Source organism: Cajanus cajan, chromosome 2 (genome assembly GCF_000230855.2).
Source record: "Cajanus cajan strain Asha chromosome 2, NIPB_CcT2T_4, whole genome shotgun sequence".
Lineage (NCBI taxonomy): Eukaryota > Viridiplantae > Streptophyta > Magnoliopsida > Fabales > Fabaceae > Cajanus > Cajanus cajan.
Window position 1 is genome coordinate 17,754,511 of NC_138518.1, and position 72,089 is coordinate 17,826,599.

General features: G+C 38.8%; 1 protein-coding gene across 1 annotated transcript; it reads left to right on the plus strand.

Annotated features, from left to right (window-relative positions):
• The first annotated feature begins 6,818 nt into the window (after positions 1–6,818).
• On the plus strand, positions 6,819–35,525 carry LOC145954787 (uncharacterized). Its single transcript, XM_083069474.1, has 2 exons — positions 6,819–7,472; positions 35,400–35,525. Exons 1-2 carry the CDS (start codon positions 6,819–6,821, stop codon positions 35,523–35,525), a joined length of 780 nt encoding a protein of 259 aa, XP_082925600.1.
• The last annotated feature ends 36,564 nt before the right edge of the window (positions 35,526–72,089 follow it).

The window sequence follows — 72,089 nt, forward strand, 5'->3', positions numbered from 1 at the left end:
CCATACGTTGATAGCATAATGTACTGGGGAATGGTTGGTTCTCTCCTATATCTAACAATGTCAAGACCAGACATCATGTTCAGCGTCTGCGTCTGTGCTAGGTTCCAAGTACGACTTAAGGAGGTACACTTATAAGCAGTTAAAAGAATTTTAAGATACCTTAAAGGAACAACTAACCTAGGCATCAACTTCTATAAAAGCCAGAATTTTTCCCTTCTAGGATATTATGATGCAGATTAGGCAAGAGATAAATGGGAGAGAAAAAGCACTGGCGGAGGATGTCATTTCCTTGGTCGTTGCTTAGTTTCATGGACTAGCAAGAGGCAAAGCACGATTGCCTTATCAACCTATGAAGCTGAGTATGTTTCCGCAAGGTAGTGTCTTACGCAATTGCTTTGGATCAAACACCAACTAGAAGATTACAACATTTATGAGAGTAGTATTCCTGTACTCTATGATAACACTGCTGCAATTAACATCTCTAAAAATCCTGTTTTGCATTCTAGGACTAAGCATATAGAAATTAAACATCATTTCGTTAGAGATCATGTACAAAAAGGAACATTTGAATTAATTTATGTTAAGACTGAAGAACAACTAGCTGATATCTTCACCAAACCCCTTCAAGAAGATAGATATGTCTGGCTACGAGATAGGCTAGGAATGGAATTGATAGATGATCAATAGTATATTGCACTCGCCCTCTATTTCTTTTTTGATGATTACAAAGGGGGAGAAAGATAAGAACACATAAAATATCTACTATCAATTGAAAACTAAAAAGGTCACTATGTAAGGGGGAGGAACCTTAGAAATTTAGAGAACGAATGTAGACACCCAATTTCGTCCGGGGAGCATACAAAACAAGGAAATGGACTTCCATCATCAAAGAAATGGAGCTCCCAAACATGAAATAATAAGACACGACATCAAAATGTCTAGAAGCCCAAACAAAGCTGGTTTTAATAGCCAGGAATAGGCTGTTACAAAATCGGAACGGGCCGTTCCAAGTTCCTGAAAGAGGGCTTAAACCTAGTTTGGAACGGGCCGTTCCAAAACTGGAATGGGTCGTTCCAAAAGTGGAACGGGTCCTAAAAATGGGCTTAAACCTAATTTGGAACGGGCCGTTACAAGTTACAAAAAGGCCTAAAAACCCAGTTTGGAACGGACCGTTCTAGCCTAATCATTTATGTGTTAAACTTATCTCTAGAACGGGCTGTTCTAGTTTAAGAACGGGCCATTCCAGTTACAAAATTAACACAGAATGTTCAGATCCAGAACGGGCCATTTCGATTTTGGAACGGACCGTTCCGGACACTTTCTGATGTCAATAAATAGACAACTCGGGCACAGTTCTCAGGGCCTCAAAAATTTCGTCCAAGACTCCTTAGAGCTCGAAATTTCTCTCTCTCTCCCTTCTATTATATTTCTTGAGATTTGTGAGGCATTTGTGTAGTGTGAAAGGTTGCCACAAAGCACCTAGAATTTCCATATCAGAAGATTTAACAAAGCTTGCTACGAGGTATTACTCATCAATCTCTTCTTTTATCTTTCTCTTCTTTTATTTCATATATTGCTATAATAAACGCAATTATGTAGATATCTTAGGATTCATCGTGTAATTTATTTTTCATGTAAATAATCATTAATAAAGGGATTAAATATTTAAACTATTAATTCTTATTACGTTATCTTCATCATAGGGTACCGATTTAGGGCATTGTAGGGGTGCTTAATACCTTCCCTACACGTAACCGACCCTGAACCCAATTCTGGTTATCAAGGTCATTATTGGACTTTTAAAAACCTTTTCTTTTTCCAATATTTTGAGTAAAACATTGGTGGCGACTCCATGAACCTATTTTCAAAACCACTAATTAGGATTAGTCTGGTGTCTGGGCATTCCTTAATTGATGAGATTTTCAAAAGGATGTATAAATCATAGGTCGCAAGATCGGAAATTTTTGGGTTGCGACAGATGGCAACTCCACTGGGGAAGTTTTAAGAGGGTCATGCCCATATAAATGATGAAGTTAATAAAATATGAATAATAATTTAAATATTTTCCCCCCTTTACTTTGTTTGTTTTATTTGTGTGGCTTTAATATCTATTTGCCTGTTTAAATTATGCACTTGTTTGAATAAAAATTGTACACAAACCTTTGCACACAACAGTTCCCTCTACACTCGGGGCATGAGGGTATTAAACATAGGGAGTGGTTGACGTACGATCGGCCCAAGTTTGGCCTTGGAGCCTGCGAGCCTTGTCAGAAATCACACTCAAGGTGATAACTGGTTACTCTAGCTCGAAATACTGCGACAGACCTTAGAGTTTGCCAGGTGACGGCGATAAAGATACTGGGTCCCTATAATGGGGGCACCTTGGGGGCCTTAAGATCGGTGAGATTAGAATTGTCGTATACAATTCACTTTTCTTACAGGAACCACAGACCAAGGATTTGAATACGATCGTTCGTGGGTGTATGTTGATTGAGCATGTGTGTGTGCATTTATTTGTATTATTTATTTTAATAAGAGTGGATTGGAATTTTAAAATAAGCAAACAGATAAAAAAAAATAATAATAAAAAAAAATTTATACCCCTTTGTACATTCTTAAGTCAGCATTCTATTAACATCATATAGGTAGTTTCCTTTTTGTAAAAAAAAAAAGTTAATAAAAGAAATCTCTTCTTTACCATGCATCATTCCCCTTTAAATAATAGAAACATGATAAAGATTAGGCAAAAAAATATGACATGCATTCTAGAGGATTAGGTTGCAATACGTATAGAAAGTTAAGAAAAGTGAATGCTCTAATATACGACAGTACTTGTGCTCTAAAGAAAAGCCCAAATCAATTTTAAAAAATACTATGGTTGGGCCCTTGCTTTGATATGTTTGTTAAAGTAAGTCTTCTTAGAATCTAATATAGATTCTCTCTTAATACTGTCAAAATCTATTTGAGCATTCACAGATAAATAAATCAATGAGACTGATATTTATTATTCTTAACTTTCTCTACATTCTGCATTACATTCATTAAATTGCAGGATGTATATATGGAAAAGAAATTGCACGTGTTGAGTGGATCAGAGAGGGTGGGGTTCCTCTAGAACATATCGCTCCTTGTAAAAGAATAAATGAGAATAAAAAGGGAAATTAACCTATGTGCGTTAGTCGAAAGTAATGGAAAGTAAGTCATGCATAAAGAGTTTAGGGTAAAGAACTCCACAATCATTAAGATGCCAACTCTTGCCCTAAGAGAATAAAGTTATGTTGTGCAACCATGAAATCCAAGCGGAATAGGAGAAGCGACTAGGAATGGATGTATCCACACTCCTAATGAGTTGGAAGCTAATAAAGAGAACCTGAGGAGGATGAATCCCTCAAACACCAAGGCAAAGTGAATAGAGCTTTCTCGAAAGAAGATTTCAACAAGAGAGAAGCATTGCTTGTTAAGAAACTGCTAGAATGAAAAACCGCAAAGGGCGTTCTAGGAAAAAAAAAAGCAATGTTTGTTCGAGTTGAAAATCGAGAGACAGGTTGAATGTTCCTCTTGAGAAGCAGAATCCGTGGAAAACTCTATCATCGCTTCTACCTATTCCTACTTCTTAGGAAAGGCTTAGGATATGGGTTGACAACACCTTTATGAGAGAACAAGCCAAAGGAACTCCCTCTACACGAGATCTTCTGAAGCGCCCTCCCTCTACATGAGATCTTCTGAAGCGCCACATCCAAGCAAGTAAAGGACTAGCTCTACAGTTAGATGACCTAGGCTTCTCTAAGGGGCAACCTCCTTTTTTTTCTTTGTGTATAAATCACGAACTTGGGGCATGCTTGGGCCCTCGAGCTACATTAAATGGGCATGTGTAAATTAAAAATTCTATTTTAATGCCACACTTTTCTACTTCATTTCTCTTCTCCCTTTTATCTACTCTAAGCCTCATTAACAAACCTTAAATGAACAAGTACATTTGAAATAAGGACGTCAATAGAAACAATGGCTTAATACGCAATAAAAACATAAAGATCAATCAAATTTGACATGACTTGTGGATAAAAGTCCAAATGAAGTCAGTGCAAGGGGCATACCCCTTTAATGAATGAATGAAAGATGATCACAAATGCTGCAAAGACAAAAGCCCCGCAACAAACCCATTGAGAGGGCAGCGCAAAGATTAGATCAAGGTCCGCTAGGAGACCCACAAACAAAAAGGGTAGCCTAGGCAAAAGTGAGGATCAAAAGAAAATGTCCGCTAGGGAACACATCTCAAGTAACCTAGGCAAAAGTTAGGACAAAGTAGCATCCCGAGCTGAAAACTGAAAGGCAGCTCGAGAAGATCATTTAATCAATATGCAATCCCAAGTCATCGCTTAACTTTGAAAGAAATAATAAGCTAACGCGGAAAAATGATTTCCTCACTTTGAATGTGCTTGTTCATCAGCTTAAACCACTAGCCTACCTTGGCCAACCATTCTTCTATAAACCATTTTTGAAAAAAAATCCTTTCTAACAAAACTTTTACAAAAAAAAATATGTATATATCCCCTTCCTCTCATTCCTCTTGACCTGCATGATTAAGATAAATTTGAGAGATACACGGAATATGCAATGTGAACACTCACAAGGAAAAGATGGAGGTGTCCTAGAGCAGAGTCTAGGTACACCTAATCTAAGGGCTAACATATCATATCCGGTACAAGCGAGAGGGCAAAACTACACAAATCTCAGGTTCAAGAAGCAACATTGAATTCGACAAGGCTAAAGGCTAACAATCCATGTCATTGATCAATGCGCATAGATTAATTTCTTGAAAGTAAAAATAAATTTGCATTTTAAGCATTAGCATAGAAGCATCATTGCATAACATGCATATGGCCCAAGTGTGCATAAAATGGAAACAAAAACAAAAAAATTGAAAAAAAAACCAATCCATTCTTGCTTTGCATTTTCTTTTGCATTATTGCATTCTTTGTGTGTGTCTATCCATCACTTGCTGGAGGAATCAAGAGGTCGAAGCACTCGTAAAAAAAGATCAACAACTATATAGTGCCTTAAGAGCCAAGATCATGTCAAAAAGCATAGCCCCAACAAGGGCAATCCATACAAGTGGTTTCATATAGCCACCAAGAAAAGAAAGACACATCAACAGCAAGACGGGATAGAACCAAACAAGGAAGAATAATCAATAAAGATGATCCAAGCCTTATTCTATCTTTGACCTAGCTTTACTCCTCAACCGAATGAAGGATGATCCAAGAGAATGCCAAGACCAAGAATAGTTTCCTCACCAAAGCCAGGAGTGGCTTCCAAAATAATACTCATCAATAAAGATTGAGCAAATAACATCATCATGGAATAGATCCCTGTAGACACCCAATTTCGTCCGGGGGCATAAAACAAGGAAATTATGAAGGGAAAGAGCTCCCGAAGCATGCCAACAATAGGACAAGACATTAGAAGGCCCAAAAGCCAAACAATATGGTTTTAGTAGCCTGGAATGGCCTATCGCAAAACCAGAACGGGCCGTTCCAAGTTTCTAAAAGGGCCTAAAACCCTAGTTTGGAACGGGCCGTTCCAAACTCCTCAAAAAAACGCTAAAATCTTAACTGAAACGGGCCGTTTCAAGTTATTAAAATGGCCTAAAAATCCTTGTTTGGAATGCCCATTCAAGTCTACCAAATTGTGTATTAATCTTATCTCTGGAGCAGGCCGTTCCAGTTTCAGAACGGGCCGTTCTAGTTACAAAATTAACACATAATGGCCATATCCAAAATGGGTCGTTCTGATTTTGGAACGGGCCGTTCTGGTCCCTTTCTTATGCCTATAAATAGACAGCTTGGGCATAGTTCTCAGGACCTCAAAAATTTCGTCCAAGACTCCTTAGAGCTCGAAATTTCTCTCTCTCTCTCATATTGTATTTCTTGAGTTTTGTGAGACATATTATAGTGTGAAAGGTTGCCGCAAAGCACCTAAAATCTCCATAGTTGAAGATATAATAAAGCTTGCTACGAGGTATTGCTCATCAATCTCGAAATTAAACATAGGGAGTGATTGACGTACGACCGGCCCAAGTTTGGCCTTGGAGCCTGCGAGCCTTGTCAGAAATCACACTTAAGGTGATAACCAGTTACTCTAGCCTGAAATACTGCGACAGACCTTAGAGTTTGCCAGGTGACGGAGACAGAGATACTGGGTCCCTATAATGGGGGCACCTTGGGAGCCTTGAGAACCAGTGAGCTTAGAACCATCCTATACAATGCACTTTTCTTGACAGGGACCACATACCAAGGATTTGAACACGATCGTTCGTGGGTGTACGTTGATTGAGCATGTGTGTGTGCATTTGTTTGTATTATTTTGTTCTAATAAGATGGATTGGAATTTTAAAATAAGCAAACAGATAATTAAAAATAAAAAAAAATAATAAAAATTTTATAACCCTTTGTACATTCTTAGGTCAGCATTCCATTAACATCATATAGGTAGTTTCCTTTTTGTAAAAAAGAAAATCAATAAAAGAAGTCTCATCTTTACTATGCATCATTCCCCTTTAGATAATAGAAACATCATAAAGATTAGGCAAAAAAATGACATGCATTCTAGATTAGCTCATTAATTTCATTCATTTTATTTTATTAGCTAAGGAGGGTTTATGGTTTAGGGTTTAGGGTTTAGGTTTTAGGGTTTAGGGTTTATGGTTTAAGGTTTAGGGTTTAGGTTTTAGGGTTTAGGATTTAGGTCATCTGAACGCCTTGGAAGAAAGACGGAGAGTTGTGAAAGGCCACAGTTTTGATGTTCAAGAGGCTGCGAATATGTGTTTGGTGCAAGACATCCAATTCCCCGCCAAATTCAAAATCCCTGACTTCCAAAAGTACACTGGAGCCAGTTGTCCAAAAGGACATCTAATAATGTACTGTAAGAAGATGGCAGCCTACGTGGACAATGAAAAGCTCCTGATACACTATTTTCAGGAAAGCCTTTCAGATGTTGCTCTCAACTGGTACATGCAGTTGGATGGAGGGAAGATCCAAACATGGAAACAGTTAGCCGATGCTTTTCTTCGTCGATACAAGTATAACATCGACCTAATTCCTGATAGGTCTGATTTACAAAGCTTGAGCAAGAAGGGTGATGAGTCCTTCAAAACCTATGCACAGAGATGGAGAGAATTGGCTGCGCAAATAGAGCCTTCATTATCTGACAAGGAGATGGTGACAATGTTCATCAACTCTTTAAGTGGACCCTATTATGACAAGATGATAGGGAACACGTCGACCCTTTTTGCCGACATAGTCACCATAGGTGAAAGGGTTGAGCAAGGCTTAAAAAGCGGGAAGATAGGGAAGGCTCCGACAAGTTATGACCCTAGGAAGATCTATGAAAAGAAGAGGGAAGAAGGGGTCCACGCCGTCATCTTTACTCCAAAAAGTCAAGTCGCACCACAGACAAAGCCTAGAGACGACAAGGTAGTAGACAAAATCCCCAGTGGAGTCGCCATCTGTCGCAACCCGAAAATTTTCGATCTTGCGACCTATGGTTTAAACATCCTTTTAAAGATCTCATCAATTAAGGAATGCCCAGACATCAGACTAATCCTTAATCAATGGTTTTGAAAATAGGTTCTATGGAGTCGCCACTAATGTTTTACTCAAAACATTGCAAACAGAAAAGATTTTTAAAAGATCCAATAATGGCCTTGATAACCAGAATTGGGTTCGGGGGTCGGTTACGTGTAGGGAAGGTATTAAGCACCCTTACAACGCCCTAAATCGGTACCCTATGATGAAGTTAATGCGATAAGAAATAATAAATTAAATATTATATCCCCTTTTATTGATGATTATTTACATGATTTAAAATTTAAATTAAACAATTGACTCTAAAATATCTACATGATTGCTCTTATTATAAACAATATTTATCAAATATAAGAAATAAAAGAGAGAGAAGAAAATTGATTAAAATACCTCGTAGCAAGCTTTGTTAGATCTTCCAATATGGAAATTGTAGGTGCTTTATGGCAACCTTTCACACTACACAAATGCCTCACAATACTCAAGAAATACAATAGGAGAGAGAGAGAAAAAGAGAGAAATTTCGAGCTCTAGAGAGTGCTGGACGAAATTTTCGGGGTCTGTTGAACTGTGCCTGAGATTTCTTATTTATAGGCATCAGACGTAGGCCGAAACGGCCCGTTCTGGATTCGAAACGGCCCGTTCCGAATCCGAACGTTATGTAGCATTTTCGTACCCTGGAACGGCCCGTTCTGAAATCAGAACGACCTTTTCTGAAATCAGAACGACCCGTTTTGAAGTGAGAACGGCCCGTTCTGGGGTACAAAATTTAGCCCCTTTAATTGGTTTGGAATGACCCGTTCTGGTCTAGAATGGCCCGTTCCAACTTACATTTTTTAGGTCTTTTAGAAGCCTCGGAACGGCCCGTTCTGATCAGAGAATGTCCCATTCTGAACTTGGGAACGACCCATTCTAATTTTGGAATGGCCCGTTCCGGACCACTAAAAAAGTTAATTTAGGCTTTTGGGCCCTCTAATGTCCTATCTTGTTATTTGTTTGCCCCCGGGCGAAATTGGGTGTGTACAATTAGGTTGTCATATGTATAGAAAGTTAAGAAAAGTGAATGCTCTAATATACAACAGTATCTGCGCTTTAAAGAAAAACCCAAATCATCTTTAAAATACTATGGTTTGACCCTTGCTTTGATATGTTTGTTAAAGTAAGTTTTCTTAGAATCTAATATAGATTCTCGTTTAATACTGTCAAAATTTATTTGAGCATTCACAAATAAACAAATCAATGAGACTGATATTTATTATTCTCAACTTTCTCTACATTTTGCATTACATTCATTTAGAACATATCCCTTCTTGTAAAAGAATAAATGAGAATAAAAAGGGAAATTAACCTATGTGCGCTAGTCGAAAATAATGGAAAGTAAGCCATGCATAAAGAGTTTAAGGTAAAGAACTCCACAATCATTAAGACGCCAACTCTTGCCCCAAAAGGATAAAGCCATGTCGTGCAACCGTGAAATCCAAGCGGAATAGGAGAAACGACTATAAATGGATGGATCCACACTCCTAACGAGTTGCAAGCTAATAAAGAGAACCTGAGGAGGATGAATCTCTCAAACACTAAGGCAAAGTGAATATAATTTTCTTGAAAAATTCTTTCAACAAGAGAGAAGCATTGCTTGTTAAGAAACTGCTAGAATGAAAACCCGCAAAGGGAATTCTAAGCCACAAAAAAAAGAGCAATGTTTGTTCAGGCTGAAAATCGAGAGATGGCTTGAATGTTCCTCTTGAGAAGCAAGACTTCATGGAAAGCTCTATCATCGCTTCTACCCATTCCTACTTCTTGGGAAAGTCTCAGGATATGGATTGACAACACCTTTATGAGAGAAGAAGCCAAAGGACCTCCTTCTACACGAGATTTTCTAAAGTGCCACATCCAAGCAAGTGTAGGACTAGCTCTACAGTTAGATGACCTAGGCCTCTCTAAGGGGCAACCTCCTTCTATTTCTCTGTGCATGAATCACGAACTCGGGGCATGCCCGAGCCCTCTGTAGACCCCTAAAATTGTCCGGGTCGGAAATAAGACTCGAAGACTCTCGAAGACCGAAGGAAAGTCAGCCAGAAGGACTCCTGGAAGCCCCTAGGATGATTATCTGTAGGTTTAGAGGTCTTAGAGTAGCTTAAAATAAGGAAGTGGGAAGATTGGAGCTCAATACGGCCTCCTTGGAGTTCAGTACGGCCGTACTGCACATTTTGAACTACAATACGGCCGTACTGAAACCAATACGGCCGTATTGAAGTTTCTGAACTTCAATACGGCCGTACTGAATTCAATACGGCCGTACTGTAGTTCAAATCTTCAGTACGGGCCGTATTGATGTCAGAGGCCGTACTGCGCCTCACCCCTATAAATAAGACGTCATTTGGACGTCATTCCACACTTTTCCACACTTCTTGGACTCTCTTCTTGAGTATTCTGGGGTTTTTGAGCAGTGTTCTGCCCTAGAATTCTCTCTGAGAGCCGATCCGACGAAGTTCTTGAGTTCTGAGCATTTAGCTTGAGAATTCGAACTAGTCGAAGGGAAATCTTTTTGATTTCCATAGTAAAGATTAATTTTTAGGAAGGAGCGAGCGAGCTTGTAGAGGGAGGGAGCGCCAAAAAGCCTCCTAAACTTCATTGAAATATATAAAAGCACGCTTCAAAGGTTTCTTTCTTAAAATCTCTTCTTTTACTGCTTTCTGATTGTTGCATATTTAAAATTGTCATCATGTAGATATTTAATTTATAATCGCTTATAATAAATAGGGGTAATTTAGTAATTTTACACTGTTATTTATGAAATAATCCGTCATAGGGAACCCGAAAGGGGCGTTGTGGGGTGCTAACACCTTCCCCGCACGTAACCGACTCCCTTACCCAACTCTGGTTGTAATGGCCAAGGTTGATTTGCGAAAATCAATTGTCTTATCCCTTTTTCCAATGTTTTGAGTAAAACATTGGTGGCGACTCCAAGAACCCTACCTTTTGTGAAAACCACTAATCCATGGAGGGTCCCGCTTGGGATTAATATGGATTGGTGAATCATTTTAATAAAATTGTTAGTTCGACAAGGTCTCAGTTTGAGAATAAGTCGTTCTAGCAATCCACCACTTTTCAAAACTTTAAAACGAGTCCGACCATCGTCACGAATGCCAAGGTCCGTTTCGGCGGGTGGCGACAGATGGCGACTCCACTGGGGAAGCCTCGAGAGTCAATCCCATTTAGTGATGGATTCTTTTCAAAATAATAGTTTAAAATTACTTTATTACCCCTCACTTGTATGATAACATGTTTATCTATTTGGCTTTAATAACTGTTGTATTTTTAAATTTACGCAATTGTTTGAAATACAAACTGTACACAAACCTTTGCACACAACAGTTCCCTCTATACCCGGGGGCATGAGTGGTAATCCATAGGGAGTGGATGTTAGTACGGCCGGTTGTCGAATGGGTCTATAGGTGCCCGTAGACCGTTGTCGGAAAACATCACTCAAGGTGATAACCATGAACTCAAGTCCGACAGTGCGTTGGAACTTTCCATCGGCTTACGACGAGAGGAATTGGGTCCCTATAATGGGGGCACCTTGGGGGCCTCAGACCGGTGAGAACAGTTAGAACCACCTTGAATATGCACTTTTCTGCAGGATACCCCTACCTCGTGATTCGCTCGTGACTGTTCGTGGATGAGTGAATTGTTTGTGCATTGTCTATGTGACATTGTTTGAGCATACATTGCATTCTTTAAACATACAACATTCCTTTTTAAAATAAGAATAAATAGGAATAAGAATCTTCCGTTACATGGTGTTAACATCTACCTTCATCACATTCATATAGGTAGTTTCCATTTTCACCCAAAAAAATAAAAAATAAAAAAATATACAAAACAAAATACCCGAAAAAAGAAAAAAAGGGTTATTTATCCAAACCAAGCAATATCATGCATCATCTTAGGGACATCCTAAAAACATGATAATGCTTAGTTGAATAAACACAATGCATGAATATTCAACGTCATCATCTCATGTCATGCATTCTTATCAAAGATCATGGAGGGATCTAGGTTTGCATTTCATACATCCCTCCCAATAAATCATTAATAAACATTAATAAAAAGAAAGAATTAATCGATGCGTATGTTCAAGATGGATCGCACGCCATTTGTTATTAAGTGTAAGCCAACAACCGCGCCAAGCGAGCGCACATCAACTCCGTTGTTGGTAATCAAGACGAATAAAGGGGAAGGTCCGACACCGTTAAGGATCACTGCTCCAAGGCCTTTTCCCTACGAATCAAATAAGGCTGTGCCATGGATATACGACATCCATTCTTCTGCCGACAGCGATATTTCCAACATCGCTGGACTTGGGGGCATGACTAGGAGTGGCAGGATCTACACTCCCGAAGATCTTCATGATAAAGCCCCCAAGAATAAAGAAAAAGAAGAAAAGAAAACCGAGGAAAAAGAATCCGAGGAGGAGACAGACGAGCTGTTAAAGTTTATCCGACAGAGCGAGTAGTCCATCGTGGATCAACTTCATAGGACGCCAGCAAAGATTACGCTGTTGTCGTTGATCCTAAGCTCTGAACCGCATCGGCAAGCTCTGTTGAAAGTTTTGAACGAGGCATATGTGTCGCATACCATCTCCCAAGACAAGTTTGAGGGGATTGTTAGTCACATCACGGCTAATGATCACCTCACTTTCACCGATGAAGAGATCCCCGCCGAGGGACCAAATCACAACAAGCCCTTGCACATCTCTGTAAAGTGCAAGGAGTATCACATCGCAAAAGTCTTGGTAGACAACGGATCTTCCTTGAATGTGATGCCCAAAAGAACGCTTGATCAAGTGGCAATCAAGGGAGTCCAAATGCGCCTGAGCAACATGATCGTTCGAGCCTTCGACGGTTCTAAAAGAGAAGTGGTGGGGGAAATCAATCTTCCAATCCAAATTGGACCCACTATCTTTAATGTCGAATTCCAAGTGATGGACATTACTCTCGCATACAGCTGTCTCCTCGGCCGACCTTGGATTCATGATGCAAAAGCTGTTCCTTCTACGCTCTACCAGAAAGTCAAATTCATTGTGGGTGACAAGCTGGTGACTGTACAAGCTGAAGATGACATACTCATCAGCAAGCCATCCACCATACCTTACGTGGATGCAGCGGAGGAAGCTCTAGAAACCGCCTTCCAAGCATTGGAAATTGCCAATGTTGAAACATTTCCCCGAGAGATGAAGAAGGTAGCCTCCATGCTCACCAAGAACGGATACTTGCCAGGACAAGGACTTGGCAAGGATTCCCAAGGAATTCCCGAGCTACCTATTATCAAGGATAATCCAGGGAAACAAGGGTTAGGATACAACCCTAATAAAGATCAAAGGACGAAGAGGAACCAAGATCCTTCTCGACGTTCTTTAAGCCATATCTTTAGGAAGGCCGGTTCACAAGCGTCAAGGCCGGTCGTCGTCATCAAGTGCTTTTCTCCTTCTGATAGGGATGTATAGACCTGATGACTATTAGAGATTACTCCTCGGGGACAGCCCGACCCCCGAGCCTCGATAGGGCACATGTTTCCATTATGATTAAAATAAAATCATTCTTTATTCATTTCTTATTGCTTCTTTTCTTGCTTGCAATAAAATTCTAGACCACATTATTTTAACCCTGTTTGAATAAGCATGAATGAGGTTAAAATCGTCTTAATAACAATAAACCCGCATCATTTTTATGTGGAAGTGTGTATGACAACTTGGAGCACCTTCCCTTGGCCTCGACAAGTGCCATCATGGATAAAAAGAAATCCTTTAAAATAAAAGAAGCTCGGCAGGAAACCCAAAAAGGGGGCTGCGCAAAAATAAGAGCAAAAGACCCGCTAGGAATCCCACGAAAGGGTGACCTAGGCAAAAGTTAGGGTTGCAAAAATGAATAAAAACAAAAGTCCGCTAAAACGCCACAAAAGGGTGTTTTAGGCAAAAATAAGGACAATCAAAAAACAAAAGAAATCCATGATGGTACCATGAGCCGAATTCAAAAAAAGGTTCAAGGGAAGCTATCTAAGTTGTCAAAATCACAACGTCAATAACAAGATTTTCTTAACTTCATAAGTGTTTAATCAAACAAGCCTAAACACATAAGCCTACCTTGGCCAGCCATTCTTACAAAAACCATTTTTGAAAAATAAATCCCCTCTAAAACACAAACTTTCGAAAAAATATATCTTTCCTTTCTTTTCTCTCTTGTCCCAAACGATTTTAGGATAATCTAGTGGAAACATGGAGATATAGTGGTCAATAGGAGGGTTGACACGTTTTCTAAAGGAAGGGGAGGATTACTTGGTTGATGACACCAATCTCGATATAACACGCATTATTCCTCGGTTACAGAAATCGGCATTGCACAGCCCGTCTAGAGGAATGGCAAAATTCAAACAGAAAAACGCATTGGTTAATTCTTTTGAAAAATGAATCAAATAGAATTAGGTGCATCATACCGCATACATGCATACAGATGATAGGTGTAATGGAAGATCACTTATTCTCTGTTTATTCAAAAAAAAAATAAAAAAATAAAAAAAAATAATAATAAAAAAAAAAAAAATCAAACTTCAGAAAAAACAAATGCGCCCGTATCATGTTCAGTACACCCGTACTAAAAATAGGGTTATGAACAAATTTTCAACTCAATACGGGCGTACTGAAATGAATATGGCCGTATTAGCCACAAAGAAATTTTCAAAGACCTCTTCATGAGGCAATTGCATAAAATAAAAAAATAGGAAAAATTGCTTGTGTATGGCAACGGTCAACAGAAAAAGCCGCAAATCGACAGAAAAAGCAATCAAATACAGGAAAAGCCAAAAAATGACAAAAAAGGCAAAAATACAGAAAAAGTCAAAAAACGACAAAAAGGCGAAAATTCAGAAAATCAACCGCATTGTACAGAATAACTGAGCCTGGAGAGGCTTGCCGAAATAATACTCCCTCATCATACAGAATAACTGAGCCTGGAGAGGCTTGCCGAAATAATACTCCCCAATTGTACAAAATAACTGAGCCTGGAGAGGCTTGCCGAAATAATACTCCCCAAGAGACATCTCAACTTGCACTCTTGGGCTGAACAGAAAATCCAAAAATTATACAGAATAATTGAGCCTGGAGAGGCTTGCCGAAATAATACTCTCTCAGAATAATTGAGCCTGGAGAGGCTTGCCGAAATAATACTCTCTCAGAATAATTGAGCCTGGAGAGGCTTTCTGAAATAATACTCTCTCAGAATAATTGAGCCTGGAGAGGCTTGCCGAAATAATACTCCCCAATTGTACAGAATAACTGAGCCTGGAGAGGCTTGTCGAAATAATACTCCCCAAGGGACGTCTCAGCTTGCGCTCTTGGGCTGAACAGAAAATACAGCATTGTACAGAATAATTGAGCCTGGAGAGGCTCGCCGAAATAATACTCCCCAGAGATATCTCAGCTTCCACTCACGGGCCAAATTCCCCAGTGAAAGCTATCAAACCAAGATCAGCGAGATTCCCCAAGGAGGGTTTGATCGTCTAAACAGAATATCCGAGTCGAAAGGACTATGACCTCCTCAGTGGAGGATAGCTTTCCAACTCGAGCGACGAGTGAAGCTAAGCCTGAAGAGGCTTTCTAAATAATACTCTGGGATACATAAGATCTTCAATCCCCATTCGCCTACTCAGAGGCATCCTTTAAAAAGAGAAAAAAATCAAAAAGATCAATAACCATTCCCCAAGCGGAATCCGGCACTCAGCCGAACACCGAACATCAAGATAATTCGCCTACTCAGAGGCACTCCTTCAAAAAGAGAAAATCCAAAAAAATCAATAATCATTCCCCAAGCGGAATTCGGCATTCAGCCAATCATTGAACGTCAAGATGATCCGCCTAACAGAAGAGGCTAATCAAAATTAACGACAAAATCCCCCAGTGGATAATAGCCTACACAGAGGCAACAAAAACCAAAAAATCAAAAGAGTCACCCGAATAAGGATAACCGGGATACTCCACCAACGTCGAAAGGACGTCAGCCAATCATAAGGCATCGTTCACCTCAAAAAGAGCATCTTCGTGTCTACACCCCAAGGAAACAGAAATTCCTCAATGGGTACCAACTACGCAATGGAAAGTTGGGACACAAGAACCTATGAGTAACTGCACATCCCCTAGACGGATCCCTGCGTTATCCAGCCCTCAGTGGCACAAAAATCAAAAACAATCGTCGAAGCAACATCGTGGACTGTGGAGACAAAATCATCGCTAGCCTGGAGAGGCGACGACTAATACTCACCCTGGAGAGGGCAAGACTCACGCTAGCCTGGAGAGGCGACGACTAATACTCACCCTGGAGAGGGCAAGACTCACGCTAGCCTGGAGAGGCGACGACTAATACTCACCCTGGAGAGGGCAAGACTCACTCTAGCCTGGAGAGGCGACGACTAATACTCACCCTGGAGAGGGCAAGACTCACGCTAGCCTGGAGAGGCGACGACTAATACTCACCCTGGAGAGGGCAAGACTCACGCTAGCCTGGAGAGGCGACGACTAATACTCACCCTGGAGAGGGCAAGACTCACGCTAGCCTGGAGAGGCGACGACTAATACTCACCCTGGAGAGGGCAAGACTCACGCTAGCCTGGAGAGGCGACGACTAATACTCACCCTGGAGAGGGCAAGACTCACGCTAGCCTGGAGAGGCGACGACTAATACTCAACCTGGAGAGGCTACTCAACAATTTTCCACCGGAAGACACTACAAGTCAGAAGGATGGCCTATTCCCCGGACAGTTGGGTCAACTCCTTTACTTGTCAACCGGTACACCAAAAAACCGTTTGACTAAGTAAAGGGGGGGGCAGCTGTAGACCCCTAAAATTGTCCGGGTCGGAAATAAGACTCGAAGACTCTCGAAGACCGAAGGAAAGTCAGCCAGAAGGACTCTTGGAAGCCCCTAGGATGATTATCTGTAGGTTTAGAGGTCTTAGAGTAGCTTAAAATAAGGAAGTGGGAAGATTGGAGCTCAATACGGCCTCCTTGGAGTTCAGTACGGCCGTACTGCACATTTTGAACTACAATACGGCCATACTGAAACCAATACGGCCGTATTGAAGTTTCTGAACTTCAATACGGCCGTACTAAATTCAATACGGCCGTACTGTAGTTCAAATCTTCAGTACGGGCCGTATTGATGTCAGAGGCCGTACTGCGCCTCACCCCTATAAATAAGACGTCATTTGGACGTCATTCCACACTTTTCCACACTTCTTGGACTCTCTTCTTGAGTATTCTGGGGTTTTTGAGCAGTGTTCTGCCCTAGAATTCTCTCTGAGAGCCGATCCGACGAAGTTCTTGAGTTCTGAGCATTTAGCTTGAGAATTCGAACTAGTCGAAGGGAAATCTTTTTGATTTCCATAGTAAAGATTAATTTTTAGGAAGGAGCGAGCGAGCTTGTAGAGGGAGGGAGCGCCAAAAAGCCTCCTAAACTTCATTGAAATATATAAAAGCACGCTTCAAAGGTTTCTTTCTTAAAATCCCTTCTTTTACTGCTTTCTGATTGTTGCATATTTAAAATTGTCATCATGTAGATATTTAATTTATAATCGCTTATAATAAATAGGGGTAATTTAGTAATTTTACACTGTTATTTATGAAATAATCCGTCATAGGGAACCCGAAAGGGGCGTTGTGGGGTGCTAACACCTTCCCCGCACGTAACCGACTCCCTTACCCAACTCTGGTTGTAATGGCCAAGGTTGATTTGCGAAAATCAATTGTCTTATCCCTTTTTCCAATGTTTTGAGTAAAACATTGGTGGCGACTCCAAGAACCCTACCTTTTGTGAAAACCACTAATCCATGGAGGGTCCCGCTTGGGATTAATATGGATTGGTGAATCATTTTAATAAAATTGTTAGTTCGACAAGGTCTCAGTTTGAGAATAAGTCGTTCTAGCAATCCACCACTTTTCAAAACTTTAAAACGAGTCCGACCATCGTCGCGAATGCCAAGGTCCGTTTCGGCGGGTGGCGACACCCTCGAGCTACATTAAATGGGCACGTGTAGATTGAAAATTCTATTTTAATGCCATAAATTTTTCTACTTCGTTTCTCTTCTCCCTCTTATCTACTCTAAGCCTCATTAACAAACCTTAAATGAACAAGTACATTTGAAATAAGGACGTCATTAGAAACAATGGCTTAATACGCAATAAGGAATACATAAAGATCAATCAAACTTAGCATGACTTGTGGATAAAAGTCCAAACAAAATCAGTGCAAGGGGCATCCCCCTTTAATGAAGGAGTGAAAGATGATCACAAATGCTGCAAAAACAAAGCCCTGCAAGAAACCCACGGAGAGGGCAACATATCATATTCGGTACAAGCGAGAGAGCCAAACTACACAAACCTCAGGTTCAAGAAGCAACACTAAATTCGACACGACTAAAAGGCTAACAATCCATGTCATTGATTGTCGCAACCCGAAAATTTCCGATCTCGCGACGTATGGTTTAGACATCCATTTAAAAGTCTCATTAATTAAAGAATGCCCAGACACCAGACTAATCCTTAATTAATGATTTTGAAAATAGGTTCATGGAGTCGCCACCAATATTTTACTCAAAACATTGAAAAAAGAAAAGATTTTTAAAGGTCCAATAATGGCCTTGATAACCAGAATTGAGTTCGGGGGTCGGTTACGTGTAGGGAAGGTATTAGGCACCCTTATAACGCCCTTAATCAGTACCCTATGATGAAGTTAACATAATAAGAATTAATAAATTAAATATTGAATCCCCTTTATTAATATTTATTTACATATTTAAAATATAAATTGAGCGATTAACCCTAAAATATCTACATTATGAAGTTTGTTATAACAAAAAAAGAGATAAAGATGAGAAATAAAAGGGAGAGAAAAAGATTGACTGAAATACCTCTTGAACGAGCTTTATTGGATCTTCAAATATGGAGAAGGTACTTTGTGGCGACCTTTCACACTACAATATGCCTCACAGATCTCAAGAAATACAATAAGAGGGAGAGAGAAGATAGAGATGCGACACAAATCTCAAGAAATACAAGAGAAGGGAGAGAGATAGAGAATTTTCGTGCTCAAAGGAGTCTTATTCGAAATTTCTCTGGCCGCCTTGAGAACTATGCCCGAGGCTTCAATTTATAGGCACCAGACGTGGGCCAGAACGGCCCGTTCTGGATTCGAAACAGCCCGTTCCGGATCCGAACGTTGTGTTCTATTTTTGCACCCTGGAACGGCCCGTTCTAAAACCAGAACAGCCCCTTAATTGGTTCGGAACGGCCCGTTCTAGTCTAGAACGACCCATTCCAACCTAAAATTTTTAGGCTTTTTGTAAGCCCCAGAACGGCCCGTTTTGATTGAGAACGGCCCGTTCCGGGGGTAAAAATTTAGCCCCTTTCATTGGTTGGGAACGGCCCGTTCTGGTCCAGAATGGCCCGTTCCAACCTATATTTTTTAAAGCTTTTTAGAAGTCCAGAATGGCCCGTTCTGATTGAGAACGGCCCGTTCCGGACTTGGGAACGGCCCGTTCCGATTTTGGAACGGCCTGTTCCGGGCCACTAAAAAAATTGGTTTGGGCCTTTGGGCTCTCTGATATCCTATCTTGTTATTTGTACACCCCCGGACGAAATTAGGTGTCTACAGCTACCCCTCTTTACTTGTCTTTTGGAATAGCTGTGTTGTTTTTTCAAAGGCAAGTAAAGACGTAGACATTTCGTCCAGGTCTTCTCTTTGTCTCTTTGTGTGACGCTTCTACGTTGCTTCCCTTGGATAGGTGTATTTGCGCGTATCCTCACCCTTTAGAGTAGTTGCGTACTCTATTGAGTAACAAGGCTGACAAACTGTACACCTAATCTTCAGTCTTCGAGTAGAAGCTCCATTATCTCTCTTGTGATAGTGAGGTGAAAATTCGAATCTTCACTCTTGTTTTGGCAATAGATACCTTTACGTTGTTTCCTTTGGGTAGATGGTGTTCCCTATATCCTTGCCCCATGGAGCAACTGAGTGTTGGATTGTATGCTCTATTAGGTGTCAAGGATGGTGAACCGAAACATCTAGGCTTCAAGATCCATGTGAATGCCCCATGTCACTTTTTGTGTATGAATCTTCTCCTTTACTTCAATAGTGTAGATTCCCCCTACATCATTTCCTTCGGGTAGATGGTGTTTACCTGTATCCTTGTCCCTAAGAGCAACTGAGTGTTGGTTTATATGCTCTGTTGGGTGATAAGGATGGTAAACCGAAACATCTAGGCTTCTGGTCTTGATGTAGATGCTTCCTACTGCTTTTGCTTGTCTCATGGTAGTGTGTTTCTTTATTTGTGGCTTGTTAAAGAGGGAGTATTATTATGGTTGGCCTCTCTAGGCTGCCTGCTGAACGATGAGTATTACTATGCCTGGCCTCTCCAGGCTGCTTGCTGAACGGTGAGTATTATTATGCCTGGCCTCTCCAGGCTGCTTGCTGAACGGTGAGTATTATTATGCCTGCCTCTCCAGGTCGCCTGCTAATGTTGAGTATTATTATGCCTGGCCTCTCCAAGCCGCCTGCTGATGCTGAGTATTATTATGTCTGCCTCTTCAGGCCGCTTGCTGAATGTTGAGTATTATTATGCCTAGCCTCTCCAGGCCGCCTGCTGAATGTTGAGTATTATTATGCCTAGCCTCTCCAGGCCGCCTGCTGAATGCTGAGTATTATTATGCCTAGCCTCTCTAGGCTGCCTGCTGAATGCTGAGTATTATCATGCCTAGCCTCTCCAGGCTGCCTGCTGATGATGATGATGTGATTCCCCTTTTCTTTGGGAGGACATCTGATGAAGACGAGGATTGCTGGTAGGTGGTGCCCTTGTGATGGCGGGCAAAGGAGTCAATGGTTGACAAAGATTCTGGTGTTGTTCCTGCCATGTGAGTATTGTGATACCTCTCCAGGCGCTTGTTGCGGAGTCCTTTTGATTTATTGATGATTGATTGTTTGATTGTTGACGGATGCCCCATGGTGAGTATGGATGCATGGATGCACATGAAAATGCAAGACAGGAATGGATTGGATTTTTTATTATATTATATTATTTTTATTTTTTTGTAAAGTGGAGTTATACCCTTTTGTGCACACTTGTGCCCTATGCATGCTATGCAATGATGCCTCTATGTTAATGCTTAAATGCAGATTGATTTTTCTTTCAAGAAATTAATCTATGCGCATTGATCAATGACATGGATTGTTAGCCTTTTAGCCGTGTCGAATTTAGTGTTGCTTTTTTGAACCTGAGATTTGTGTAGTTCAGCCCTCTCGCTCGTACCTGATATGATATATTAGCCCTTAGATTAGGTATACCTAGACTCTGTTCTAGGAAACCTCCATCTTCTCCTTGTGAGTGTTCACTGTGCATACTCCGTGTATCTCTCAAATTTATCTTAATGCCATATAGGTAAAGAGGAAAGACAGGAAGAGGATATATATATATATATATATATATATATATTTTATAAAAGTTTTGGTAGAAAGGATTTTTTTCAAAAATGGTTTATAGAAGAATGGCTGGCCGAGGTAGGCTAGTGGTTTAGGCTGATGAACAAGCACATTCAAAGTGAGGAAATCATTTTTCGCGTTAGCTTATTATTTCCTTCAAAGTTAAGTGATGACTTGGGATTGCATATTTGATTAAATGATCTTATCGAGCCGCCTTTCAGTTTTCAGCTCGGGATGCTGCTTTGTCCTAACTTTTGCCTAGGTTACTTGAGATGCGTTCCCTAGCGGACATTTTCTTTTGATCCTTACTTTTGCCTAGGCTACCCTTTTTGTTTGTGGGTCTCCTAGCGGACCTTGCCCTAATTTTTGTGCAACCCCCTTAGTGGGTTTCCTGCTAGGCTTTTGTCTTTGTAGCATTTGTGATCATTTTTCATTCCTTCATTGAAGGGGGATGCCCCTGGCACTAATTTCGTTTGGACTTTTATCCACAAGTCATACCAAGTTTGACTGATCTTTATGTTTTTTTTTTATGGTATATAAAGCCATTGTTTCTAATGACGTCCTTATTTCAAATGTACTTGTTCACTTAGGGTTTGTTGACGAGGCTTAGAGTAGATAAAAGGGAGAAGAGAAATGAAGTAGAAAAGTGTATGGCATTTAAAATAGAATTTTCAATCTACACGTGCCCATTTAATGTAGCTTGAAGGCCCGGGCATGCCCCAAGTTCGTGATTCGTACACAAAGAAAAAGAAGGAGGTTTCCCCTTAGAGAGGCCTAAGTCATCTAACCGTAGAGCTAGTTCTCCACTTGCATGGATGTGGCACTTCAGAAGATTTCTTGTAGCGGGAGGGCACTTTCAGAAGATCTCGTGTGGAGGGAAGTCCTTTGGCTTCTTTCTCATGAAGGTGTTGCCAACCCATATCCTGAGACTTTCCTAAGAAATAGGAATGAATAGAAATGATGATAGAGCTTTCCATGGAGTCTTGCTTCTCAAGAGGAACATTCAAGCTGTCTCTCGATTTTCAGCTCGAACAAACATTGCCCCTTTTTTTGTGTGTGTGTGTGTGTTTTTTTTTTTTTTGTCTAGAACGCCCTTTGCGGGTTTTCATTCTAGCAACTTCTTAACAAGCAATGCTTATCTCTTGTTGAAAACACCTTTTGAGGAAGCTCTATTAACTTTGCCTTAGTGTTTGAGGGATTCGTCCTCCTCAGGTTCCCTTTATTAGCTGGCATCTCGTTAGGAGTGTGGATCCATCCATTCATGGTCATTTCTCCTATTTCGCTTGGATTTCACGGTTGCACGACACGACTTTATCCTCTTTGGGGTAAGAATTGACTTCTTAATGATTGTGGAGTTCTTTACCCTAAAGTCTTTATGCATGGATTACTCTCCATTACTTTCGATTAACGCACATAGGTTAATTTCCCTTTTTATTCTCATTTATTCTTTTACAAGGAGGGATGAATGTAATGCAGAATGTAAAGAAAGTTAAGAATAATAAATATCAGTCTCATTGATTTGTTTATTTGTGAATGCTCAAATAGATTTCGGTAGTATTAAGTGAGAATCTATATTAGATTCTAAGAAGACTTACTTCAACAAACATATCGAAGCAAGGGCCCAGCCATAGTATTTTTTTTTTAAATTGATTTGGGTTTTTCTTTATAGCACAGATACTGCCGTACATTAGAGCATTCACTTTTCTTAACTTTCTATATGTACTGCAACCTAATCCTCCTTAATAAAATAAAATGAATGAAATTAATGAGCTAATCTAGAATGCATGTCATTTTTTTTTTTGCCTAATCTTTATCATGTTTCCATTATCTAAAGGGGAATGATGCATGGTAAAGATGAGATTTCTTTTATTGATTTTTTTTTACAAAAAGGAAACTACCTATATGATGTTAATGGAATGTTGACCTAAGAATGTACAAAAGGGTAAAAAAAAATTTATTTATTTATTTATTTTTTATTATTATCTGTTTGTTTATTTTAAAATTCCAATCCATCTTATTAGAACAAAATAATACAACAAATGCACACACACATGGTCAATCAACGTACACCCACGAACGATCGTGTTCAAATCCTTAGTCTGTGGTCCCTGTCAAGAAAAGTGCATTGCACAGGATGGTTCTAATCTCACTAGTTCTCAAGGCTCCCAAGGTGCCCCAATTATAGGGACCCAGTATCTCTGTCGCCGTCACCTGGCAAACTCTAAGGTTTGTCGCAGTATTTTGGGCTAGAGTAACCAATTAGCACCTTGAGTGTGATTTCCGACAAGGCTCGCAGGCTCCAAGGCCAAACTTGGGCCGGTCGTACGTCAACCACTCCCTATGTTTAATACCCTCATGCCCCGGGTGTAGGGGGAACTGTTGTGTGCAAAGGTTTTGTGTACAATTTGTATTCCAATAAGTGCAGAATTCAAACAGGCAAACAAATATTAAAGCCAAGCAAATAAACAAACAAAGTAAAGGGGAAAAATATTTAAACTATTATTCTTATTTTATTAACTTCATCAGTTATTTGGGCCTGACCCTCTTAAAACGTCCCCAGTGGAGTCGCCATCTGTCGCAACCCGAAAATTTCCGATCTCGCGACGTATGGTTTAGACATCCTTTTAAAAGTCTTATTAATTAAAGAATGCCCAGACACCAGACTAATCCTTAATTAATGATTTTGAAAATAGGTTCATGGAGTCGCCACCAATATTTTACTCAAAACATTGGAAAAAGAAAAGATTTTTAAAGGTCCAATAATGGCCTTGATAACCAGAATTGAGTTCGGGGGTCGGTTACGTGTAGGGAAGGTATTAGGCACCTCTACAACGCCTTTAATCGGTACCCTATGATGAAGTTAACATAATAAGAATTAATAAATTAAATATTGAATCCCCTTTATTAATATTTATTTACATATTTAAAATATAAATTGAGCGATTAACCCTAAAATATCTACATTATGAAGTTTGTTATAACAAAAAAAGAGATAAAGATGAGAAATAAAAGGGAGAGAAAAAGATTGACTGAAATACCTCTTGAACGAGCTTTATTGGATCTTCAAATATGGAGAAGGTGCTTTATGGCGACCTTTCACACTACAATATGCCTCACAGATCTCAAGAAATACAATAAGAGGGAGAGAGAAGATAGAGATGTGACACAAATCTCAAGAAATACAAGAGAAGGGAGAGAGATAGAGAATTTTCGTGCTCAAAGGAGTCTTATTCGAAATTTCTCTGGCCGCCTTGAGAACTGTGCCCGAGGCTTCAATTTATAGGCATTAGACGTGGGCCAGAACGGCCCGTTCTGGATTCGGAACGGCCCGTTCCGGATCCGAACGTTGTGTTCTATTTTTGCACCATGGAACGTCCCGTTCTGAAACCAGAACGGCCCGTTCCAGGGAACCAGAACGACCCGTTTTGATTGAGAACGGCCCGTTCTGAAATCAGAACGGCCCGTTCCAACCTAAAATTTTTAGGGTTTTTGTAAGCCCCTGAATGGCCCGTTTTGATTGAGAATGGCCCGTTCCGGGGGTAAAAATTTAGCCCCTTTCATTGGTTGGGAACGGCCCGTTCTGGTCCAGAACGACCCGTTCTGGTCCAGAACGGCCCGTTCCAACCTATATTTTTTAAAGCTTTTTAGAAGTCCAGAACGGCCCGTTCTGATTGAGAACGGCCCGTTCCGGACTTGGGAACGGTCCGTTCCGATTTTGGAACGGCCCGTTCCGGGCCACTAAAAAAATTAGTTTGGGCCTTTGGGCCCTCTGATGTCCTATCTTATTATTTGTACACCCCCTGACGAAATTAGGTGTCTACATTGATCAATGCACATAGATTAATTTCTTAAAAGTAAAAATAAATTTGCATTTTAAGCATTAGCATAGAAGCATCATTGCATAACATGCATATGGCACAAGTGTGATAAAAGGGTATAAGTTCTCAAAAAAAAAATTAAAAAAAAAATCCAATCCATTTCTGCTTTGCATTTTCTTTTGCATTCTCGCATTCTTTGTGTGTGTCTATCCATCACCTGTTGGAGGAATCAAGAGGCCGAAGCACTCGTACAAAAAGATCAACAGCTAAACAGTGCCTTAAGAGCCAAGATCATGTCAAGAAGCCTAGCCCCAACAAGGGCATTCCATACAAGTGGTTTCATATAGCCACCAAGAAAAGAAAGACACATCAATAGCAAGACGGGATAGAACCGGGCGAGGAAGAATAATCAAGTCCACAAGCATGAAGAAACCACCAAACCCTATTCTATCATTGCGCCTCACTTCTCAACCGAATGATGGAAGATCCATGAAAATGCCAAGACTAGGAATGTTTTCCTACCAAAGCCAGGAGTGGCTTCCACAATAATACTCATCAATAAAGAATGAGCAAATAACATCATCATGGGATGGGATCCCTCCACCAGTGATGACAACAAAAGATAAAATAGAAAAAGGCAAGCTTCATACATGTTGAAAAAGCCGAAGCATTTAGAAAAATAGCAGAAAAAGGCAAGCTTCAAACACGAAAAAGCCGAAGCTAAACAAATATAAAATTTAAAAGAAAAAAAAACCTATCACAAGCAGACGCCTAGAGAGGCATTACAATACTCACCTCGACAAGAACAACACCAAACTCTTACCAAACATCCCATATGAAGGCGCCTAAAGAGGCATCATAATACTCACATGGCAGGGGCAACACTAGAATCTCTGTCAACCATCTACTCCTTTGTCCACCAGCACAAGGGCACCACTTACCAACAATCCTCGTCAAGGGGCAATCACATCATCAGCACCAGCAGATGGCCTGGAGAGGCTATGAAAATACTATGGCCTGGAGAGGCTATGAAAATACTACGGCCTGGAGAGGCTATGAAAATACTACGGCCTGGAGAGGCTACAAAAATACTACGGCCTAGAGAGGCTACAAAAATGCTACGGCCTGGAGAGGCTACGAAAATACTACGGCCTGGAGAGGCTACGAAAATACTATAGCCTGGAGAGGCTATGAAAATACTACAGCCTGGAGAGGCTATGAAAACACTACAACAATAAAGAGGGTTACCTACCTTTAGAAGAAGCTGGCTAAAGCCTTAAAATATCAGTCCAGCTTGGAGAGGCGACGAAAATACTCCCTCTTCAACAAGATACAAATAAAGGAACACATTATCACAAGAGAGACAATGGAGCTTTTGCTCGAAGACTGAAGATCAGGAGTACAGTTTGTCAGCCTTGTTACCCAATAGAGTATGCAAATGCTCTAAAAGGTGAGGATACGAACAAATACACCTATCTAAGGGAAACAACGCAGAAGCGCCAACACCAAAGAGACGAAGAGAAGACCCGAATGAAATGTCTACGTCTTTACTTGCCTTTGGAAAAGGAACACATTACTATTCCAAAGAACAAGTAAAGAGGGGAAATTGTAGACACCCAATTTTGTCTGGGGGCATACAAACAAGGAAATTATGAAGGGAAGGAGCTTCCGAAGCATGCCAACAACAGGACAGGACATTAGAAGGCCCAAAAGCCAAACAATCTGGTTCTAGTAGCCTGGAATGACCTATTGCAAAACCAGAAAGGGCCGTTCCTAATTTGGAACGGGCCGTTCCAAGTTCTTAAAAGGGCCTAAAACCCTAGTTTGGAACAGGTCATTCCAAACTCCTCAAAAAAGGGCTAAAATCTTAACTAGAACTTATTAAAATGGCCTAAAAATCCTTGTTTGGAACGCCCATTCCAGTCTACCAAATTGTGTGTTAATTTTATCTCTGGAACGGGCCGTTCCAGTTTCAGAACGGGCCGTTCTAGTTACGAAATTAACACATAACGGCCAGATCCAAAACGGGCCATTTCGATTTTAGAACGGGCCATTCTGGACCCTTTCTGATGCCTATAAATAGACAGCTTGGGCCCAGTTATCAGGACCTCAAAAATTTTGTCCAAGACTCCTTAGAGCTCGAAATTTCTTTCTCTCTCTCTCCTATTGTATTTCTTGTGTTTTGTGAGGCATATTATAGTGTGAAAGGTTGCCGCAAAGCACCTAAAATCTCCATAGTTGAAGATCTAATAAAGCTTGCTACGAGGTATTACTCATCAATCTCTTGTTCTATCCTTCTCTTCTTTTATTATATATATTGCTATAATAAACGCAATTATGTAGATATCTTAGGGTTCACCGTGTAATTTAATTTTGATGTAAATAATCATTAATAAAGGGGATTAAATATTTAAACTATTAATTCTTATTACATTATCTTCATCATAGGGTACCGATTTAGGCCGTTGTAGGGGTGCTTAATACCTTCCCTACACATAACCGACCCCCGAACCCAATTCTGGTTATTAAGGCCATTATTGGACTTTTAAAAGCCTCTTCTTTTTCCAATGTTTTGAGTAAAACATTGGTGGCGACTCCATGAACCTATTTTCAAAACCATTGATTTAGGATTAGTCCGGCGTCCAGGCATTCCTTAATTGATGAGATTTTCAAAAGGATGTCTAAACCATAAGTCGCAAGATCAAAAATTTTCGGGTTGTGACAATCCCTCCACCAATGATGACAAAGCTGAAGCATTTAGAGAAATAGCAGAAAAAGGAAAGCTTCAAACATAAAGAGCCGAAGCTAAAAAAAATGAAATTTAGAAAAAACCCTACCACAAACAACGCCTGAAGAGGCATTACAATACTCGCATGGCAGGGGCAACACCAGAATCCTTGTCATCCATCTATTTTCTCTGCCCACTAACACAGGGCCACATCAAGTATATCCTGCCCATCCTCCTTGGGGAAGCTTCCATCACAAGTCAACAATGAGGGTACTGTCGAGTACCTCAAATCGAAGAAGGATCACCATCGAGTATCCACCCAAGATTTCAAAGGTCCTCCTTCAAAGGACATCAACAACCATCCAAGTCGAGAGTTGCCGTCGAGCCTCTCAAATCATTAATCGACCATGAGGGCACCATCGAGTACCTCAAGTAAGAAAAAAAAGGGAGCGACAGCGAGCATCCATCAAAGCTTCGAGGTCCACCTTTATAAAGGACATCAATACTCATCTTGATTGAAGAGCCGCCATCAAGCCTTTCAGATCAAGAACGACAGCGAAGGGACCGTCAAGTTCCTTGAAGTCAAAACTGGGACCGCCGTCGAGCTCCCACCATAGGCCGGCTGAAGCCTTAAAATCAATTGAAGAGTCGCTGTCGAGCCTCTCAGATCAAGAATTACAGCAAAGGCACCGTCGAGTTCCTCGAAGTCATAACCGGGACCGCTGTCGAGCTCCCACCATGGGTCGGTTGAAGCCCTAAATATCAGTCCAGCCTGGAGAGGCTGAGCTTAGAATATACTCCCTCTTCAACAAATAAAGGAACACACTACAATGAAGCAAGCAGAAGCAGTAGGATGCATCGACATCAAAGCCAGAAGCCTAGATGGTACAAGTTCACCATTCTTATCACCCGACAGAGCATACAAACCAACACTTAGTTGCTCTTAGGGACAAGGATACAGGTAAACACCATCTACCCGAAGGAAATGGTGTGGGGGCATCTACACTGTTAAAGCAAATGAGAAGATTCAAACACAACAAGTGATATGGGGCATTCACATGGATCTTGAAGCCTAGATGTTTCGGTTTACCATCCTTGACACCCAACAGAGCATAAAACCCAACACTCAGTTGCTTCAAGGGGCAAGGATATAAGGAACACTGTCTACCCGAAGGAAACAACATGAAGGCATCTAATGTCATAACAAGAGCGAAGATCCAGATCTCCACCTCACTATCACAAGAGAAACAATGGAGCATCTACTTGAAGATTGAGGATCAAGTGTATAGTTTGTCACCTCTATTGCCCAATAGAGTACGTAACCAACGCTCAATTACTCTAAAGGGCAAGGATACAAGCAAATACACCTATCCAAGGGAAACAATGCAGAAGCACCAACACCAAAGAGACGAGAAGACCCGGATGAAATGTCTACGTCTTTACTTGCCTTTGGAAAAGCAACAAATAGCAATTCCAAAGGACAAGTAAAGAGGGGCAGCTATAAACACCCAATTTCGTCCGGGGAGCATACAAACAAGGAAATGGACTTCCATCATCAAAGAAATGGAGCTCCCAAACATGAAATAATAAGACACGACATCAGAATGTCTAAAATCCCAAACAAAGCTGGTTTTAATAGCCAGGAACAGGCTGTTACAAAACTAGAACGGGTCGTTCTCAATTTGGAACGGGCCGTTCCAAGTTCCTAAAAGAGGGCTTAAACCTAGTTTGGAATGGACTATTCCAAAAGTGGAACGGGTCCTAAAAAAAGGCTTAAACCTAATTTGAAAAGGGTCGTTCCAAGTTACGAAAAATGCCTAAAAACCCAGTTTAAAACGAGCGGTTCCAGCCTAATCATTTATGTGTTAAACTTATCTCTAGAACGGGCCGTTCTAATTTAAGAACGGGCTGTTCCAGTTACAAAATTAACATAGAACGTTCGGATCCAGAATGGGCCGTTCTGATTTTAGAACGGGTTGTTCCGCACACTTTCTGATGTCTATAAATAGACAGCTCGGACACAGTTCTGAGGGCCTCAAAAATTTTGTCCAAGACTCCTTAGAGCTCGAAATTTCTCTCTCTCTCTCTCCTATTGTATTTCTTGAGATTTGTGAGGCATTTGTGTAGTGTGAAAGGTTGCCACAAAGCACCTAGAATTTCCATATCAGAAGATTTAACAAAGCTTGCTACGAGGTATTACTCATCAATATCTTCTTTTATCTTTCACTTCTTTTATTTCATATATTGCTATAATAAACGCAATTATGTAGATATCTTAGGATTCGTCGTGTAATTTAATTTTCATGTAAATAATCATTAATAAAGGGATTAAATATTTAAACTATTAATTCTTATTACGTTATCTTTATCATAAGGTACCGATTTAAGGCGTTGTAGGGGTGCTTAATACCTTCCCTACACGTAACCGACCCTCGAACCCAATTCTGGTTATCAAGGCCATTATTGGACTTCTAAAAACCTTTTCTTTTTCCAATATTTTGAGTAAAAAATTGGTGGCGACTCCATGTACCTATTTTCAAAACCATTAATTAAGGATTAGTCTGGTGTCTGGGAATTCCTTAATTGATGAGATTTTCAAAAGGATGTCTAAACCATACCTCGTAAGATCGGAAATTTTTGGGTTGCGAAAATGAACATAGAAACCCTTACATTACATGTACATGATATTTGCCTGCTCTATGTCTAATATAAGATGCTTGATATGTATAAACGTGTATGAGAGGTACATCAAAAAACCTTATAGATTATATTTGTCATCATCAAAAAGGGGGAGATTGTTAAAGTGCATTCGCAATTCCTACCGAGGTTTTAAATATGACAAATATAATACATATTGTTATTACTAACATGTGTATTAGTGTTTCAGATGAATAACAATAAGTTCTGGAAAAATAAAGGACAAATATGATCAAGCATAATTGAATTGAACAAGACATCAGACATTAGCAAAACTTGTATCAAGACTAAGGTTGATCAATGCCTAAATCGAATAGAAGATAAGACGAATCTATCAGCTGGAGCCTGAGAAATCAGATGCAAGACCAAAATAGGCATCATATGAGACAAAAGTCGGCTAAACATCAACATGAGTTTGCAAAATCATCAGATAGAGCTAAACGAACAAGCAAACGAAGTCACCACTACCAAACAAAGAAATCAAAACTAAAATGTGTATCCAGACGCAGTCAAAAAAAAAATGAAGCACGTCTGAAGTCCACTAATCACATTCAGTGAAATCATACAAGAAACACAAAAGGACATCAAACATGAATACAGAAAGAAGAAAGATAGGCAAGCTTGGATTCACAAGTCAAAGCTACGTGCGTTAGAGAAAGGAGAACTACTTTTCAGAAAAAGACAGCACCTCGACAGCTAAACTGATGAGAAAAGTACAAATATGCCTAGATCATGATTGAAGTCAGACATTGGAGTAATCAAAAACACAAAAAGACTTCACGTATACTAGTAAACATTTAATGCAAGATTAAATGCATTAAATGAGAAGATTTACATAGCCATGAACAAGCCTCCATCTGCAATGACATAAAGCTCCTCTCTAGCAGAAAAATTTGAATCCGAACAACGAGCATATTCACCAAAAAGAGCTATAAGTATCAAGGCAGAGAAAAAAATGGAGAAGAGAAAAAAATATGCAATAAGAAAAAGAAAGCAAAAGAGTATAAGCTTCATTGTTCTTCTCAAAGCATTTCCTGTATATCTGTGTAAAAACTAAGATAGCCTATCTCAGTGAGTGTTGTTGATATCCTATCCTTTTTACGAGTGTAAACACAACACTTAGACACTTATTCCTATAAAACTAAGGTTACGCACCTTAGTGAGTGTAGAAACTATCTTATCCTCTCTGTGAGAGTTGCAAACACACTCAACACCCTCATTTGCTGTAAAGCCTGAAGAGGCTGATAGAAAGAATACTTGTGAACCAGAAGTGGTTGAGAATATTAGTGCTAGCAAGTGAAGCTAGCAGGCCAAAAGTGGTCAAGAATACTTGGAGAACCAGAAGTGGTTAAGAATACTAACCTTTGGAGAGAAAGAAGGGCTAGGTTCAAGAGAACCTCAACTCTTATGCCATCCTCATTCTTTTTGTGCCAAAGAAAGATGACAATAGAGGATGAGCACCATTTATAAAAGCCATCATTAAATAAAGTCTAGGCACCCAATCCCTAAGATAGATGATTTGATGAATGAATTGCATGGGGTCACCAAAATTTTTGAAATTTTCTTATGTGTGTCGCAACCCAAAAATTTCTGATCTCGCGACTAATGGATTAGACATCCTTTTAAAGATCTCATCAACTAAGGAATGCCCGGACGCCAGACTAATCCTTAATTAATGATTTTGAAAAATGAGTTCATGGAGTCGCCACCAATGTTTTACTCAAAACATTGGAAAAAGAAAAGATTTTTTAAAGTCCAATAATGGCCTGGATAACCAGAATTGGGTTCGGGGGTCAGTTACGTGTAGAGAAGGTATTAAACACCCCTACAACGCCCTTAATCAGTACCCTGTGATGAAGTTAACAATATAAATAATAATAATAATATAAATATTAAATCCCCTTTTATTGATGATTATTTACATGCTTGAAATTTAAATTATTCAATTAATCATAAAATGTCTACATGATTGCTTTTATTATAAACAATATTTATTAAAATAAGAAATAAAAGAGAGAGGAGAAAATTGGTTGAAATACCTCTTGATTGCTTTGGAACGGCCCGTTCTGGTCTAGAACGGCCCGTTCCAACCTACAAATTTTAGGCCATTTAGAAGCCTCGGAACGGCCCGTTCCAATTCAAGAACGGCCCGTTCCGGACTTGGGAATGGCCCGTTCCGATTTTGGAACGGCCCGTTCTGGGCCACTAAAAAAGTTGATTTGGGCCTTTGGGCCCTTTGATGTCCTATCTTGTTATTTGTATGCCCCCCGGACGAAATTAGGTGTCTACAATGTGCTTGGTTGGTGATGCCTTTTGGGCTTTCCCAATACTCCTAACACTTTCATTCGTCTAAATCATGTACTTAAGGATTGTGTAAGTAAGTTTTATTAGTTTATTTCCCTAATTGTGGTCTCACATCTTTTGAAGGGACCAATGGAATGGTGAGCTTAAAGATTTGAGGTCAAATCCTTCTCAAGAAGGAAGGGATGATGGAGGACCATCCTTAGAGCTTCATGTGGGACCCATCACTAGGTCCATCGCTAGGAGATTGGAAGAGGATAGGGGAGCTAACACCCCTAAAGACATCACTAGTAGAAAATTAGTATATTACGTCACCTCTTTAACGTCGGACACTACCAGATCCGACGTAAAAAAGTTCGCGAAATTGAATAAGAGAGGGCGAGGCACACCGCGCGCATCCACTCTTCATCAGTTTTCATTTTTTTCTCTGTAAACCCTCTCCCTCTCCTTTGTTACTGAAACATTTTTTTGTCTTTTGCAGAGTGGGGTGAACTCTTTGTTACTCATTTGCACACTGTTGTAGCTCATCAGGTATGAATCAAGGTTTCGTTAACACCTTTTCGTTTTGCATTGCTATTGTGGCTATCTGTTCTATTCGATTTTTTGGTTGTTCTATTTGTATAGGTCGTTGGCCTTTTCTTTTAGGTTGTTCTACGAAGCAGAACGACCCGTTTTGCTTGCAGAACGACCCATTCTCCAAGCAAAATGGCCCGTTATCCTCGTAAAATGGGCCATTTTGAATGGAGAACGGGTCATTCTGCTTGGAGAACGGGCAGTTATAATTGGAGAACGGGCCATTCTACAAGCAAAACGGGTCGTTCTGCTTGCACTCGTTATGTTTTTTTTTTATTTTTTTACTACTTTTTACGTTGGACCTTGGTAATGTCCGATGTAAATTTACGTCAATTTTACAGGGCTGACGTAGATTTACGTCTCCCGCATTAACATCGGTATTTTTTCTGACGTAAAATGCTCAAAATAACCGACGTGGAATGCCTCTTTTGTACTAGTACATGCTTCTCAAAGCTAAGGAATAGTGATCATTCTCCTAAGCCTTGTTAGCATAGAATTTATTTTTATTCCTATTTTGCCCTTGTCTTTAATTTTCCATTTTTTACCCTTGTATTTTGGGTATCTTAGACATAGGATTTATTTTACTTGTATTTCCCATTTTACCCTTGTATTTTGGGATATCTTAGTCATAGGATTTATTTTACTTGTATTTCCCATTTTACCCTTGTATTATGGGGTGCGTTAGGTCATAGGATTTATTTTGGACTAGGATATTTTATTAGGGTTAGAAATAATCCTAGACGTAATTTTTGCTGATCATTGGATCTATTTTTGGACTGGTAAAGGCTTAGGCCCAAGTGGAGGGCAACTACGTTGCATGGTCTTATCATGCACCTAGATGTAGCTTAACCAAACCCAAAAATTCCATCCTTGGCCACCAAGTAGCATTTAGGGTTAATTTAGGTTGCATTTGGAGTGCATGTGGCTTGCATTTCACGGCCATGCACCTTCTTGTTAGAAAAGAATGGCACAATCCAAGAGGGGGGTGAATTGGATTCTATGACCCTTTAAAAAATTTCAGAGTATTTAGGATCTTTATTTCACTTAAAATTTTCTAAGACAGAATTTTCAATGAAGTTTCTTCAAAGACTTGTTTGTATAAGTATGAATGTTATATGCTTTCTTGATTACAAAATAATGAGGTTCAAATGTAATGCATTAAATTCATATTAAACCATCAATATTCACACACACATGTTAATCAAGAATTATCTTCTTTAATGTTCAACCAAGATATTACTTAAAGTAAAAGATGAAGGTAGAAGAAGATTGCACAAGTCTTTTATACTGGTTCAGCCACTCCACATGTGACCTACATCCAGTCCTCAATCAGCACCTGATCAAGATTTGTTCCACTATCTCAATGAAGAAGGTTTACAAGCATACCACACATGCATATACTTCAACACTAAAGATAACCACTTTCTTGACCCCAAGAAAGCACCCCTTGTAGAAACCCACTACAAGAAACCTTACCACTTGAGAAACCCTTCTCAAGATTTTACAAGTATTCACACAGAATCAAGGAACGAATTCACCTGGAATTCAGAAGCAAATCTTAATCTTCCCCTTTCAAGAATGTGATGATGATGATGATCTTTTCAAAGTTTTTCACAAACGTTTTTCTTCTTGGATTCACAAAGAAAACTCTCCAAGATAGTCACAAAGACTCCACAAAAACGCTTTTCTCAATTTGATTATTAGTTCTAACTCATGTCTGAAGTTTCTAAAATTCAAACTATTTATAAAAGTCTCAAACCCAGATAATCGATTATTTTAAATAATAATTGATTATTTTGTTCTTCAGGTTTTCTAGAAACCAACCAAGAACAATATAATCGATTATTTTGCTGGATAATCGATTATTCCAGAGAGTTATTTCTGGGATAATCGATTATTTGGCAAATAATCGATTATTGCAACAAGGCATCCCATTTTGCCTGTTGCTAGAATAATCGATTATATTTAACGATAATCGATTATTTTGAGTTAGTTTTCGAAACTTCATTTTAAGTCTCAAAATAACTTTTTAGTCCATTTAATTCATCATCACACACTCTCTAATTAGTTTAGATATAGATTTAGCTTATGAACACAGAACACTCAACACATAAAATCATTCAAAACAATTTATACTCTAATTCCTATTACATAACACTTTCTTTGTTTTTGTCTTCTAAGTTGTTGTTGTTTGTTGTTGTCCTTAACACACATCTTGTGATCATCAAAACTTCTTTAAGCTTCAGAGACAACCTTGACCTCATCAAGTTCAGGCTCCTCCAAGCTCAACAATCTCCCCCTTTTTGATGATGACAACCAATCTAGGCTTCAAATTTCAACATACAAAACCTGCAAAAACATACACACACACAAGCACAATACCTGCAAAAACAACAACCATATACACACATACACACAACAACCTTTCTCCCCCTTTGGCATTATCAAAAACAAACCAAGCTATGTTTTACAATATAAGCCATATGCACATTCCTTAAGTACTCAGAATCATGCCAAAACAAGTATAACATAACATAGGCATTAGACTCAATCTTTGTGAACAACACCATCTTAGCCAGAGTCATTTGATCAATCAAAAATTACAAGATGCAAAAGACAACTTAGAATTTTACAACCCAAAATAGAACATTATGATCAGGCATCAACCATGGCTCAATTTGCTCACAAGATATCAAACTTTAAAAATAGAACATCAACAATTATGCTCAAAACCAGAGCATTATAGCATCAGCCAAGCAAAACAGAATTTGCTACCACAATCAAACCATCATATCAGCAATATAAACTTCAAATTTCACCAGAATTTAAATTGTTCAACACCAGAAAGCATTAAAATTGTTCCGAAATTTAAAACATTACAACCAAATCGAAAATGATAGTTCACGACAGAATTTAAAAGTCCTAATTAAACTAATCATCAGAACAGAACAGAAATCAATCTTCATCTTCAGGTATGCCTAGGTGAGTCTTGAGTAGCTTCACCTCATGATCAAGATCATCGAACCTATCAAGAATACCAGAAAATAAAGATTCATGCCTTCGAGACATTTCCATCACCGCATCAATCTTATTTATTATGATTTGCTCAAAGGGTGAAAATGGTTTTGGCTCGGCTTCTGGCTCCCTGCCAGGTTCAGCTTCCACTTGTGGTGGCTGATCCTCATCATGTGACGGAACACCGTCTTCATCGGTTTCCGGCTTAGGAGTTGGGGGTACATCTCCTTTGAACACCCATTTATCCTCCTGTTTAAGCATCCCCATATGATGCAAGGAAGACTTCTTAATCTTGTTCGAAGCATGTAAAATTATCTTTCTTTCTCCAGTCAAGTCCACACTTGCATTTTCAAAAATCTTTGACAACAAAAGAGCATACGGAATAGGTCCATCTTCCTTCCGTCTCGCCTTCCACATACAATCATTAACGACTGATTCCCAATCAATCTTGATTTTCTTCTTAATCACATGCATCAACAGAATGTCATCTCTTGACATTTGAGCATGGTTATGTAAACGAGGTTTCAACATCCAAGCAATAATGAAAGAAATTAAATGGGAATTATTTTTCATACCTCCCACCAGGAATTTCTCATAGTTGGTATTCACCAGATTCCTTTGACAGTCCCGAAAGGTCGTCAGTTCTTCAAAATCCCCAAAATTGAAGGGTTGGGGTTTCTCTCGTCCTGAGCCACTTAGCCCCGTAGCAGCCTTCAACGTTGGCCCGTCCAACTTAATCATTTTTCCTTTCACCACCGATTGCATGATTCCCTCATTGCTTGTGGCAAAACAGAGGAACAACCTGATCAACTCAGGGTAATATGGTCCCTCCATTTCCAAAAACTTTCCCAGTTCTTGGTGCTCTAGAAGGGTTGGGAAATTGAAACCTTCATTCTTGAACCATTCTAGCTTCAGAGTCTTCGAAGGAATGTTTCTCCGTCCAGCATACCACTCAAAATAATATTCTTGAGTCTTCTCATCCGGGAACCATTTTGTAATTAGTTGCCCAGAGGGTAGAGGATGTTTGCTCCCCCTCACTTCAAGCTTCTTAGGTCTCTTTGATGAAGATGCCATGAGTGGGTATTGAAGAAGAAGAAGAAAATGAGAGAGTTGAGAGAGTTAGGGTTTGTGGGTTTGAGAGAAAATGAGAGAGAATGAGAGAAGGAAAGGTTATGATAAGTTTTGCCCTAACAACTTCTGAGTGGGGGAGTTATAGGAGGTTTCAAGGGTTTGGTGCGTACTTAACCGTTTAAACGCTTCATAAAATTTTAAACGTCGCCTAGATAATCGATTATTTATGCAAATAATCGATTATTTGCATCAGTAAAATCCCTTTGAAAACGTAATCTGATATGGATAATCGATTTTCAATATAATCGATTATTACAGAGAGTAGTTTCTCCTAACTTTGCCCAGATAATCGATTATTTTCAAGATAATAGATTATTACAGAGGCCTTTCAAATTCCTCTTCCCAGATAATCGATTATTTCCCAAGATAATCGATTATTATAGTGACTCTTTAGATTCTTCTTACCAGATAATCGATTATTCCCCAAATAATTGATTATTCCAGTGGCTCTTTGAATTCTTCAACTCCCAGATAGTCGATTATTACCCAAATAATTGATTATTATCATGGGTTTACTTAACATAATCGATTATATTTTAAGATAATCGATTATTCCAGAGAAGTTTTGCTTCTCAGCAATTTTAACCTTTCAAATTACACCAAGTCAAATTTGCCACTTGAATACTCTCTTATATATATCACTGCATCCTACATCTCTAACTATCACTCTCAAAGCATAATCAATTCAAACATGATTCATTGATTATCCCTAATTCAATTCTTAATTGGTTGAATCTTTCCCTTGGTAAAGGTTTTGTAAAAATATCAGCTAATTGTTTGCTAGTCTCTACAAACTCTACAACACAATCATTCCTTTGAACATGATCTCTTAAGAAGTGGTGTCTTATCTCAATATGTTTTGTCCTAGAGTGCAAAATTGGATTCTTGGTTAAATTTATTGCACTTGTGTTGTCACACCTCAAAGGTATTTTATTTAACTCAACTCCATAATCTCTTAATTGTTGCTTCATCCAAAGAATTTGAGCACAACAACTTCCAGCAGCTATATACTCAGCCTCAGCTGTACTTCAAGCAACACAAGCTTGCTTTTTGCTATGCCATGAGACAAGTGCACTACCTAGTAGGTGACAAGTACCACTTGTGCTCTTTCTATCTAGTCTACACCCAGCATAGTCTGAATCTGAGTAGCCTATCAGACTTAGTGAGACTCCCTTTGGATACCACAAACCTACATTGGTTGTACCTTTCAAATATTTAAGGATTCTCTTCACACTCTTCATGTGAGATTCTTTAGGATTAGCCTGAAATCTTGCACATAGGCACACAACAAACATTATATCAGGCCTACTTGATGTCAAGTACAAGAGTGATCCAATAATGCCTCTATACTTTGAACTATCAACAGTTATTCCTTTCTCATCTAAGTCAAGATTGCAATTGTTTGATATTGGTGTGGCAGCCTCCTTACACCCTTCCATACCAAACTTTTTCAGAAGTTCATTGCAATACTTGCTTTGACTTATGAAAATTCCATCATGCATTTGTTTGATTTGCAACCCCAAAAAGAATGTGAGCTCCCCCATCATTGACATTTCAAATTCACCTTGCATGGTTTTAGCAAATTCTTTACATAGAGAGGTATTTGTAGATCCAAATACAATATCATCCACATAGATTTGTACATACATTGTATCATTTTTAAACTTCTTGACAAACAATGTATTATCCACCTTCCCTCTTTCATAGTCATTCTCAATCAAAAATTTGCTCAACCTGTCATACCATGATCTAGGAGCTTGCTTCAAGCCATAGAGTGCCTTTTTGAGCTTATACACATGATTAGGATTCTTAAAGTCCACAAAGCCTGGTGGTTGTTCAACATACACTTCCTCTTGTATCAACCCATTGAGGAAAGCATTTTTCACATCCATTTGATAAAGCTTGAAATTCTTTATAGAGGAATAAGCAAGAAGTAATCTAATGGCCTCTATCCTTGCTACAGGGGCGAAAGTCTCATCATAGTTAATTCCCTCTTCTTGATTATACCCCTTAGCCACTAGCCTTGCCTTATTTCTTAGAATCATCCCAGATTCATCAAGCTTATTTCTAAAAACCCACTTGGTTCCAATAATTGGATAATCTTTTGGTATGGCACTAAATCCCATACTTCATTTCTTTCAAACTGATTTAGTTCCTCTTGCATGGCCATTAGCCAATGTTCATCTTTCAGTGCTTCATCAATGCTCTTAGGTTCAACTTGTGACACAAATGCCATAGTGTTGCAGATATTCTTGATGGCACTTCTAGTTGAGACTCCCTTACCAATATTTCCAATTATGTTATCCATTGATAAGTCCCTAGAAGTTTTCCATTCCTTAGGAAATTTTTCACATGTTTCCTTTGTGTTCTCATGTGATTCACTCTCTTTAGGCTTATCATTTGGTTCATTCTCCAATAGAGGTTGATCAAGAAAATCATTTAAATCTTCAATTTCAGTTTGCCTCGTCTCTTGTTTGTTAGACTCATCAAATACCACATGGACAGATTCTTCTACAACCAGGGTTCTCTTGTTATAGATTCTATAGGCTTTACTATTTGTAGAGTATCCTAGAAAGATTGCCTCATTAGCCTTTGCATCAAACTTTCCAAGTTGCTCTTTCCCATTGTTCAACACATAGCACTTACACCCAAACACTCTAAAGTATGAAATGTTAGGCTTCCTTCCATTGTAAATTTCATAGGGTGTTTTCTTTAATATAGGCCAGATCAGAACTTTGTTTAACACATGAGAAGCTGTGTTAATAGCATCAGCCCAAAAATATTTTGGAAAGTTTGTTTCATTTAACATTGTCCTAGCAAGTTCTTCTAAGGACCTATTTTTCCTCTCAACAACCCCATTTTGTTGAGGTGTCCTAGGTGCTGAGAAATTATGGTTTATACCATGTTCCTAACAGAATTTTTGAAACATTTGTTTTGAAATTCACCTCCATGGTCACTTCTTATAAAGGTAATGTTTGAACACTTCTCATTTTGAACAAGCTTGGCAAATTTTCTAAAGGCATTAAAAGCATCATTTTTGTTTGCAAGAAACATAACCCATGTGTATCTTGAGTAGTCATCAACAATCACTAAACCATAGTAGTTTCCACCTAAGCTCACGGTTCTTGAAGGACCAAACAAATCCATGTGAATTAATTGCAAAGGTCTAGTTGTGGAAATTTGATTTTTACTTTTAAAGCTAGCCTTCACTTGCTTGCCCTTTTGACAAGCATCACATAGTTTGTCCTTACCAAACTTGAGTTTAGGTAGACCAATGACTAATTCTTTCCTACTCAGCTTATTCAAATGATCCATATGAATATGTGCAGCTCTCCTATGCCAAAGCCATATGTTTTCTTCTTGAGTTATTAAGCACTTAGTATTTGAAATTGCTATAGAGTGTTCTAAGTCAAGCATGTATATATTGTCAATTATTTTTCCTATGAATCTGATTTCTTTAGTCTTTTTATCACATATCAAGCAACATGTATTATCAAATTCAATTTTAAAACCTTTATCACTTAGTTGACTTATACTCAGAAAATTATGTTTCAATCCATCAACAAGCAATACATTCTCAATCAATGTTTGAGAGGAGGAATTACCAACATTGCCATGACCAAGTATTCTCCCTTTGTTGTTGTCACCATAGGTAACATACCCTTCATTCTTTAATTTCAGACTTGATAATTTTGAAGGATCCCCAGTCATATGCCTTGAGCAGCCACTATCAAGATACCAAAGTAGATTCTTGGCCCTCAAGCATTCCTACAACAAAGATTCAGAGAAAAAATTTAGGTACCCATGTGAAGGGTCCTTGTAGGTTAGTTCTCAGCCTTTGACTCTTTTCAACCCAAACCATCTCTCCATTTGGAACTCCATATTTCCTAGAATAGCAGTTCCTTATTGTATGACCTCTTTTACAGTAATAAAAACAGGTTGTTTATCTAGAGAAATTGCTTTTAAATTTTCTGAAATTTTGGTTTTTCACAAAAGTTTCTTCCTTTGACTTAAATGGCATGCTCATGCTTTGATTAAAACCAAGTCCACTCCTATGAAAAGTGTTTCTTTGTTTTCCCAAAAGAATATTTAGATTTGCATTTCCATTAGTGAACTTTGCAAGAGTGGATTTTAAATCAGCATTTTCTTTTTCAAAATTCTTGCAATTTCCACAAACATCTTTTGAGGAGGTGGAGTTTTCACAATGAGCTTCACTAAAGTTAAACATAGTTTGAAGATTTTCATGCTCATGTTTCAAATCCTCAAGCTCTTGTTCAGCTTTAATTAAAGCATTTTCATACCATTTCAACTTGTTTTTCAGCTTTGAATTCAATGCATCCAATTTTACAGCTTCTTTATGAATTTGTATAAAAGCTTCTTGGAGTCGGTCATAGTCCGGATTTAATTCAAGGTCAGAGTCACTTACAATTGTGTCTTAGTCAGTTCCAGCCATCAAACATAGATTGTTCTCTTCACATTCGGATTCATCACTTGTTGTGCTTGAGTCATTATCCTCCCAAGCAATGTAGGCTTTCTTCCCTTTTCCATTTCTCTTGCTTTTCTTCTCCTCTTGTTGCTTCTTCAAGAGGTTTGGACACTCAGCTTTCATGTGTCCCGGTTTTCCATATTCAAAGCAATTGAAGGAGGATGTGCTTGCTTCCTCTTTCTTGTTTGTCTTCTTATTGAATTTGTAGGGGGAATTTTTCTTTCTCCTTATGAATTTTCTGAACTTCTTCACCAGCAAATTGAAGTTCTCAGTCTCGGAATCATCGGAGCTTGATTCTTCACACACCTCTTTTCCTTTGGCAGATTTCAAGGCTTTCAATGAAACTCCTTTGCCTTTCTTATCTTGCTGCTCATGTTCATCAAATATGTGCAGCTTTTGCTCATGCTCTCTCAGCTTCCCAAAGAGAGTAGCAAGTGTCAAGGAGGTCAAATCCTTTGATTCTTCAATGGTTGTCACCTTTGCATGCCATGATCTGTCCAAGCATTGCAGCACTTTCAAATTCAGCTCTTCTTTCTCAAATTTCCTGCCAAGGTCAACAAGGTGATTTATCAAGTGTGTAAATCTCTTTTGAAAGTCAGAAATAGATTCACCATTTTGCATTCTAAACAGCTCATATTCTCTTATGAGAGTATGCTTTCTTGATCTCTTTACATCACTTGTTCCTTCATGAGTGACTTGCAAAGTATCCCACATTTCTTTAGCAGATATGCATTGTGAAATTCTAAAAAATTCATCGATTGACAATGCAAATGTTATGATGTTTTTGGCTCTCTTGTCATGTTGGGCTCTTTTCTTTTCCTCATCACTCCACTCACTCCAATGTTTTTCTTTAAGCTCATCACCATCTTTTTTCATAGGGATATAGGGTCCATTTTCTATTACATCCCATACAGCAATATCAATAGCTTCAATGAAAATTCTCATTCTAATTTTCTAGTAGAAATAGTTTTCACCATTGAAAACAGGAGGTCTATGAATAGACACACCCTCACCATAGGGTAGGTTGTTGTTGGCCATTTTTGAAATCTTGAATAACTCTCAAGAACCTTGCTCAGATACCAATTGTTAGAAAAGAATGGCACAATCCAAGGGGGGGTGAATTGGATTCTATGACCCTTTAAAAAATTTCAGAGTATTTAGGATCTTTATTTCACTTAAAATTTTCTAAGACAGAATTTTCAATGAAGTTTCTTCAAAGACTTGTTTGTAGAAGTATGAATGCTATATGCTTTCTTGATTACAAAATAATGAGGTTCAAATGTAATGCATTAAATTCATATTAAACCATCAATATTTACACACACATGTTAATCAAGAATTATCTTCTTTAATGTTCAACCAAGATATTACTTAAAGTAAAAGATAAAGGTAGAAGAAGATTGCACAAGTCTTTTATACTGGTTCAGCCACTCCACATGTGACCTACATCCAGTCCTCAATCAGCACCTGATCAAGATTTGTTCCACTATCTCAATGAAGAAGGTTTACAAGCATACCAAACATGCATATACTTCAACACTAAAGATAACCACTTTCTTGACCCCAAGAAAGCACCCCTTGTAGAAACCCACTACAAGAAACCGTACCACTTGAGAAACCCTTCTCAAGATTTTACAAGTATTCACACAGAATCAAGGAATGAATTCACCTGGAATTCAGAAGCAAATCTTAATCTTCCCCTTTCAAGAATGTGATGATGATGATGATCTTTTCAAAGTTTTTCACAAACGTTTTTCTTCTTGGATTCACAAAGAAAACTCTCCAAGATGGTCACAAAGACTCCACAAAAATGTTTTTCTCAATTTGATTATCAGTTCTAACTCATGTCTTAAATTTCTAAAAGTTCAAACTATTTATAAAAGTCTCAGACCCAGATAATCGATTATTTTAAAGAATAATCGATTATTTTGTTCTTTAGGTTTTCTAGAAACCAACCAAGAACAATATAATCGATTATTTGGCAAAGAATCGATTATTGCAGCAAGGCATCCCATTTTGCCTGTTGCTGGAATAATCGATTATATTTAACGATAATCGATTATTTTGAGTTAGTTTTCAAAACTTCATTTTAAGTCTCAAAATAACTTTTTAGTCCATTTAATTCATCATCACACACTCTCTAATTAGTTTAGATATAGATTTAGCTTATGCACACAGCACACTCAACACATAAAATCATTCAAAACAATTTATACTCTAATTCCTATTACATAACACTTTCTTTGTTTTTATCTTTTAAGTTGTTGTTGTTTGTTGTTGTCCTTAACACACATCTTGTGATCATCAAAACTTCTTTAAGCTTCAGAGACAACCTTGACCTCATCAATTTCAGGCTCTTCTAAGCTCAACACTCCTTGCAACCCTAAATTCCCTTCCTTCCCCTATAAATACCCTAGACCTTGCACCTTGTAAATACTTTGGATTATATGAATTTGAGAGAGCATTTTTGCCTCAAATCCTTTCCATAGTCACTAGGTCTACACGGCCTACCTCTCCTATCTCCATCCTTGAGTGGGTTTAGGGTTTATTGAGTGGCCTTCACCACCACATAGTGAAGTGATCCAACCTAGAACCATCCAAGACACTTTCCCTTCCATTTTCTCCTATTCGCCCAAGTTCCCACCTTTCACGCCCACCTTCACTTTGCCTCACCCTTGAAGGAACATCCACCCCATAAGGTCATCATCTTGGCCTTGGCAAGAAGCTCCTCTTCACCATTGAACGTCTTGGTTATCCCTTGGTGGAAGGATTCCATCAGAAGATCATTCTTTTGTATATCATTCTCTTGTAGATAATTTTATTGTAGAAGCACAAAGTTTATAACCAGTTTTAGAAGTATTATTTGTTCTAACTAAAATGTGTATAATTTTTGTTGAGTTTTTTTCACAAAAACATAGTAATATTTCAAATTGACTTGGTAAGCTCCTATCTTTACTAAGATTAATTTTCGACTCAACTCAATGAGTCTTTTTTCTCTATCAAGGTCATTTCTTGAGTTGACTTGGTGAGTTTTTTGCTTTACCAAGGTTAATTTCCAAGTCGACTTGGTGAGTTTTTGCTTTACCAAGGTCAATTTTTTAGTCAACTTAGTGAGTTTTTTTGCCCTACCAAGGTTAATTTCCAAGTCAACTTGGTGAGTTTTTTTCTCTACTAAGGTTAATTTCCAAGTCTACTTGGTGAGTTTTTTGCTCTAACAAGGTCAATTTTCAAGTTGACTTGGTGAGTTTTTGCTTTACCAACAGCAATTTCTGAGTTGACATGGTGAGTTTTTGCTCTACCAAGGTCAATTTTTGAGTCGACTTGGTGTGCTTTTTGCTCTACCAAAGTTAATTTTGAGTCGACTTGATGTGCTTTAGCTCTACCAAAGTCAATTTTTGACTTGACTTGGTGAGTTTTTTGCTCTACCAATGTCAATTTTGAAGTCGACTTGGTGAGTATTTTGCTCTACCAGGGTCAATTTTCGAGTCAACTTGGTGAGTTTCTTACTCTACCAAGGTCAATTTTTTAGTCGACTTGTGAGTTTTTTTCTCTACCAAGGTCAATCTTTGAATTGACTTGGTGAGTTTTTCGCTCTAATAAGGTCAATTTTTAAAGGGTTGTCTATGTTTTTTTTTGTAATATGAAAATAAAATCTAAATGTTATTGGAAATTACTATATTTAAAATCAAAGAGGTCTAATTAAAAACATTCTCGACTAAAAAATCCTTTCACATTCTTACAGGGACAAAAAAGCCGAGTGAGGAAAATAGTTCATTAAATACATTAACTATAATAAAAACGAAGACTCATTGTGTTCCAAATCCTAGGAATATTTCCTCCATCCAAAGTCTATTATTGATAAACACCTCTTCCAACTATAGTTGAAATGCGATATAGTTTGACCCATTTTAGAGATAGTTTATTACGGATCTGATTTAATTAAGCCTTTTTTAGGACTAAGTCTCTAACTTTTGAATTCCCTAAGTTTTTACTTAGTACTATTTCTACTACTATGGGAGTTTTGACCATGCACACTACTATGATGAGAATAATGATAACTTCTTTTTGTTCAAGAAATTTTTCACAAAGATTTAAAAGTATTTCACAAAAATGAAGTATACTAAACAAGTATACTAACAAAAATCAAATAAAGGTAAAAAATTAAAACATGAAATAGTCATTTTTCCCTAAGGTGAAAGTCTAAGTGACACTTAAAGCCCTTTAGAACACTTTCACAAGTACTAAACGAACTATAAAGCCAGTAAACTAGACATGTCCCTAGTGGAAGCCTAAGTGACTCTTGGAGCCCTTTAGGGAACCTCCACAAGTACTAATGAATATTAAGTTTCACTAATAATACTTAGGAGAGATGGGACAACACTAAAGGCATCCCAAAACATTCCTAAAGGTCAAATACAAGCTTAAGTAAACAAAGAAATGGAAAAGAAATTAATCCACAATGAAATTAAATGAAACACAAATTAATTACAAATGAAATACAATTAAAAAAATTAGAAATGATTCTTAAGACAGATTTGGAGACGGATTTTGTGATAAATTTGCTTCCAATGCAAAAAATTTGTCTCTAATTCCATTGTTAGTCTCTTTCCTTCAAAAATTTTCCCTACAAAATGAACATTCAAGTTAGTCTCTCTAAGGTGTTTCTCTCAAGTTTAGAGGTGCCTTAACCTCTCCAAGTTGCTGCCCCCTTTGAAGATGTTCTAATATGACTCAAATTATCCAAATCTATCAAGTCATGAGTCCTTGAAAATGTACCTACACCACAAGAATGCACAACACACCAAGAGAAACAAGAAGCCAACAACCAAAACTGAAAAGGCACAATTAAGAAAGGCTAAACTCAAGTAGAAAGTGATTGGAAAAACCCAAAGAACATTAACAGACACAAAGCAAGAAAATAAAGGACAATTTCAACACTACCTTTCAAAGGAAAACTTCTATAAATGACTCTAGAGTTGATTAACAAATGAAACAAAAATTTATGCAATTAATTTGAACTATTAGAATGCATTCCCAGCCACTAAAAACATAGATTAAAGTAAAAAAAAAAAATTAAGTTCCACAAAACAAAAAAAAAAACTGAATGTGAGCACTAAAATCAGAGGATAAAACTATGAAAAAATGGATTATTAGTGGTGCAGGAAAAGCTATAAAAACTGACTGCACTAGAAAAGCTTTAAAAACATTTAAGACTAGTTTTGGTTCTAGTTTTCTCTAGGTTTTATGCACTTCTTTTTATTATTTCTTTCATACTATCTATTTGGGTTTCAATGTTCAATTAAATAACAAAAGAATCAAGGAGTTACAGGCCTTAAATTGCTAAGTAAGAATTAGCAAATGAAGTGCACAAAAATATGACACTAGAACATAGTAGATATAATAACATGCATATGATTCATAAAATGAGAACTTTTAAGATTTATATTAGGTGCAGCCAAAAATGTTTATGACACTAAAACAAAGAGTAATGTTCAAAGATTTAAAATAAAAAGTCACACAATGGAACTAATGATATATAAGAACTAAACTAGACAACTAGACAAATGCACTTAACTAATTGTTTTTCTTAGGAAAATTGTTTTGACCAAATATATCAATGAAACAAACAAGATACAAGCAATCCTAAAACATTAAAAATGTAGGAATTGGATTAAACTAAAGGCACACAATAAGATTGATCCATATAGATTGATGTATGACTCAAAAAAACTACAAGACAAAGTGAATTGTTCTATAGATTTACATGTGGCACAAAAACAATTCTAATCCATAAAAACACCATAAATCAAGAAAGAAACATATTTATCAAATCAAAAGACTCAAAGAAGCTATGGAAAGAGTTTACCAAGAAGACCTTGCTCTGATCCCAAATGATGGAAACCTTAGGAGAGACTTGAATGGTGTAGTTCCTCCTTCAAGCTTCTTAGATGGATCTTTAACTTCTTGGACTCCTTTAAGCTACTTAAATGGGTTCCAATGTTGTTAGAATCCATGTCTAATACACAAGGAAAAGGTATGATCTCCCTTACGTGATGCCACACTCTTAAAAAGTGATAAGTCTCTTCAACTATGATGGAGGACTATCCTTCAAGACCATAGGACCTTTGACAAGGTCTAAGGTTAGGAGGCTAAAGGAAGCTACTAGAGAGGATAATCTTGACTTTGTATGTGCTCTCCTAGTTGCTTAGTATTCTATTGTATATATTGTATAGGTTAATCTTGACCTTGTATTTTGGGTCAAGTAGTATAGGAATTTTTGTCCTTGTATAATTTTTCTTCAAGGGTGTAATTAGTAATTTAGAGAAGATGTAACTAGATAAAGTCATGATAGACTTATTTGAGCTTGAATGACCCAAACTTTATCATGGTCCATAGGTTTGTACGTCAACTTGCATATGCAAGTGGTTTGGACGTCCTGTAACACCCTATTTTTCATAAAATAATATTATTTATAAAATTGTAATTTTATTATTGTTTTAGGTGTCGCCACCCGCCGAAACGGACCTTGGCATTCGCGACGATGGTCGGACTCTTTTTAAGAGTTTGAAAAATGATGGATTGTTAGAACGACTTATTCTCAAACTGAGACCTTATCGAACTAACAATTTTATTAAATGATTCACCAATCCATGTTAATCCCAAGCGGGACCCTCCATGGATTAGTAGTTTTCGCAAAAAGGGTTCTTGGAGTCGCCACCAATGTTTTACTCAAAACATTGGAAAAAGAGTTAAGGCAATTGATTTCGCAAATCAACTTAGGCCATTACAACCAGAGTTGGGTAAGGGAGTCGGTTACGTGCGGGGAAGGTGTTAGCACCCCACAACGCCCCTTTCGGGTTCCCTATGACAGATTATTTCATGAATAATAGCTTAAAATTATTAAATTACCCCTATTTATTAGAACGATATTAAGTGAATTATCTACATGATGAAAGCTTTAAACATGCAATGCAACAATCAGAAAGCGATAAAGAAAGCAATAAAAGACGAGTTTTGGAAGAAAACCTCTTGAAGCGTGCTTTTATATATTTAAAAGAACTAGGAGGCTTTTTGGCGCTCCTTCCCACTACACGCTCGCTTTCTCCTTTCCCTAAAATAAAATTTTTACTATGGAAATCAAATAGATTTCCCTTCGACTCGTTCGAATCTCAAGCAAATGGCTTATGATTCAAGAACTTCGTCGGATTGGCTTTCAGAGAGATTTCTAGGGCAGAGCACTGCTCAAAAACCCAAGAATACTCAGCCAGGGGGTCCAGAATCGCTGGAAAAGTGTGGAATGACGTCCAAATGACGTCCTATTTATAGGGATGAGGCGCAGTACGGCCCCTGGGTTCAATACGGCCCGTATTGAGTTTTTGTACTTCAATACGGCCGTATTGAATTCAGTACGGCCGTATTGAAATACAGAAACTTCAATACGGCCGTATTGGTTTCAGTACGGCCGTATTGTAGTACAAAATGTGCAGTACGGCCGTACTGAACTCCAAGGAGGCCGTATTGAGCTCCAAACCTCACACTTTCTTATTTTTGGCTACTCTAAGACCTCTAAACCTACAGATAGTCATCCTATGGTCTTCTGGGAGTCCTTCTGGCTGACTTTCCTTTGATCTTTGAGAGTCTTCGAGTCTTATTTCCGACCCGGACAATTTTAGGGGTCTACAGCTGCCCCCCCTTTACTTAGTCAAACGGCTTTTTAGTATACCGGTTGACAAGTAAAGGAGTTGACCCAATTGTCCGGGGAATAAGCCATCCTTCCGACTTGTAGTGTCTTCCGGTGGAAAATTGTTGAGTAGCCTCTCCAGGTTGAGTATTAGTCGTCGCCTCTCCAGGCTATACCAGAGTGTTCTTGACAACCTCACTGGCAGTTGCATACCTCCGTGTTCTTGACAACCTCGGGGTAGCCGAGTACCGCCTCTCCAGGCTATACCAGAGTGTTCTTGACAACCTCACTGGAAGTTGCATACCTCCGTGTTCTTGACAACCTCGGGGTAGCCGAGTACCGCCTCTCCAGGCTATACCAGAGTGTTCTTGACAACCTCACTGGCAGTTGCATACCTCCGTGTTCTTGACAACCTCGGGGTAGCCGAGTACCGCCTCTCCAGGCTATACCAGCGTGTTCTTGACAACCTCACTGGCAATGTGAGTTTGCCCTCTCCAGGGATTAGTGATGGTTTTGTCTCCACAGTCCACGATGCTGCTTCGACGATTGTTTTTGATTTTTGTGCCACTGAGGGCTGCATAACGCAGGGATCCGTCTAGGGGATGTGCAGTTACTCATAGGTTCTTGTGTCCCAACTTTCCATTGCGTAGTTGGTGCCCATTGGGGAATTTCTGATTCCTTGGGGTGTAGACACGAAGATGCTCTTTCTGAGATGAGCGGTGCCTTATGGTTGGCTGACGTCCTTTCGACGTTGGTGGAGTATCCCGGTTATCCTTATTCGGGTGACTCTTTTTGATTTTCTAGTTTTATTGCCTCTGCGTAGGCTGTTATCCACTAGGGAATTCTGTCGTATGATTTCGTCTCCACAGTCCACGATGCTGCTTCGACGGTTGTCTTTTATTTTGATGCCGTTGAGGGCTGGATAACGCAGGGATCCGTCTAGGGGATGTGCAGTTACTCATAGGTTCTTGTGTCCCAACTTTCCATTGCGTAGTTGGTGCCCACTGGGAAATTCTGATTCCGTGGGGATGCAGACACAAAGATGCTCTTCCTGAGGTGAGGGATGCCTTATGATTGGCTGACGTCCTTTCGACGTTGGTGGAGTATCCCGGTTATCCTTATTCGGGTGACTCTTTTTGATTTTCTGATTTTGTTGCCTCTATGTAGGCTGTTATCCGCTGGAGGATTTTGTCATTGATTTTGATTAGCCTCTTCTGTTAGGCAGATCTTCTTTGATGTTCAATGATCGACTGAAAGCCGAATTTCTACATGAGGAATGATTTATTGATCTTTATAATTTTCCTTTTTGAAGGAGTGCCTCTGAGTAGGCGATTTATCTTGATGTTCGGTGTTCGGCTGAGTGCCGGATTCCGCTTGGGGAATGGTTATTGATCTTTTTTGGATTTTCTCTTAAAGGAGTGCCTCTGAGTAGGCGAATGGGGATTTGAGGACTTTATGTATCCCAGAGTATTATTTAGAAAGCCTCTGCAGGCTTAGCTTCATTCTTCGCTTGAGTTGGAAAGCTATCTTCCACTGAGGAAGTCTGAGTCCTTTGACTCGGATATTCTGTTTATACGATCAAGCCCTCCTTGGGGAATCTTGCTGATCTTGCTTTGATAGCTTTCACTGGGGAATTTAGTCCGAGCGTGGAAGCTGAGATATCTCTGGGGAGTATTATTTCGGCGAGCCTCTCCAGGCTCAGTTATTTTGGAGAGTATTATTTCGGCAAGCCTCTCCAGGCTCAGTTATTCTGTACAATTGGGGAGTATTATTTCGGCAAGCCTCTCCAGGCTCAATTATTCTGTTATGATGTGATTGATTTTCTGAATTTTGCCTTTTTTGTTGTTTTTTGGCTTTTTCTGTTGACTGCTGTCATACACAAGCAATTTTTTCTGTTTTTCTATTTTATGTGATTGCCTCATGATAAGGTCTTTGAATGTGCAACTAATGTGTGTGTGATGCACAAAATGCAAGTTTAATTATTTTGTTAATGTTTTTAGAAAATGAATGGCTCTCCCTATCCTCCTTTTCTTGGAGGAATTTCTGTCGTCGACGTGAGGGAAGATTTTTTTGTGAGCCTTTTTCGCAGGAGATTACGGATTTTATAGGAACCCCTCCAACTTTCTTTATTGACCGATTATTACAGGAATTTCATACAATTTTTAAGAAACACCAATTTAGAGGCATAATCACATGGTCAAGAGAGAAGAGAAATGAATAGATATTTTATTGATATTCACAAATGTTTTTACAGAAAGATATACAAAAGGAATTTCTGAAGAATGGGTGGCCAGGGTAGGCTATATACATCAGGCTTAACAATTATATCTGTAATTGTTGCTCTTACGTTCCCCTAATTGCTTCGGGTGAGATGCTTGAGCCAGGAGTGTAGACTCTGCAAGACGCTTGCTTCCAGAAGATAATCACTTGAACCGCCTTTCGGTTTTCGATTCAGGTGATCGTTGCTTGCTTTGTTTTTGCATCTTATTCTTTTGCCCCTAATTTTTGCCTAGGACGTATCCTAGCGGGGATAAATTCGCCTTTGTTTTGCCTAGTACCCTTGTACCGGCGGGCTTTTTATTTTGCCCTAACTTTTGCCTAGGACGCCTTTTTTGGGTTTTCATCCTAGCGGGCCTATGCAAGCAACGTCTTCAAGCATAGTACTTTTTTACCACGTCAGCGTTGACTGGGTATCGAAGTTCTTCTCCATCCATGTCCGTGAGGATCAATGCTCCTCCTGAGAAAGCTCGCTTTACCACGTATGGTCCTTCGTAATTTGGGGCCCACTTTCCGATTTTGTCCTTTTGAGCTGGTAGTAATTTCTTCATTACCAGCTCTCCCTCATGGTAGACTCGAGGGTGGACTTTCTTGTCAAAAGCCTTTTTGATCTTCCTCTGATAGGCTTGACCATGGCATATGGCGTTCAGCCGTTTCTCTTCGATGAGATTCAACTGGTCGTATCGGCTCTGAACCCATTCTGCCTCGGAAAGTCTTGCTTCCATGATTACCCTTAGAGAAGGTATTTCAACTTCGACGGGTAGAACTGCCTCCATCCCATAAACGAGGGAGAATGGAGTAGCTCCTGTAGATGTACGTACGGAAGTCCTATAACCATGGAGAGCGAAGGGTAACATCTCGTGCCAGTCTTTAAATGAAACAACCATCTTTTGCACAATTTTCTTGATGTTCTTGTTGGCTGCCTCGACTGCCCTATTCATCTTTGGCCGATATGGGGAAGAGTTGTGGTGTTGGATCTTGAATTCTTGGCACAGTTCTCCCACCATTTTGTTATTCAAATTGGATCCATTATCAGTGATGATCTTATCAGGAATACCGTATCTGCATATCATATTCTCTTTGATGAAGGATGTTACCACCTTTCTGGTCACATGAGCATACGATGCCGCTTCTACCCATTTGGTGAAATAGTCAATGGCCACAAGAATGAATCTGTGTCCGTTGGATGCTTTCGGCTCAATGGGTCCAATAACATCCATGCCCCACATTGAGAATGGCCAAGGCGAAGCCAATACGTTGAGTGGGGTTGGTGGGATATGAATGTTGTCGGCGTATGCTTGACATTTATGGCATTTTCGCACATATTGGTAACAATCCTTTTCCATGGTCGACCAATAATATCCCGCCCTGAGGATCTTTTTAGCCATTGCGGGCCCGGGAATGTGGGTACCGAAAACCCCCTCATGAACTTCTTTGACCGTGTTTTGAGCTTCGACTTGGTCTACACATCTCAACAAGACCGAGTCATAATTTTTCTTGTAGAGGGTTTCGCCGACTAGCAGAAATCCCATAGCCCTTCTTCGGATATGCTTCTTGTCATTATCACTGGCCATATCAGGATATTCCCCTTTTGTCAAATATTGCTTGATGTCATGGAACCATGGATGATCATCAACTACTTCATCTATCAGAAGGCAAAACGCTTGCTTATCATGCCTCCGGATATTGATGATGGGCATTTCATGCTCATTATCCAAGGCGAACATTGATGATAGTGTAGCAAGAGCGTCGGCAAACTGATTTTCCTCCCTTGGAATGTATTCAAAGACAACACTTTGGAAGAGTTGTGTCAAATCTTTGATGTGCTCAACATATGGTATCAATTTGGGATTTCGGACCTCCCATTCACCTCGTAATTGGTAGATCACTAGGGCCGAATCACCAAACACTTTGAGCTTTAGGATACCATTGTTGATGGCTGCTTGGATTCCCAACGCACAAGCCTCGTATTCTGCCATATTGTTTGTACAATCGAAGTTGAGTCTTGCCGTTATGGGAATGTGTTTTCCTTGTGGAGAGATTAGCACTGTGCCAATCCCTCGTCCAAGCATGTTGGAGGCTCCATCAAAATACATGGTCCATGCATCATCTTTAAGCTCTTCATGTTGTAAATGCATTATATGCTCATCGGGGAAATCATCCTGAAGGGATTGGTAGTCGTTGGTCGGCCCATGTGCTAGGTAATCAGCTAGGGTGCTGCCCTTGATGGCCTTTTGTGTGACATGTATTATGTCAAATTCTGATAACTGTACTTGCCATCGGGCAATCTTCCCAGTGATTATTGGTTTGTCGAACACGTACTTGATTGGATCCATTTTGGAAACCAACCAAGTAGTATGCCTTATCATATACTGCCTGAGCCGTTGTGTTGCCCATGCTAACGCACAGCATGTCTTTTCTAATGGCGTGTAGCGGGTTTCATAATCGAGAAATTTCTTGCTCAAGTAGTAGATGGCTCGTTCTTTCTTTCCAGTTTCGTCCTGTTGTCCTAGCACAACTCCCATGGACTCATCAAGCACAGTTAGATAGAGGATCAATGGTCTTCCCCCGACAGGCGGCACCAATACTGGTGGATTGGCCAAGCACTGTTTGATCTTATCAAAAGCTTGTTGACAATTCTCATCCCACAATTCAGAATGATTTTTGCGCAACAGCCTGAATATCGGTTTGCACGTGTCAGTCAACTGTGCGATGAACCTTGCAACGTAGTTTACCCTGCCGAGGAATCCTCTTATTTCTTTCTTGGTTTTAGGAGGAGGCATTTCCATTATTGCCTTTACTTTATCAGGGTCCACCTCTATGCCTTTTTCACTGACAATGAACCCGAGAAGTTTACCTGACCGAACTCCGAAAGTACATTTAGCCGGATTTAGCTTAAGCTGGTACTTGCGAAGCCGATTGAATAATTTTCTCAAATATTGGACATGGTCCATCTCATCTTTTGACTTTGCGATCATGTCATCCACATATACTTCAATTTCTTTGTGGATCATATCGTGGAATAACGTCACCATCACTCGTTGATAGGTGGCACCCGCATTCTTGAGTCCAAAAGGCATTACCCTGTAGCAAAAAGTACCCCAGGGTGTAATGAAGGAAGTCTTCTCGCGGTCTTCCACATTCATCTTGATTTGGTTGTACCCAGAGTACCCATCCATGAAGGAATAGAGTGTGTTTGTGGCTGTATGATCCACCAATGTATCGATGTGTGGTAAGGGAAAATCGTCCTTTGGACTAGCACGATTAAGATCCCTGTAGTCAACACAAACTCTAACCTTTCCATTCTTTTTAATGACCGGCACTATGTTAGCCAGCCATTCGGGATACTGAGATACAATCAGGAATCCCGCGTCTAATTGTTTTTCTACCTCCTCCTTGATCTTTAAAGACCATTCGGGCTTGACTCGTCGAAGCTTTTGTTTGACGGGTCGAAACCCTTCTTTCAGTGGTAATTTGTGCTCGACGATATTAGAGTCTAAACCGGGCATGTCATGGTACGACCATGCAAATACATCTTTGTATTCCTTTAACAACTGGATCAATTGCTCCCTTATTTCATCACTGATATGGGTTCCAATATTGACTTCTTTTATTTCTTGGCCTTGCCCCAAATTCACGGTCTCCAATTTTTCTTGATGCGGTTGGAGTAGACGAGCCTCTTGATCTAGCAGTCTTTGCAAGTCCGGAGAAATGGTCTCCTCATCACTGTCCAACTCAACCCATTCATCCTCAACTTTCGGATCCCGGTCGGAGCGAACAATCACAGACATAATTGTTTTATTGGTTCTGTTTAGGTTTAGAATTTATTAATATTAATGAGAGAAAGAGAGAAAAGAACAAATGAGAGAATAATGTGTGAAAAATTCCTCTTTATTGATGTGTATTAAAATTTGTACAAAGACCCTTATTTACATGAAAAGGTTCTCATGATCTCGGGTACTGATCACGAGTCCCTAAAAGAAAAGAGAAATATGGAGGGGCCCTATTGTGGCTTGCCATTCTCTACTCCTGCTTTGGTAGAGGATTCTTGCTCACGTCGGGTGCTGTCGAATCAAAGGTGACCCACCCAGCATCAATGAGGTCTTGGACCTTGTATTTGAGAGCTTTACAGTTCTCCGTTGAATGCCCTGGTGCCCCCGAGTGGTATAGACATTTATCTTGTGGTTTGTACCACTCGGGGTAAGGTGGATCCATCTTCCTTGGCGGAACATAAGCTAGAAGATGGGCTTCTACTAGCTTCGGCAAGAGGTCGCTATATGTGGTCGGAAGTTTATCAAGCTTCCTCACAGGGTTATATTGCGACTTTCCTGACTTCGAAGTGGAAGAAGATGAAGAAACGGTTATGGCGTTGACTCCTCCTTCTTTCTTCTTCCCGAAGGTCTTCTTGGCTTCAAATGGTTGGGAAGGCTTAGCTAGCTTCCCACTTTTCAGCCCTTGTTCCACCCTTTCTCCAATGGTGATGATGTCCGAGAAGAGCGTTGTCGTATTCCCTATCATTTTGTCATAATAGGGACCGGTCAACGAATTTATGAATAAGGACACCGTCTCCTTATCCGACAGCGGGGGCTCTATTTGTGCCGCCAACTCCCTCCACCGTTGGGCGTACGCCTTGAAAGATTCATCATTTGTTTTACTCAAGGCTTGAAGATCAGACCTATCGGGTGTTAGGTCGATGTTATATTTATAGCGCTTGAGAAAGGCGTCGGCCAACTGCCTCCATGTGCACACTTGATTTCCATCCAGCTGCATATACCAATTGAGTGCGGTTTCAGCCAAGCTCTCTTGAAAGCAATGAATTAAGAGCTTTTCATTGGTAGCATATGCAGCCATTTTTCGGCAATACATGGTGAGATGACTTTTGGGGCAAGTCGATCCCACATATTTTGGGAAATCTGGCACTTTAAATTTGGGAGGGAATTGGATGTCCCTCACCAAGCACATGTCGGCGGCATCTTTGATGTCAAAATCATGCCCCTCCATAGCTCTTAGCCGATCCTCAAGAGCATGGAATTGTTCCTTTGAAACCTCGGGCTCTTTAATCATGATCCCCGCCCCAAGGGGTACAGCTCGTGGAGGTTCTTCCTCGTGCTCCTCTTCCTCATGATGATGGGACTCATGGTCACTGTGGTGAGACCCATGTACATTATGGTGACGCATGAGTTCCATCATTTGCGCCATTTGTTCTTTGAGCTGTGAGAGCTCGGCTGTAAGCTTCTTATTTTGGTCCTCCAGCGCTTCCATCTTCTTGATTTTCTGCGCGCGTGTGAGGACAGAGAGATGACCAGCCACTTTCTAAAATGAATGTTTAATTAGTTTATTTACGGGATGAATACGCTCTTGACATGAGCTTGATAACCCTCCATTTTTAAGGCGCTGCCTTTTTAAAACGGAGTGTTACCACCCTCCTTGACTTATGATCCCTCCCCAACGGAGAATCTCGATAATTATGGGTCTCTTTTACTCATGTCAAGAGGTATTGGTGAACCTAGAATGCATGGTTTATGAGGATGCATGATATCTTATTGGTAATGATGCACATGCTCCTCACTTTTATTATATTTTCACACATGGTCTTTTTCCTCTCATGTCATGACATTTTTATGCATAAGGTTTATTTTTAGACCTTATCACGAGGTTTATTATTGATGCACAAACAATATCACATAAACCTATACACAAACAATTCACTCATCCACGAACAGTCACGAGCGAATCACGAGGTAGGGGTATCCTGCAGAAAAGTGCATATTCAAGGTGGTTCTAACTGTTCTCACCGGTCTGAGGCCCCCAAGGTGCCCCCATTATAGGGACCCAATTCCTCTCGTCGTAAGTCGATGGAAAGTTCCAACGCACTGTCGGACTCGAGTTCATGGTTATCACCTTGAGTGATGTTTTCCGACAACGGTCTACGGGCACCTATAGACCCATTCGACAACCGGCCGTACTAACATCCACTCCCTATGGATTACCACTCATGCCCCCGGGTATAGAGGGAACTGTTGTGTGCAAAGGTTTGTGTACAGTTTGTATTTCAAACAATTGCGTAAATTTAAAAATACAACAGTTATTAAAGCCAAATAGATAAACATGTTATCATACAAGTGAGGGGTAATAAAGTAATTTTAAACTATTATTTTGAAAAGAATCCATCACTAAATGGGATTGACTCTCGAGGCTTCCCCAGTGGAGTCGCCATCTGTCGCCACCCGCCGAAACGGACCTTGGCATTCGCGACGATGGTCGGACTCTTTTTAAGAGTTTGAAAAATGATGGATTGTTAGAACGACTTATTCTCAAACTGAGACCTTATCGAACTAACAATTTTATTAAATGATTCACCAATCCATGTTAATCCCAAGCGGGACCCTCCATGGATTAGTAGTTTTCGCAAAAAGGGTTCTTGGAGTCGCCACCAATGTTTTACTCAAAACATTGGAAAAAGAGTTAAGGCAATTGATTTCGCAAATCAACTTAGGCCATTACAACCAGAGTTGGGTAAGGGAGTCGGTTACGTGCGGGGAAGGTGTTAGCACCCCACAACGCCCCTTTCGGGTTCCCTATGACAGATTATTTCATGAATAATAGCTTAAAATTATTAAATTACCCCTATTTATTAGAACGATATTAAGTGAATTATCTACATGATGAAAGCTTTAAACATGCAATGCAACAATCAGAAAGCGATAAAGAAAGCAATAAAAGACGAGTTTTGGAAGAAAACCTCTTGAAGCGTGCTTTTATATATTTAAAAGAACTAGGAGGCTTTTTGGCGCTCCTTCCCACTACACGCTCGCTTTCTCCTTTCCCTAAAATAAAATTTTTACTATGGAAATCAAATAGATTTCCCTTCGACTCGTTCGAATCTCAAGCAAATGGCTTATGATTCAAGAACTTCGTCGGATTGGCTTTCAGAGAGATTTCTAGGGCAGAGCACTGCTCAAAAACCCAAGAATACTCAGCCAGGGGGTCCAGAATCGCTGGAAAAGTGTGGAATGACGTCCAAATGACGTCCTATTTATAGGGATGAGGCGCAGTACGGCCCCTGGGTTCAATACGGCCCGTATTGAGTTTTTGTACTTCAATACGGCCGTATTGAATTCAGTACGGCCGTATTGAAATACAGAAACTTCAATACGGCCGTATTGGTTTCAGTACGGCCGTATTGTAGTACAAAATGTGCAGTACGGCCGTACTGAACTCCAAGGAGGCCGTATTGAGCTCCAAACCTCCCACTTTCTTATTTTTGGCTACTCTAAGACCTCTAAACCTACAGATAGTCATCCTATGGTCTTCTGGGAGTCCTTCTGGCTGACTTTCCTTTGATCTTTGAGAGTCTTCGAGTCTTATTTCCGATCCGGACAATTTTAGGGGTCTACATTAGGGATGTAGAATATAATTATTATTGCTTTTATGGAAGAGAAATATATTTTATATTATTATTATTATTTATTTAATAATTGTTTTAGAAAGGAAGGAGAAACGAGTCAGAATTGAGTTAAGTTGGGTTGACCCGACCTGAGGGAATGAAAAGGATCAGTTCTCATTTTTTACATTCTGAAGGAGTAAGAGGAGAATAGAGGATATACAAAATCTATGAGGAGGAAAACTTAGGAACAACCTCGGATTTCACCAAGACTATCAGATTCACATCATCAGGTACTGGGGAAAAGATGAGATTTATGTATAGAGACACATGAGGAAATGAGTGGAAAAGAGTTCCCTTGAAATTTTTAATAATTTTATAATTATTTTTGTCTGGAGAATTTTTGGTATCATTAGATTCTGTATGTGTTTATGATTATGAATATGTGAAGAATTGTTAAAAATGATGATCTGGGAGAGAGAACAAAATTGTTTTAAAAGTGCCTGTGAGTTAGGATTCATAAGGGGAACTAGAACATTGGATTTTGGTTGAATCATTGAATTATTGAATGGATTAAAATATTATTATTAATAAAACCTCTGAAATCTACAATTGTGGGGATGGATTCAAGGGGTTGCATGTTGAATTTTATGAGTTTTAGGTGTTGAGGTCCAAAAATTGGTGAAGAACATAGAGGTCTATTATCATCAAATAGTTGAGCCATTTGAAATAGCTGAGCCCTTTGGAGCTATGTGACAGGGAAGGATCCCTGGAGGAAAAGGGCTTAGCCATTGGAAATGGCTGAGTGTTTTTGAAAGGGTTGAGCCCTTTGAGGGCCATGTGACAGGGAAAAATCCCTGGAGGTAAAGCGCTGAGCGATTTGGGAAGCACTGAGTGATTTTGTGCTCTCCGAATTAGACTTTATTGTATTTATAAAAGTTGTAGCCTTGGATGCTAGCTTTCTAATGGCATTGAAATCACCTAAAAAGGAGATCTAGAACTTCAGTTATGGTTGTTTTAGTGAATAGGGGTCAAGTTGTTAGCATTGGTTATATCTATTATGGTTTTTGACATTTTTAAGAATTTCATGTCCTCATAAGATTTTTAGATTATCCTCTTATATTTATTTATTTTTAGATAAATTTGAGCTTATTTGGATGAGTATAACCCTCTCTGTGTTGTTTACTTTGACAGTTGTCAATTTTGATGTTCTAAGGTGTTATCATGTGGATTGAAAAGTTGTTTAAAATAGTATGATGCTAGGTTGTAGAGTTGGTTCATATAGGCATGCTTGGTAATGATATTTATGTGTATGAGGATGTAGTGCAAGTTCTATGTAAGACTTATTATTTTGAGTAGAAATGTTGATTGTGTCTATGATGTGGAAATTGAGTTATGGACTAAGGTGTGATGTCTTGGCACAAATGCATACATGGCACGACGCTGAGCATGACATAATACAGCAGAGGCGTGAGCATGGCATAGTGTGGGATGTGTGTGGCAATTAGCACATATGTCGACGTGGCACGACATTGATTGAGTAATGCGACAATGGTGGTGTGAGCATGACATAGTGTTGATTGTGTGATGATGGTGCATATGTATGATTAAGATTTAATGATGAAATGTTGACTTATTATCTGTAGAACTTGACATGTATGAACCTAATGGAAATTGTAATTGTATAATGAGTTGTGATGGAAATTATGTTGTGGAATTTCTTTGTGTGCTTTACATATAGATGTTTTCTTTTCTCATCATACAATTTGTGAATGCTTTAGGTGAGGAAGATTTGGCTATGAGTAGCATCTAGAAAACCAATAGTTGAGTTGTGGGTGTGCTCTGATATTGTGACATTGGGGTAGAAGATTTCTAGGACATGGATTTTTATATGTATTTGGAGTTATAATTATTCTTTTGAAAACAATTTGTAAACTCTTAGGTTTTATTTTCTAAGTTTTATTTTCAATTATTTTGGATATTAAAGAACATTTATGAAGGTTTTATGTGGACCTTTTTCCAATTTTGAAAATTTTATTTCTTTATTTATTTACATTATTACAATATATGTGTTGGGATAGTAAGGGTGTCACACATGCAAACCTATCCAAGTTGTTAAATTAGTCACATGGCTTTGATAGGGAGATCTCAACAAACTTGTTAAAAGTAATCATTAGTTTGGTAGTTGTAATGATTAGGTTAGGTAATTGGAGTTAATTTAAGCTAACCTAGGTTATTAGTAAGGGTGTCACACGTGCAAACCTATCCAAGTTGTTAAATTAGTCACATGGCTTTGATAGTGACATCTCAACAAACTTGTTAAAAGTAATCATTAGTTTGGTATTTGTAATGATTAGTTTAGGTAATTGGAGTTAACTTAAGCTAACCTAAGTTATTTCTAAACGAGGATTAGCTTAGTGACCAGTATCATACCTGATGAAAAGTGATTTTTGTAGTACTAGGAAGTCACTCCTAGGTCGTCTCTCAAGGAGCAACAAACCAAGCAAAGGTTCTCTTGATGCAAACAAACACACAAAGGAGGGGTTCAGATTCGAATAAAACAAAACAGTAAGCAATAAAATAGTAAATTAATACACGTAAAGAGTGACTCTCCAACTCATTTGTAGCACCATATCATTGATTCGCAAATTTATCTTTTACTAATCTAAACCTTGGTTCAGTTTCTAATAATCATTAAGCATTATTACCATTGTCGAACGCATACAAATGGAGCATTGGCATACATTCTTATCTCTATTCACGGGATTAATTTATTCACAAGATTAAGAAAATCATGAGCAAAGCCATTCAGTCTAGTTGAAAACGAAACCATTAAGCATGAAGACAAACCATAACAGGTTAACAAGGATTATAATACAAAGATACATTAAAATGAATAGATCTCAATGGTGTATTAAATTGAGTTTGAGAGTCATACAATCAGCCTTCTATGGAAGAAGAAATAGAAGAAGAAAATAGAAGAAAAAGAGAAGGCAAAAACACACTAAAAATACCAACAGAAGAAAGGGAAAACAAAGATACAAAAATGGTCTTCTTTCAAAACTCGTCCAAGACCCTTAAAAGGAGAGTAGCGGTTGTCTCTTCTTTCCCATCAAAATCTGACCTAAAACCCTAGTATCCACTTTGTCCCCCTCTGAAATTCAAACACAAGGAATCCAAAATATTGGGTTGGCCTGGTGTTGGTGTAACCCCTTTCCAAATTACATATGCTAATTATAACTAATTATTTATATTATTATGAATAATATGTAGAAAAAATACTTAAATAAATGAATTAAATTTATTCAATTAAAGTTTTATTCAATAAAAGTCACTAGATATTACAAACCATCTTATAACAACTTAGTAAAATAAAACCCCCCATCATATGCTCTGGATTTTTGCATTTGACCTTCTAACTGCACATCCAATTTTTCTGCATTATGAGATCTCCAATATCTGGGTTTAAAAATATTTATGGGGTTAGAAATTTAATTTCATTCACATCTCACACAAACAAATCAGACAAGTGCATAATAAGTTCATACAATTATCAATACACATAACAAATTGATAAGACTTTTCATTAATAATAGTCCAAATAATGCAACATGATTATGAGAATGAGATGCAGATTTTGACTGAAAATATACTTTTAAAAATCATTTTGACTCAATACTCCATGGAGATTTTCCCTTTTGAGTGTTTAGTGAAGCTAGAGCTTAACATCACTCTATCCAATGATTCGGCAATGCCCCACTAAACGCAAACAAGTAGACAGTAGTCAGAGCGTCAGTGCACCCGGCAGGCTACCACGACACAGAATCGATAAAGACTTGCCATCTATGGGATTGCCCATGCCCAAACACTCCCTAGACCAAAGGTCTATCCCCCAGACCAGAGGTCCCGTCTTACCCATTCTACTCAAACCCCATTTACTATCTTCTAACATTGGTAGCATAAAACAAATACCTCAGTCAGACTTTCACAACTATATCAGGCTCTCTCTCACTTTATCCTTTTCTTTATCCATCTCGTACTACCAACTGTCCTTGACAGTACCCACTATCACAATCAATCTCTCGCCACCAATGTCTCAGATAGTAAACATAAAGAAAAGAATTCACGTAAAAAGTATCATTTCAAAATTACAAAACTCGTTCTTTTTCTATCAAATATCATTGGTACAAAATTCATTTCTCAAATATTTATTTTTTGAAATTTTTTTTTGTTCCCCCCAAAAATCTTTTGACTCAAAAATGACATTATGCAATATGCAATATGCATCACTATTAATCTATCACTTCAAAAATTATTCTCAATCAAACTCTTCAAATACAATTCAAACAATTTCAATAGAAACATTCAATCATAAACAATCAACCACTTCAAGATTCAACTTTAAAACATCAAATTTATCAAAAAGTACAATCAAAAACCATATCAACTAACCTAAGATTCCATGCATCAAAACTTATAAGTAAAGATCAATAATTATTCTACAACTATATAGACATGAATAAAATTAAACATCTAACCCATACCTATTTCTCCAAGCTTGCTAGTTTTTTCCTAATTTTCTTGATTTCTTCTTCTCCTACTTCTTTTTCTTCCTCTTATCTTCTTCCTTTCTTCCCTTTTTCTTGAAATTTTAGTTGTTTACTCCTTGTTTTACTCCTTGGTTGTGGAAAAGATGGAGTATTTTTGGGTGTTTCTTTGGCATTGGTTTATGTCTAGTTGTTAAGGGTTGTTGGTGAGCTTTTTGGTGTGTGGTTTCTCCTATTTATACTAGTCTCACCTCCATTCTCCAATCTTCTAGATTTGTAGATATTTCTTGATATTTCCTAAAATATTTTAATAACATAGTGATTAAGTGTCCATTTTGTAGATATTTATAGGACTTTCTAGAATTTCCTTGAATTATTTAAGTATCTTAATTATTAAGTTTCCAATTTATTTAATAATTTGGTGATGAGATGTTCACTTTCTAGAATTTTGTAGAGTTATTTAGTTATCTTAATGATTAAGTTTTCAATTCATTTTAATCACATGGTGATTATGTGTCCCTTTTTTTTGTAGAAATTTATAGAACATCCTAGAATTTTATAGAATTCTTTAAATATCTTAATGGTTAAGCATCTAATCCATTCTAGATTTCTATTATGTAGAATTTTATAGAACTTTCTTGAGTTATGTGAATATCTTAATAGTTAAGCTTCCAACCCATTTAATTATTTGGTAATTAGATATCTACTTTGAAGAATTTTGTAGAACTTTCTAGAACATTGTAGAATTATTAAAGTATCTTACAAATTAATTATAATTTTGAGAAACTAATATCATCATTAGAATCTTGACCATTAAAAATATAAACTTTTATCTCTTGATCATCTCCTAATTATGTTAATTAATATTAATTAAATAAATTAGGATTTGCTTATGTGATAGCAAACTTAGGAGAAGTGATGGATGATCTTCCCCACGGATTGCTTAGACCGGATCTTCTTCAATGGAGATTTGTTCTTCAACTTCCAAACACTCAAAAACCAAGAACTCACGGATGACTTGTCCTAGAACTAGGAGGGAAGCATCCAAGCTCAAGCTTCAAGGGAGAGCACACTTCAAAGAGAAGGTTTCTATGGTGAAAACCTAAGGTTTTGAAGATGAACTCTTAAGAGACTTTTGAGAGGGAAACTCGGCCAAAGGCACTCAAATTTCTATTATGATCAAAAGTGAGTACAAATGGTGAATGAAACACTTAAGTAAGCATGGTCTTGCACACTTTGGGCGCCTAAATCAAAAGGTGACATGTGGCGCCCAAAATTTGAATTCAAATTTGAAATTTGAATTCAAATTTTGGCTCCCATGTGCTACTCCGAAAATTCAGGTACCTAAGGTGCATCTAAGTGTAATTTGGAGTGTCATTTAGGGTTAATTTGAGGTCACATGTTCAGCCACCAAAGGTGCAAAACATGTGACTCAAATGTAACTTAAATGGCTTCCAAATTAAACCTAATTTAACCTAATTAGCCTACTTTAGTATTCCTTGTATTTTCCTAATCTAATGACCTAAATACAATGGTCAAACAAATACAATGGAAAGGAAAAATTACAAGAATGAAAATGAGCCCAATATTGGGTACCAAAAGCCCAAAGGCCCATGAAGCCCAAAACTAGGCCCAACAAGCCTAAAACCTAAAATGCTACTCTATGTGGTCCAAAATACAAGACCAAAATATATGATACCTATACTAACATGATGTATACAAAACATATGAAAATAGCTATAACAAAATATGGCCCATGAAAAGTTCAACTTGGGCCTTCCTAGGCCCAATGGGCCCGATGGGCCCTGACAGGCCCAAACCTTCATGTCTAGCCAACTCCTCTTGGATCTTTGAGTATGTCACCTCTTGCACTCCAAAGCATGATTCCATCATTATGTATCATAATTTCATTGATTGAGACTTGTATTTTATTTTCACCTAACTATACATTTTTATTAATAATTCTAAGCATACTATATCGATGATAAAATTATTATATCCTTTTGAACATTTTTCCATAATTTTCTAACTTAAGATTTTAGCAGAATAATTTTTTCTAGTTAAATCCTTAGAGAATTTCTATAAATTTTAATTTAGAGATTTTCTCTCTTAAGTTTATTTATTGTTAATCTAAACACAATAAATTATTATTTAAGTTACAGATTATTTAAATTTTCTTAAATTGAGTTTCTCATATTTTACAACGTACTCTCAACGCTGTCCGAGAAACAGTCAAATTAGATAATAAAATACATGTTATTGAATTTAGAAAATCTGGTTAAATAATGCTACATAAATTTCAATCACAATAACTTACGTAATATTTAATATATATATATATATATATAATAATTTGCAGAAACTTAAAGATAAATAGTTATAAAATTTAGGATGTTACAGTTGGCCTATCTGGCCCATTACAAGCAACAAAATGAAATTACAAAATAAAATAAAATTTAGGTTGTGTTAAAATAGGTCCACGTGGTAGTGCTCCCAGTCCATTAACTACATCCAAATCCTCTGCAAATGATTATGAAATTAATTAATAATCCAATTAAATGCAATTCGGAATTAATAGCTCAATAAACCTTAAAACAATAAAATATGGCAGGAGAGAACAATTAGGCACTAACAATATTTAATAGGAGCTTACAAAAGTAAGAAAATGAATTAAAATTATGATTCATCACTTAGCTTACTCCATAAGTTTCTAGATACTTAACTAAGGTTTGTTAACTTAAGTACAAGAGAGCTAACCATGGTTAGTCTAGCTTGCACCATAAGCTAATCAAATCCTATATTTTTTTTTCTCTTGTAATGGCCTATCGCAACCCAAAAATTTTCGATCTTGCGACCTATGGTTTAGACATCCTTTTGAAAATCCCATCAATTAAGGAATGCCCAGACACCAGACTAATTCTTAATTAATGGTTTTGAAAAATGGTTCATGGAGTCGCCACCAATGTTTTACTCAAAAATTGGAAAAAGAAAAGGTTTCTAAAAAGAAAACCTTGCTTATTCGGTCGATTCCATTCTATTCCATTATTGATATGTTTTTGCTTAGAGGGCACATAGAATCACTTGGGGTTGCCAATTGTCACCGCTTTGACTCATGCTTAGCTATTGAGCTTTTACGAGTGTTTTGTCTTGATGACTCCTTCTGACCCAAAGCAAGTAGAATACATGGATACATGGATGCAATGCAAATACAAGACAGGAATGATTATTTTATTTATTCCTTTTTTTTTTGTGTAACGCCCTTCCATATGCACCTACCTCATATGCGTGCGATGCAGTTTATGCTCATGTGTTTGTTCCTAAACATGCAATTCGAATTTTTTTTTTTAATGTCAGGAAATTAACCTGTACACGTTAAGGTTAATGTTGACAATTCCTTTCTGTCTGTGCCTTTTTTTATTATTGTCGGGATATATTCATTTGAACCCAAGGTCTTAATGGCTCCTTAATTATCTGGTCAAACATCTCCAAACTCTATTCAGGGACATCTCTGTCTTCCCTCTATGAGTATTCACTGTGCATTTTTCGTGTATCTTTTCGGTACCATTTTAATGCAATAAGGGTCAAGAGAAAATAAGAAAAGGGATGTTTGTATTTTTTTCAAAAGGATGTTAGAAGGAATTTTTTTCAAAAAGGGTTTTTAGAAGAACGGATGGCCAAGGTGGGCTTTAGTGTTTATGGCTATTAAACAAAGCATATTTGCTACAAAGAAGCTATCATTGTATTTTAGCCTTTTTGGAAAGTGGAGTGATGACTTGGGGTCGTACTCTGATTGGATGATTCCCTTGAGCCACTTTTTGGTTTTCAACTCAGGTTTCTACTTTAACGTCCTAACTTTTTCCTAGGTCACTTGAGATGTGTTCCCTAGTAAACAACTTTTTTTGGATCCTTACTTTTTCCTAGGTTACCCTTTTTGATTGTGGGTCCCCTAACGGATCTTGTCCTAATTTTGCCCAGCCCCCTTAGTGAGTTTCTGTCAGGCTTTCATTTTTGCAGCATTTGTGTGGGACGCCCTATTTTTATTAAATCCTAGTCATGTTTGGATTCCTGATTGTTCCTTTGTTATTCTTTCCATGCTATTATCGAGTAACATCTTTGTCGCAGATACATTTTGTTTATTAAGGGTTGATGGATGAGGCCTAGAGTGAATATTTAAAGGGAGAAGAGAAATGAAAGAGTGTTATGGCATTTAAAATAGTACTTTCAATTTACACATGCCCCTTTAGCAAAGCTCGAAGGCCCGGGCGTGCCCCGAGTTTGTGATTCGTACATGGAGAGATATACGGAGGTTTCCCCCTAAAGAGTCATGGTTGATGATTGGTAAGACTACTTTAGGATCACATTCCCACTTGCTTGAACACTGGTTTTTTGAATTTGGAGTGAAACCTTTATGAACTCTTTCTTTCTAAAAGGAAAACTCGAGCCGCCTTTCAGTTTTCAACTCAGACAGGCATTTTTTATTTTTATACATCCCTAACTTTTGCATAGGACGTATCCTATCGAGATTTTGATTCTTTTTTCTTTGCCCTAATTTTTGCCTAGAAAGCCCCATGCGGGTTTTCGTCCTAGTGGGTCCTCATCATGCAATTCTTTATTCTTCAATTGGGTTTTTTCTTATAATTCGCTAAAAGCAAGGATTCATCCATTCTTGACCATTCCTCCTATCCCGAAAATTGTCGTTTTCTCATGGAAAAGTCTCAGTGTTTCGATTTGCGTGTGTAATGCCCTCAATTATTGATAAGTGTTCCCCGATTTGATGTGTCAGGTTCGTATTTGATTACAGTAATTTCTATTATCTGGCTAACATGCACAGATTAGATTTCCATTTTTATTCTTATTTATTATTTACAAGAAAGGCGTGTTATCTATATGAAACGTAAAATAGAATGCAAAGACACTTGAGAAATTCAACGAATATCATTCTCATTGATTCTAGTTTGGAGAACATCTTTGCATATTATATGTGCCTCCCATTTCTAATGAGTGTATGCTAATGTACTATCCTACGAGATGCATGATGTTTGTTTTCTGCCTAAATTTTATCATTTTTTTTTACTAAAGGTTATGATGCATGATTTTTTCTATATATTTTTTGTTTTTTTTTTAAACAAATTATCCTATATGATGCTTTAGAGCTAGCGTATACAGAAGAGTGTTAGTTTTTTTTATTGATATTTGTTTGTTTGTCTATAATTACTTTCTATTTGAAATGAACAAAAAGAGAATACAACAAATGCAACACGCACATGCTCAAAAAAATGTACACCCGCGGATAGTCACGTTCAAATCCTTGGTTTGTGGTCCCTGTAAGAAAAGTGTGTTGTATAGTTCTCTGTCGCTGTTACCTGGCAAACTCTAAGGTTTGTCACAGTATTTCAAGCTAGAGTAACTGGTTATCACCTTGAGTGTGATTTTCCGACAAGGCTCGCAAGCTCCAAGGCCAAACTTGGGCCAGTCGTACGGGGAATTGTTGTGTTCAAAGGTTTGTGTACAATTTTTATTCAAATAGGTGCAGAATTTAAATAGACAAACGGATATTAAAGCCTGTCGCCACCCGCCGAAACGGACCTTGGCATTCGCGACGATGGTCAGACTCTTTTTAAAGTTTTGAAAAAGTGGTGGATTGTTAGAACGACTTATTCTCAAACTGAGACCTCATCGAACTAACAATTTTATTAAATGATTCACCAATCCATGTTAATCCCAAGCGGGACCCTCCATGGATTAGTGGTTTTCGCAAAGTAGTAGGGTTCTTGGAGTCGCCACCAATGTTTTACTCAAAACATTGGAAAAAGGGATAAGGCAATTGATTTCACAAATCAACTTTGGCCATTACAACCAGAGTCGGGTAAGGGAGTCGGTTACGTGTGAGGAAGGTGTTAGCACCCCACAACGCCCCTTTCGGGTTCCCTATGACGGATTATTTCATAAATAACAGTGTAAAATTACTAAATTACCCCTATTTATTATAAACGGCTATGAATAAGATATCTACATGATGAATAAATTAAACATGCGATGCAACAATCAGAAAGCAGTAAAAGGAAGGATTTTGAAGAAGAAACCTTTGAAACGTGCTTTTATATATTCAAATGTTAGGAGGCTTTTTGGCGCTCCCTCCCACTACACACTCGCTCGCTCCTTCCCTAAAAATTAATCTTTACTATGGAAATCAAAAAAGATTTCCCTTCGACTAGTTCGAATTCTCAAGCTAAATGCTTAGAACTCAAGAACTTCGTCGGATCGGCTCTCGGAGAGAATTCTAGGGCAGAACACTGCTCAAAAACCCCAGAATACTCAAGAAGAGAGTCCAAGAAGTGTGGAAAAGTGTGGAATGACGTCCAAATGACGTCCTATATATAGGAGTGAGGCGCAGTACGGCCTCTGACATCAATACGGCCCGTACTGAAGATTTGAACTACAGTACGGCCGTATTGAATTTAGTACGGCCGTACTGAAGTTTCAAAAACTTCAGTACGGCCGTATTGGTTTCAGTACGGCCGCACTGAAGTTCAAAAACTTCAGTACGGCCGTATTGGTTTCAGTACGCCCGTATTGTAGTTCAAATTGTTCAGTACGGCCGTACTGAACTTCTAGGAGGCCGTATTGAGCTTCAATCCTCCCACATCCTTATTTTAAGCTACTCTAAGACCTCTAAACCTACAAATAATCATCCTAGGGTCTTCCAGGAGTCCTTCTGGCTGACTTTCCTTCGGTCTTTGAGAGTCTTCGAGTCTTATTTCCGACCCGGACAATTTTAGGGGTCTACAGCTGCCCCCCCCTTTACTTAGTCAAACGGCTTTTTGGTGTACCGGTTGACAAGTAAAGGAGTTGACCCAATTGTCCGGGGAATAAGCCATCCTTCCGACTTGTAGTGTCTTCCGGTGGAAAATTGTTGAGTAGCCTCTCCAGGTTGAGTATTAGTCGTCGCCTCTCCAGGCTCGTGCATACCTCGGTGCTTCTGACAACCTCGGTAGCTGAGTACCGCCTCTCCAGGCTATACCAGAGTGTTCTTGACAACCTCACTGGCAGTTGCATACCTCCGTGTTCTTGACAACCTCGGGGTAGCCGAGTACCGCCTCTCCAGGCTATACCAGAGTGTTCTTGACAACCTCACTGGCAGTTGCATACCTCCGTGTTCTTGACAACCTCGGGGTAGCCGAGTACCGCCTCTCCAGGCTATACCAGAGTGTTCTTGACAACCTCACTGGCAGTTGCATACCTCCGTGTTCTTGACAACCTCGGGGTAGCCGAGTACCGCCTCTCCAGGCTATACCAGAGTGTTCTTGACAACCTCACTGGCAGTTGCATACCTCCGTGTTCTTGACAACCTCGGGGTAGCGTGAGTTTGCCCTCTCCAGGGATTTGTGATGATTTTGTCTCCACAGTCCACGATGCTGCTTCGACGATTGTTTTTGATTTTTGTGCCACTGAGGGCTGGATAACGCAGGGATCCGTCTAGGGGATGTGCAGTTACTCATAGGTTCTTGTGTCCCAACTTTCCATTGCGTAGTTGGTGCCCACTGGGGAATTTCTGATTCCTTGGGGGTGCAGACACGAAGATGCTCTTTTCGAAGTGAGCGGTGCCTTATGATTGGCTGACGTCCTTTCGACGTTGGTGGAGTATCCCGGTTATCCTTATTCGGGTGACTCTTTTGATTTCTTGGTTTTGTTGCCTCTGCGTAGGCTGTTATCCACTGGGGGATTTTGTCGTTAATTTTGATTAGCCTCTTCTGTTAGGCGGATCATCTTGACGTTCAATGATTGGCTGAATGCCGAATTCCGCTTGGGGAATGATTATTGATCTTTTTGATTTTTCTCTTTTTAAAGGAGTGCCTCTGAGTAGGCGAATGATCTTAATGTTCAATGTTCGGCTGAGGGCCGGATTCCGCTTGGGGAATGGTTATTGATCTTTTTGATTTTTCTCTTTTTGAAGGGGTGCCTCTGAGTAGGCGAATGGGGATTGAGGATCTTATGTATCCCAGAGTATTATTTAGGAAGCCTCTGCAGGCTTAGCTTCACTCATCGCTTGAGTTGGAAAGCTATCTTCCACTGAGGAAGTCTGAGTCTTTTGACTCGGATATTTCGTTTGGATGATCATTGCTTCCATTGGGGGATCTTACTGATCTTGCTTTGATAGCTTTCACTGGGGATTTTGATCCACGAGAATGAGCTGAGAAGTCTCTGGGGAGTATTATTTCGACAAGCCTCTCCAGGCTTAGTTATTTTGGAGAGTATTATTTCGGCAAGCCTCTCCAGGCTCGGTTATGATGAGAGAGTATTATTTCGGCGAGCCTCTCCAGGCTCAGTTATTCTGTACGATTGGGGAGTA

What these genes read in the sequence shown, in the direction of transcription:
- LOC145954787 (XM_083069474.1), top strand. Translation starts at nt 6,819, where the DNA reads ATGTGTTTGGTGCAAGACATCCAATTCCCCGCCAAATTCAAAATCCCT. An exon ending in CAAAGCCTAGAGACGACAAG is followed by an intron (nt 7,473 to 35,399) that starts GTAGTAGACAAA and finishes TTGTCTTCTAAG; the next exon opens with TTGTTGTTGTTTGTTGTTGT.